This window comes from Lygodium microphyllum, chromosome 7, assembly GCF_053477565.2.
Source record: "Lygodium microphyllum isolate KBCC chromosome 7, Lygodium_microphyllum_v1.1.10, whole genome shotgun sequence".
Classification (NCBI taxonomy): domain Eukaryota; kingdom Viridiplantae; phylum Streptophyta; class Polypodiopsida; order Schizaeales; family Lygodiaceae; genus Lygodium; species Lygodium microphyllum.
Genome location: NC_141141.1, coordinates 64,311,168 through 64,383,256, shown reverse-complemented (window position 1 = coordinate 64,383,256; position 72,089 = coordinate 64,311,168). Strand labels below are relative to the sequence as shown.

The following is a 72,089-nucleotide window of genomic DNA, read 5'->3' as shown; positions in this document are numbered from 1 at the left end:
CTTTTTAAGAAGGAACAAGAAAATTGATGAAGGGGATAGATTCTATGCATCGCATACATTGACAACTGTGTTACAAATGTTTTATGGTTATGACTATTTTTGGATTTGTGAATGATGATTTATGGCTCTTATGATTTCAAGCTTGCACAGCCGCACGAGTTGTGGATTGTGGTGGTTTGGGACATTGGAGTCCCTAACCCAATGCTCCCTAAACACTCTACGAAGTGTGGAAAAACTCTCCTGAGGGTGGGGATCCTATGCTCCCGAGGGAGGTAGGTGTTTTTGGAAAAACTCACCTATGCAAGTGGGGGTCCTATGCTTGTGAGGGAGATAGGTGTTTTTGGTTTTTGATCACTTGAGCACCTAAGAGGACAAAGGGCCAAGTAGTAAGTTCCCCTGTTATGTAGGATGGCTCCTGAGGCTCAAGGAAGCTTAGAGGGGCTCTAAGCTAGTGAATTTCTTGTTGACCACAGATGGAGTGCAATCACATATAGCCCAATCCTGAGGGATAGGAAGGTCCTATCCTAGGCTTATGGATAGTGTCTTTCTACGGAAAGACAATTTTTGTATCACTCTGCGGAGTGACGGTGAAATAAAGTATCTGATTTTTGAATTGTTTGTTATGTGCTAAAGATTGAGTTTAATGAACCCAAATTAACAGAGTAAGAAAAGGAAGTTGATTTTATAAGTCCAAACAGTATGGTAGTATGCTTTAACAATTAGAAAACTAAGCAAACCCCATCGAGGAAAGTGGGAGGTTCCGATCCTGACAACGGAACGTCTATAGATGGGTGGACCGGATAAGTCAGGTAACTTTTCAACATTAGATAGAGCTGATTAAATTGTGACCCTCCCAATATTGGTAGGATTAGTTACCAGGTTTAACACCATTTTAGGAGGTCGGAGCTAAGATTTTACCTTATGGGTCTTGTGGCTCCAACCCAATAAGGGTCTTGTAGCTACATAATTGTTAAGAGAAAGTCGATTTGAGCAATTAGATTTTGCAAAACAACAAGCTCTTGCAAGTCAAAAAATTGAATTGTTTCTACAAGTAGTAGATCCTGAGCTTCAAGAGAAGCTTGATGATTTGCTAGAGGATTAGAACGCAGCCATCCGATTTGTGTTTTGAGCAGCAGAGAGAAAGCTCTTGTTTGTTACATGTTTTTGGTCTGTCTTTTGGAGAAGGTATCTCACAATTGGTGTTCCTTGTATTCGGTTATTTGTGTGGATAATAGCAAGAACATGTTCGCCATTTCCATCGCAAATGGATTTCTTCTTTAATATCAAGTCTAACTAGATGTTTGCATATTGCATAATAGGCTTAGCAATGAGAGAGGCCATGTACATGCAAGCCTCTATCCGTGCATTTGGTGTCACTTGAGTACGTGTATATAGATTACCTATGTCTAACTAGGGGATTAATTTTCCCACATTCCATGCTAGGGAATCCTAGATATGCATATATGAACTCCTTATATATAACTAGGGAATTTATTCCCCACATCTTAAACTAGGGATTTGTAGGCCATATAACTAGGAAATTTAATTTCCCACATCTTAAACTAGGGATTTTTAGGTCATATAATGAGCATATAACTAGGGAATCATATTTTCCATACAACATAGTAGGGAATTCTAGGCCATAAAACTAGGGAACTTGGTTCCTCACATTTCATACTTGGAAATTACTAATAGCCATATTCAGGACATATATATACTTCGTGAGAAATTACAAATAGTTTATGGGGAATGGTTACCAAGAAAATTAGGCCTAAATTGAGTTGTCACTCAATAATACAACATTGCTTCTCATCATTTTTTACAAAAATTGCAAAATTATTTTCTTTATTTCTCTAAAGATTAATTGGTGATGCACCAACACTATAAGATTGACTATCTTGATCAATAATTTAATGTTGAGCACCATGTGACCTAGCTCAATACTTACGGAAATTAGAAACCAATTGTAGTGTGCCATTTGTGCATAGTAAATTGTCATTCATTGTGATAACATGAGAAATATATAGCTAGCTAGGAACCTAGTATTCCATGCTAGGATAAAATAGAATGAGATGCATTACCACTTTGTAAGACATAAAATACTTGGAAGTGAGATTGACTTGGTATATGTTAGCACACAAGATTAGGTAGGTGACATTAGGCATTGGCCGGTGCAAAGGTTTGAAAAATTTGAAGCTTACTTAGAGTTGTAGAGATATAATTGAGATTGAGGGAGAGTGTTCAGATGGCAAGCTCAACACATGCAACTGTTGATGATGAAGTGCCTGGTTAGATGGATTCACAACCAAACCAAAAGAGATTTGAACTCTTAACCACATCTATACTTAGAATATCGGTGGTCATTATGATTCTCACATGGCAACTGGCTTATCACTTATAATATTTAGTTTGTTGCACCTACCTATAGTTGGCATAATTATATTACTAATCGATTAGTATAGTCAATTATGCACTGTTTGATAGAGTAGGCCACTTTCCTTTATGTTGTATCTTATTTATACTTTGTATACATTGTATTGCATGTAAAACGAAAAATAAAAAACCAGTAAGAAAACATTTTGGCCTCCATCTCTCTTCCTGTGCTCTTGAGTGAGCTTCCCCTTGTGTGTACAATGTGTGTTTGACATATCAACTCAAGAAAGTCCTCTCACCATGCAATTCCTAATAGGTAGCAAGAAATCCATTTGCAATGGTAGATGCTGCCATATATGGCTTACATATTGAGGAATCTCCATGAAAATGTATGAGTATTAAGACTGGAATTTGGACTTGTGCCTTGGATTTTCTAATGAATGGAAGGTTTCTAGGGTTGATTTATCAAGTGCTAGTCAGAGTATACACATCATGATATGTTTGGATGCTCTCATGGAATTGATTTCAATTTATGCATACCTGATAAAAGTGCAAAATACTAATATAGTTGTGGAAGATTTAAAAAAGAGAGATGAAAATGAAGCACATACCTCAAACAAAATGACACATAGAAAGAGGAACAATAGAAGATGGTTGAAAAGGTTATTCCTAAACACATAATGGAAGATGTAATGTAGGATAAGAAATAGGAAGGGAAGAAAAAGAGTAAGTACCTTGGTCATAATTTACAATCCAACATTGAGACTACGCTGGCTAGGATCAAGAAAGTGCTTAAGGAGTAGATTCTAAATAGCAAGGTGGAGTTTACATTTGGCAAAGTGCTAGGGATTACTATGCATGAATAATATGATGAATTTTCATAGATATTATTAAGAGAATGAGGAAATTTTTGGCAGAGACCACTTAATAACTAATGCACATTGAAGATGGGATGGGTTTGCCAGGGATACATTTGTATTCAAATCATGAATGCATTGTTGTTTTGAAATAGGTGCAATTGCAAATGGGTAAAATAAGGGTGTGAAAATCAATGGATTGGTGGTGGCTGAAAATGTTGTTCGTAGTAGCACTATTAATGGGGATATTATGCAAATACAGTCTATTGAGATTGAGACTTTTGGTTTCATTCCTAGATATCACTATCGTACATGCATTGGGCATAGAGGTACTATAGAGACTATTGTGAAAATTGGGGAGAGAGAGACTCCACGCATTACTCGATCAGGGGTCCGAAGTAACGGTCATGACATGTAGAGAATGGGGTAGAGAATGTGAGCCACAAATAACTCCACTGGAGAGATTTATGTTGTATGCTCAAATGTCCAAGTGACTATTGGGGATATACAAGATGGCGAATATTTTTTAATGTAGGATACATGACGTTATCTAGTTATGTTGGGATAACCATGCATCACAATTGTGAGAATGGAGACCAAAGTTCTTGATGATGGTTCTACATATACTTGTGTTAGGAGGAGACATGGCAGAAGAGCAGTACAATTCTTAATGATGGTTGTACATATACTTTACTATGCCCAAGAAAAAAGGTGCATTGTGGTTCATTCAAGATATGTAGCCAATCAACAAAGTAACAATACAAAATGTTGTTGTAGGACATATAGTAGATGAGTTTGTAGAGGCATTTGCTAGAAGAGTTATTTATTCATTGGGGGATTCGTACTTAGGCTATGATTAGTTTTAGTTGGTAGTGGAAAGTGGAGATATCAATACCATGAAGATGCAATTGGAATTAGTTTAGATGTGTATCCTTCCACAAAGGCCTGCAAACTCTAGAGCTCACATGATGAATGCAATGAATAAGGTTTTGAAAGACTACACACCTCAACTTACTATGTGCTATTTCTTCATGATGTGCCAATTAAGGGGTGTAGAGTGGAAGAGAAGAATGAGTTGGATAAAAATGGTTGCATGTTGTTTGTTTTGCTAGGCATGATGCTAATTATGGGAAGATTTTGGCTCAGTTAGAGAATGCACATTTAACTCTATCAAGTCAAAATTTTGTATTTGATATTGAGAAAATGTTGATTGCAGGCTGTATGTGTGGACTCTATGCTAGAAATCCTTCATCATTGGAAAAAATTGATGGTATCAATAGGCTATGGAATACTTACTCTAGTGTATCAGAGGCCAAGAGGCTTTTAGGTGCATGTGTTTTTTAATTTCATATGGATTCCTTACTTTCACATGGGACTTATGATCTCTATCAATTATTAATGGAAGCACAGAAGCTCCATTGGGAAAATATGCATAGTAAAGGTATGAAGAAGTTGAAGAGGTTGTTGAAGTTTGCACTAACTTTAAGGAAGGAAGACGTATTATCCTTAGAGTTGATACTAACGCGATCTACATTGGGTTGAGGATTAGACACGATAATAGGTATACTATTAGATCTGTACAAAGGTATTGAATGAGAGGCAAAGAAGGTACCCACAGATGAAAAGAAAGCTATAGGGAGTTGGCACAACCCTCAAGTGTGATTGAGAGTACTGTCATGGTGTGCCTATGGTTATACAAATGGATTACTTACCATTTGGGATGATTACCAATTTTACAACTCCACAGATGAAAAGAAATCTATAGGGTGTTGGCACAACCCTCAAGTGTGATTGAGAGTACTGTCATGGTGTGCCTATGGTTATACAAATGGATTACTTACCATTTGGGATGATTACCAATATTACTATGATATGGTGGATTGCTTTTATAAAGTCACAACTTATTGCATGGAGTAGCAACCCAATTGCTGACATGTTATCAAGAGCATGCTTTGAGGATGTAGAGGATGATGAAAGACAGAGGAGGGTGATTTTGCCATGTTATCAAGAGCATGCTTTGAGGATATAGGGGATGATGAAAGATAGAGGAGGGTGATTTTGCCATTGAAAATGCATATTTTGCTACAAGAAATGAAGTGGTAACTATTGAAATACAATTGTCATAAATGTAGGGACGACATTAAATTTAACAACCACAACATGTAGAATGATTGGAGTACTACTCTAATAGTTAATTTAGAGGAATATAAAGTGTATTTAGTAGTTGACATAGCTTGCACTGCAAGTGGCAAGCCCCTATCACTATCACTTCATTCTTTATTATTTTAGTGACATTTGGTCACACATTGTGACTGTTGGAATTCCCACATATGGTGCTCTCTCTCTCTCTCTCTCTCTCTCTCTCTCTCTCTCTCTCTCTCTCTCTTTACCATAGCTCTTGCTTTGCTCTTGCTTCCGCTTGTGTGTTTCCACTTGGATTCTACCTTTCAAATGAAATTAGTCTATGTTATTTTTTGTTTTCTTAAAGTGATAAATGTGTTATTTTCTTGTCCATATACACCTAGTTATTTCTTTATTGTTTGAAATGCTTGACTCACGACCTTTTATTAAAAAATTAGTTTGTCCAAGCAAACTCAATTCTTCTAGAATATCCTCTTTCGAAACCTAAAATGGATCTTACACTAGCTCTATGGCACTAGCCGAGCCTCTACTACTCACCTCAAACACCCCCACATGGCATCACAACCAAGAGCATCTAAGGGGTATACTACCATAACCTTGAATACAGAATTTTGTATTTGTACCCGATTTGTAGTCCAATGGATAATACTTCCCGACACTCCTTAGAGGGAGTCCCTATACATATTGGTGTCATATGTACTATGTAAGTACATACAAAGATAGTGTCACTCGACTAATTACCGCGGCTCCACTACGACTCTCCTACACCTTAGGGATTGGCCCAAGATGCACCGTAAAACATGAAACACATTCAAAACAAGCTCCACTCTTTTTATTGTTCGATCTAGGAGATAATAGATAGTCCTCACTAAGTATCCCCCAAGGAACCGAACCTTTAACCCTATAGCTTAGGGTACCTTACACTCTCATCGTAGATCGTCATGCATAAAACAAGTGCTATTATGTATCCAAGATGATACCATATGGTGCATGCAATGCAATTGTGTATGACTATCATGCTCAAACAAGTTTATTCATTAACAATCAACATTGTGAGAGTGCAAAAATAGTTCTTTTGATGTCTGTCTTCTAATCCACTACCTATTACGGAGTTGCTTAGGACTAGCACCAAGCATTCCCGTGCTACTCAATCCTTATCATTTTAGAAAACAGCATATCCTATATTCCATGCATCATAAAATATTAAAATCGAATGTACTTTAAATACTTAATGTGCCCCTTCTCCCTACTATTTAGAGTTATGCATTCAGTGGTAGTTCAAGCCATACTTTTCATGTAATTTTTTTTCATGAAAGTAATAAAACCCCACTTTAACATAGAGATAGGGCTGAGTTAAACCTCATTCTTCAGCTCTACCGTACATTCACAAACATAAATCTTATTTTTTCTTATTTTTTGGATTCAAAAAATCTATTTTTTATTTTTTTATTTTTATAAATAATTATGGATATTTACTAATTTCCTAGTTTAGATTGATTGATCTTACTGAGAATGATTTTCTTATCATATTTCAATCCATATGAACAGCATACATACGCGACAAAACCCCAAAGCTGCATAATTTTTTTTAAATCGCCAAGTTGTAGGTTTTGCATGTTTAGCATAATTGGTTGGAAAGAATCAGTAGATTCTTTTTCTGCCTTTGCACATTTGGCTGACATCAATCATAAAGAAGTCTTGATTGAAGAAAAGAGAAGAAGAGAAGATAAACCAGGGTCTTCCTCTTCTAGCCCTCCGAAATGGGTAACTAGAAAAACGCCTGAACAACCAAAGATTGATGAAAATATAACCCTAGATCAAGAGATGGAAGATGCACCACAAACAAAGAAGACCGAAGGAAAGAAGAAAGGCAAGCAGCTCGGCTACAAATTGCAATCTGCTAGAATCTGGAACCGATCTCAAACAAGTCCTAGAAGAACGAATTCTAGGAAGAAAAATTGAATTCACCTTAGGTGAAATTATTGGAATTACAAAACATGAATTCTATGATATAATTATTAATTTAATCAAAAGGAAAAGATAATATGTTGGTGATGAAGCTGAAGAAACAGTGCATGCTTTTTTGCAAGTTCTTCGAGTTTTTGTGTAGGATGATGAGAAGTTGACTTCACAAGGAATTCATCTTGAAGCGATTAAAGAATTTATTGTAGCAATTGAAGCCGAAGATAAAGAAAGCATGAATGCAAAAATTAAAGAAGTGAAAGCTAAAAATGTAATGGTCGGTTGGGCCAAACCAGTTGGATAGCCCACCTCTCAAAAAGAAGGTCGTCTATAGCACATGCATGAGGAGAAAGAGGCTCGGTTCATTCCAAGCAGTCACTACTTCCGTACGCATTGGGCAAGAGCAACAGTAGAGACAGTCATCAAAATTGGAGAAAAAGGAATTCCATGTATTGCACTCTTAGATCATGGCTTGAAGATAAACATTATGGCAAGGAGTCTCTATGAAAGTGACGGATGGCCCATAGATATTAATCCAGGTTGGCGAATGAGAGATGCAAACAACTCTTCTCGAGAGTTATATACTACATGTCCTAATATGCAAGTAACTATTGGAGACATAAAAAACAATTTTCACTTTTTTGTTCAAGACTCTTGTAGTTACCCTGTCATTCTTGGGCAACATTACATTTTTGAAGCTTGCTTGGAAACAAAATCTATTGATGATGCTTCTTCCTATGCTCGAATCCAAAGCAAGGATAATGAACGAGTTGTCCAATTTCTTACTATGTGTGTTAACCATCATCGAAACAAAGATCGACTACGTAACTATCCTGTGCCTCCTAATGCCCGAGAATTCAAGGGTTTTTGGGCTACATTGTTGTAAAAGGAGGCTATGACAGTGCATCATGTAAAAAGATTGAACCTCCTTATGCTACAGAAATTGCATCTCTAACAAATCTGTATGTATATATAGCCAATAGTATGGGCTATTATATGTCTCTTCCAACCATGACCAAAGTTGAAATAAAATATTTATGTCATGTAAAAAGGGAACTGAAAACTTATGATATGATGACTGAAAATGAAGATATTTCAGGCATTTTTTTTGGACTGATTACTACTAACACATCGGCTAAAATATATGCAGCTACTCATACAAAAAATCACGCTAAAAATTAGTCCATAGAAGTATGTACATTGGATTTTTATCAAACAATTCAAGAATTTGTTGAGCATGAAGACATTAGTTTACTCAACAAGGCTGAAGCGCAAGTGGAGACAAAATACAAGATGGTGGATAAGAAAGTCAAGCCTATGGTAGTCCCATTGCCTCCTAAAAGTGAAGGGCTGGCTGATAGGGTAGGAAATCAGCCAAGTCTTCGTGATCCTTCCAACATTGGTCACAAGTTCACATCTAAAAATATAAAAGAGCTCAAAATAGGTGAAATTTATTTCCATCAGCTGAAAATAAATTTTTTATGAAAATGCTAACGAAACATGAAAAAGCTTTTGTATTTCAACCGAGTGAAGTAGGTTGTATGGATCCAAATATTGTGGCTCCTATGGTAATTTTTACGGTCCCACATGTGCCTTGGAACCTCAAGTCCATTCCCGTTCCAAGGGCGCATTTTTCCTAATTATTGGAACTTCTAAATGAGAAGATCTGAATGAAGATTTTAGAACCTTCTTCAACACCTTACTCAAATCGATGGTTTACCGTACCCAAGAAAAATGGATCTTTACGATTCATCCAAGATCTACATCTTGTTAATCGCGTGTCACAATCCAAAATGTTGGTTGCGGTCCAATTGTTGACAAGTTTGGTGAAGCTTTCGCAGGTAGAGCAATTTATTCTATGGGCGACCTATATTCATGATATGACCAATTTCAACTTTCATTAGAAAGCCGAGACATTACCACAATGAAGACATCTCTTGGATTGGTCTGCATATGTACTCTACCACAAGGTGCAACAAACTCTATAGCCCATATGATGAATGCCATGTACAAAGTATTAAGGGACTTTATTCCACAACTTAGTATTAAAGGGACTTTATTCCACAACTTACTCTTCCATTTCTTGATGTTGTACCTATCAAGGGATATGAAGTCAATAAAAAGAATGAGGAGCTTGATAAAGATGGCTGCAAGACATTTGTAGTTAACCATATTCATGATTGTGACAGGATTTTGACAAGGCTAGAAGAGGTAATCTTGCCCTTTTTGGAGCTAAGTCAATTTTTGGAGTAGAAGAAGCCCTAGTGGTCGAACATCTGTGTGACCCCTACGGACGTAAACCTTCACCAATCAAAATAGATGCAAGAAAAATGCACAAATATCTCAGAGGAGAGAAGATTTCTTGGTGCATGTGTATTCTATCTCATATGGATACCACATTTTTCTCATGTCGTCAAAAATCTTTATCAATTATTAAGAAAAATCCAAAGATTCTCTTGGGGGGAAAAGCATACATTTACTATACGCAAACTAAAGAAGTTGTTAATTTCAGCCCCCACTCTCAAAAGGGGTGATTATTCAAATGGTCAACCCATCATCCTTACTGTGGATACAAGTCCCATTGGGATAGGATGGGTTATTGGCCAGAAGGCCTTGAAGGTAATAGGTATGCAATTCGTTTTGGAGAAAAGGTTCTCAATGAACGTCAAAGAAGGTATGCACAAGTAAATAGGGAATTGTGGAGAGTTGTAACAACATTAAAGTGTGATCGTGAATACTTTATAGGTGCTTCCATATTGGTAGAGACTGGTTGTCTTCCACTCTTGGGCATGATTGCCAATAGCTCTACACCCGATATTGCTATGCTAAGATGGATTGCATATATTAAATCTCTCAACCCCAAATTAAAGCATATTGCAGGAAAGGAAAATCTAGTTGCTGACATGTTATCATGTGTAAGATATGACAATGAAGAAGAGCTGATGGAAGAAGATGAATCTAAAGAATCTATACTTTCTGAATTTCATTCCATGGCTGTTGAAAGTACATTTTCAGTTGCTGCATATACAAACCCAAAGCTGAATCTTGCAGGTGAAGCTGATCTTTTTAATGGTATAACAATAAGTACAGTAAGAGCAGGAAAAGGTACTGTTGTAAATCAACATACATCAACAAAGATCAAAGATTTATCTATGGAAAAAGGGTGGTCAAATAGAAGCCAGCATGCTCATTGCATTGCTCAAGTTCATTTCCTTGATGATGATTATGAAGAAGATTCCCTGAAGATTAGCCAATATTTGAGCACAATGAAGAAGAGGAGTCTTGGACTGATGAAGATTTCAAGCATATTGAGGAAAGATTATGGCTTTTTTCTTAAAGAAGGGTATCTATGAAAGCACGCAAAGAAGAAGAAAGAGTGTCTGTCCAAGTTTTAGGTAACAAAACATTGCAACAACAGGTAATGAAGGAATTTCATGAAAGCCTGTGGGTTGTCCATAGAGGCATATGGGGAACCTTTAGTAAAGTCAAAGAAAAATATTGGTGACAAAACATGTATCGGGACATAGCACATTTTCTTGAAACCTGTTATGTGTGTCAGATGTATTCTATGGTCAAGCATCAAGATGGGTTACAACCAACTTATCCTTTGTCTATACATTATGGATGGGTTATTGATCTTATAACTATGCCTACCGGAATATGGAATATGCAATATTTAGTGCTTGCAAGAAAGGATCTAACCAATCAAGTTGAAGGCAAAGCCTTAACAACTAAGACCACTCAAGCTATTTGTCGTCTTTTTCTTGAAGTGTTTTGCTGACGTGGTTGTGTGGGTAAAGTAACTACAAATAGAGGAGAGTTGGATCCTAATGAAGCACTTATTTGCTCAATTGGGTATTGAGTTGGCTTTAACATCAGCCTACAACCCTGAAGAAAATGGGAAAATTAAGAGAGGGCACCAGCCTATTCTCAAAGTTCTAGCAAAGTCTTGTAGAGGAAAGATCAAAGAATGGCCTAAAATGCTACCTTTTACATTATGGGCTGACCAGACTACTCATTGTACAATGACTAGCTATATGCCAACTGAAATTATGCATGGACAATAACCAATTATGCCAATGGAAGAATCTCTTCTCACATGGAGTCTTCTACCTTGGGAGGAAGGCATTAGTAGAGAAGAGTTGCTGACTTTATGCATATGGCAACTAGAAAGAAGGCCTAAAGATGTTCAATAAGCCATTAAGAAGTTAAAAACAACAAGACTAAAAAACAAAAGAAGATTTTATAAATGACATCGACTTTGGCCAAGAGCAATTCAAGAAAATGATTAGGTGCTTGTCTTTGACAGCAGCCTAGACTATCAATACAGTCCTTCTAGGAAGATGGTAAAGTGTTGGTTTGGTACATATGTGATAAAGGTCATTCATCAGAATGCCATATATTCATTCGTTGAATTGGATGGGACAAGCATGAAGATACCTGTAGTTGGAAAAAGAATCAAGATCTTCAAATGAAGAGAAATTTCAACATATGAGTTAGAAGACTTGCATATAATTCAAGACATGAAGACATAGAGGAAGAAGAAGAGGTAGAAGATGAAGACATTGACATGGTAGAAGATACTTCTTGTGACACTGCAAATCTATAAGACTTTGGCACATGCCAAAGGATGTGCAAGTTAGGAGGGGTAGATGTCGTACCGCTATGTGCACACCGAGTAAAACAAAATCTAGAGTGTGGCTTTCTTATTGATTTAGAAAGCCAATGCCATTTTAGAAATTAGTGTTAGTGTCCATGGTTCAAAAATATTAGATTTTTGGATAAGTTTTAGCCAATTTTTAATATTTTAGATATTATCTCTTGTACAAATCCATAAAACTATAGACAACTTCTAGATTAGGATAACACGTAAAAGAAAGCTTGTAGCTTTTAGCTAATTTGAGAGGATTTTATGTAAAAAGAGAAATTGGAAAAATCATGCGATGCGCGATTGCTATTTTCAGGCAGTGAACAACACTCCAAAGTGGAAGATGAAGAAAGAGTGATCAGGCTTAATTATGGGCAGGTGTCCTGCTATTTTACCCCCCTTTCGGAGCCAATGGAGGTATCAAATTGGCAATCTGAGCAACATAGAGGAAGGTATTCTTTTACACACGTTTTTTTCTACAAGAGTTTTATCTTCTTATAATGCAGGAATAAATTGACAGGCCTCATCTCTGTTATCATTCTTACACATTTTTCATTTCTTTCTATGAGTATTCATTTATGTCTTCTATTTCTTTGAACCCCTTCTCTTCCGTGGGCTGATTTGGGGTTGATATCTTCAGTCATATTTAGAGAATTAGTTAGATCAGTGTTCTTTTAATTCATTTCTTACTTACATTCATTTCTTACTCTACAGAAGACATCTTGTCAAAATATGTAAGTATTATGTGCCCCTATGATAGGGAAATGTTTGTAGATCATTCATAGATGCTTTGAATTGAATTAAGAGGACCTTTTTCTCTGATTTCTTGGTTGTGGTAACTTATCCTTATGAAGAACTCAATTTGAAGCTCTCTTGAAGCAACTCTCTTTGCCCTACAAGCCTTGTAATTGACTCATAAGCTTTTGTCCCTAATAGTCTACATTGAATGTAATCATGCAAAGTTGATTCATGCTATGGCCTCATGTATGAATGATGGGATGCAGAGTTGTTTATGATACATGATAGCATATTGTACTTGATTTTTTTATTTCTCTTACAGTTAAGAAAACAAGATTGATTTGAATTAGAACTTATGAGATAATACTCTTGTGATCTTTGCTAAGAACATGCAGTTGGAAGCTCTATTAACATCTTCAAGGACTTGGCTTGAAACCTTCAATTCTTCTCTTATCTCTACCATCTCAAGAGTCTAAGCTCTTGAACCCCCATACATTCTTTTCTCTCAAACCCTTGTGATTGACCATGAAGTATCTCTTGAACCTTTAAATATTCATTGTAATCTACTTATCTCTTGAAGACACATCTCCATCTATATTGTCAAACGTACTTGCCAAACCCTTGTGGTGAGCTTCAATCCTACGCACTGCGACACTGCTTCACTCAATAGGAGTTCTTTAGTTATTTAATTAGGTCCTATGACATTTATGTGTGACATTTAAAATTAGCTTCCTTAATTAAGCCTTTCAGTTTTAACAAGGTTCGTTTGTGTAATTTATAGCATGGACATAAAAACAGAGCAAGCATCCTTTTGACAAACAAGTTCCTTAAAGAATGAAGCATAGTCAATGTAATCAGTCCTAATATCATCTTCCAAGAAAAATTTCCTTTATCACTACAAGATATAGACCTTATAGCGACGTTTAAAGCGACGAAAATACAAACAACAAAATTTGGCCCCGTCATCGCAAAAAGCGTCGTTATTGACGACGCCATAGAATCGTCGCTATAACCGTCGCTATATGCGTCGCTTTTGCGACGTAAATAGCGACGCATATAGCGACGGTTACAGAGAATTTGCGATGCTGATAGCGACGACAATAGCGACGCGTACAGTAAATTTGCGACGCAAATAGCGACGGTAACAGAGAAAAAAAAAATTTGTGGCAGGGCAGCAAGTTGCTCTGCCACATATAGCACTGTGTGCTGTATGAGAGCCATACAAAATAGTTTCTGCACTGCTGCATACAAAAGCGTTTGCAAACAAAAAGAATGTATACTGAAATCATAAAACTGATGGATGAAATAAATACATGATATCGCATAAAATGCGATTGGTACAATCATAAAACAATATCACTAATACATAGAAAATGTCTACATAGATCGGGCGACTAAAAACTAAAGGTATATGAGCTCTAAGGATCCAAGGGCGAGCTACAAATCGTCGTCCCCCGAAATCTCTTCCTGCTGTAAAGGAGCATCAAACGGATTCTGCAGAAAAAGAAACAACATATCAATCCACCATACAATAATGCATTCAAATATCTCATAGTAACTACGGACAAGAAAGATGAGTGACTTACTGGGCCGCCGCATCTATACAATCGATCGATCAATGATCTGAGACCATGCCTCTCCGCATATCGAGTCTCAAGGCCTTGCGGATCGCGATTTGTAATGGAGTGCTGCAAAGAAAACAAAATGCTAACTGTTAGAAACATGATTGTCAGTACAAAGAATATCTCAAAAAAACAAATAAGCAAAACAAAAGAGAAACTTACAAAGTCCTCCAAATATGTCCTGTGGCCGCCACTCCCAAGATGATGTACCGATCCGGTCTCGATTCGTGCCCTCGCCGCCTCCCGTTGCTGACTCCAACGTCCTGGCGAATTTGTAGCCTCCTCCCTCAGTCGGCGCCAATCGTCTGTATCTAACCACTCGGGCTTTGGAGCCCCACTCTTGATTGCCTTGCGTGCGTCAGATCGTCTATGTGACATGTATGCACGCATGCAATCCATCATCCAGCCCGTAGAGAATCTATCCACTGCAGCTGGCACCGGGAACTCCTCGTGCAAGGATGCTACTATGTACTCCTTGCTCCCCTCCGGTATGTTCCTCCAATGATCCAGGACGTTGTGCCGAAAAACTTGTTGGCACAACTCCCTCATGCAAGCCATCACCCTCCTCCCCTCATCATTCATGATGATGGCTCCTAACCTGCCATCCACTAGGTATCCATAATCCCTAGGAGTGTGCCTTGTATGGGCCCTCTCCCATCTCCGTCCACGCTCCTGGGCATATCCAGGAGACCCCTGAACATCCGGTGTACCGACGGGGGTACCCTCTCTCGGAGTGCCACTCAAAGGGGTGCCACTAGAGGGTGTGCCACCAAAAGGAGTGCCACCAGAGGGGGTGCCACCAAAAGGAGTGCCACCAGAGGGGGTGCCACCAAAAGGCGTGACATCTGCCGACGGGTGCGCAAAAGCCGGAGTAACTGGAGTGGACGTCCCCACAGGTATGACAAATCCTGGAGGTGACCGAGCTCCAGCTGAACGACGAGACGAAGACACCGCGTCCGTGTCTCCACAGCAGCACCCCCCTGATCCTCCTGCAGTCGCAGTCCCTCCCTCTGGCCCAAGTCGCGAGCGTCGAGATCGTCTGCTTGAAGCTGAAGCATCTGATCGCGCTGAAGCTGATCTAGCAGAGCGCCCTGACGAAGAACGAGACAGCTCCTAATCTGCTATCTCTCTGAATCTCGCGAGCTAATTTGGAGACATACGTGCCATCATCTCCTGAAACTCCTCATCGCTCATCCATCGACTCATCCTGAAAATGTCGATACCTGCATAGATAAAAAATAATGTTAGAATAATCAATTTAAACTATAAAAGCATATTAATATAAATCATTTTTGAAAAATCCCTCTTAAAATGCATATCTTATCTACCTTTATGGAAGAACTAAACAACGAATTGAGTAATACAATTCTCCAAGAATGAAGTATTCTATGGTCCCATTGTGAGATATGCACTAACGCCTCTGACACCAACCAACCTTCCGCCATGCTACCTTCCGGACGAGCTCGTTGTCGCACAAAGCCTTTCAGGGTTTTCATGAAGCGCTCCAGGAAGAACATCCATCACGTATGGACAAGTCTAGCAATCTCCACTTCATCCACAAGATGCACAAGAAGGTGAACTTGTATCGTGAGCATGCTAGTGGGCAGGTATTTCTCAAAGAGACAGACCGTCTCAACTGCTCCCCGCCTTGCGGATTCAATAGAGGACGTCTTAATCTCTTTCTGTGAGATCCATTGCACCAAAGTCGACAGCTTGTAAATGGCCCCGCGAATTTTTGGAGTTAGGCATCCTGCAATCGCGATCGGTAGGACAAACTGCCACAAATGAGAAAGCATTAAGAATAATGGTCACTTTTCAAATTTCAAAATGTCCACGCTAATTAAAATCCATTCTGTTCACAAACCTGACATATCTTATGCCAATCATGGGATTTTAGCCCAGAAATCTGGTCATCTTTAGAAAATGCGAACCTGAGAGAACGCATCATACCCGTCGGAGTGCGGATAGACTTGATTACTTGCTTCACAATGCGCTCTTCTTTGGTAGACAAAACCCAGGGAGCACGAGGAAGCTGCACTCCCCCTTCAGCACTCGACTGCGGCCAAAGCGCCTCCATCTTACCTACCTCCTTTAAATCCATTCGTGATCCTATAGTGTCTCTCTTTCCTGTGATGTGGTCCCATAGCAAGCTGCCCACATTTTTGAAAATAAGCATGGGATCCAACAAGTGGTTGACCTGTAAGTGGGTCCAATATGGCAACTCGTAGAAAACTAAGAACCGTCGCATTCCATTTGGATGTGAATCCGGGTTTACCATTTTCAGCTCGTACCAGCTTGCAGCGTTCATACGTGCTGGAGGTCGTCCAAGAAAACCTTCCCTGAGTTCATGATCCTCCGGCAAGAAAGCGGCGTGTCCTTGATATACCATCTTCTTCATGGTTCGTGACCTTCGGGAGTCTAACTGTGGCCCACACAATGGACATGCATGATAACCTGAGGTAACGAGACCTGCAAGGCGATCCACGACCTAGTGAATACTTGATTGAATGAAATAAAATATAGATATTACCGGTGAGAACAAAGGTCTGCTCACCTGAGCACTCTCCCAATCCCGGAAAGTCATGCATCGTCCACATGAGAATGGCTCGAATGTTGGCTGACCGCCGACCATCGCGCCTGCTCATATCTTGCACCGTGACCCCCTCCTCCCACAAAATCTTAAGCTCATCGACTAATGGACGAAGATACACGTCCATATTTTTTACTTTGTAGCGGCCCGGGACGAGCAAGCTAAGGATGAGATGTCCTTTCTTCGTAGAAAGCCATGGAGGAATGTTGTAGTTGACAAGCACTATAGGCCACACACTGTAAGAAGTCGAGCGCAGACCAAATGGGTTCACACCATCCATGGCGAGACCGAGCCGAAGATTCCTTGGCTCTCGCCCAAAGCCTAGGAAGGTAGAGTCAATGTGGCTCCATGCGCGCGAATCTGCTGATATTCGTTGCACTCCATCCGTGGACCTATTCTGCACATGCCACGTTATCAAGCTTGCCATGGCAGACGTGCGAAACATGTGGTTTATGCGGGGGATGAGCGAAAAGTGTCTGAGGACTTTTTGAGGAATGGTCTGCCCTTGCAAGTCCTGTCGATACCTGTGAGCACCACACTTTGGACATGTCTCCATAGTCTCGTATTCATCTCGAAACAATATGCAGTCGTTGATACATGCATGGATGTTATTGTAGTCCATGCCAAGCTTTCGTAAAACATGTCGTGCATCATCACGAGACTCAGGCATGGTGTTTGCAGGTGGCAATATATGATATTTCAATAACCTGAAAAAATCATAAAACACCTTGAAAAATCCATCCATGTTTGCAATAATACTGTTTAAAAAAAAACAATGAAGTCTGTGTGCAAGGTACCTGAATAACTCAGTCACACTCGTATCGCTCCAACCGTATTTTGCTTGCACACTTAAGAGTGCAAGCAATGTCTTCAACCGAGATACTCGGCACCCATCATATAATGGTATGGATGCTTCCTCTCTAAGCGGGTCAGATGTCTCAACATCCATGGGAATCAATGCATCGATCATTGCCTCCATCTCAGGCTCCAAGATTGTAGGCAAGTCGGGAAGGTTGTCTATCTCCTCTGGCATTGACGGTATAGATGGGCCTTGCGAGTGGTCGATTGGCTCCTGCAATCCATCCATCGCACATCCACGAACTCTTCTAATTGGCCGCAAAGGGTGCACTCCCCCTTGGGTCGAGACATCACCCCCCTGGATACAAAATTTGCCAAGAAGACCCAATCTTATTGTGTATGGTTTTCAATTAGCTTGAGAGTACAATGCATGAAAAATGCTAACTTCAAATTACCATTTGCTGAAAGTCTGCAATCGCCTGATCAATGATCTCAGATTGAAACTCGCCAAATCGTTGTACGTGTTCTATAGACAATCGGCGTTTTCATCTAGTTGCCAACTTGCATTGAGAGCAAGGACATGGGACACGCTGATTAAGATACGACTCGCGGTCTTGAACAATAGGACCTTCTTCGTTTGCTATCTTATCTACATTACAGCAAACGAGGCTTAAATGGATAGCTTTATGGAGATGTATGTCAAGTTGCAAGTTGACCATAAACCTTGCATTGTATATAGTAGTCGAGAGATTTTCCGATGTTATATCTCGGCCTTGTATCATGCTCAACGATTTGTTTGTCCTGGTAGATAATTTTTTGTTATATCTCAGCTTTGAGTATAAGTAATCCATTTTAAAATTAATGCGCGCCATCTATGAAATTTTATAAATATAGTAATAAAATTTATTTCAATCAATTCTACTCATAGTCATAAGACCTGAGAGAAATTATCATATACTCAATTTAAGGGTTTCTTCTTCTATAACAATAATTTTGGGTTCATTTTGATGAAGTACGTGGCCGTATGCAAAGCACATGGCATACCATTATCAATACGTATATTATCTTAAATTTCCTTCTCTTCCCTCTCCCTCTCTTTCTCTCCCTCTCCCTCTCTTCCTCTCTTTCTCTCACCCTCTCCCTCTCCCTCTCATTCTCTTTCTCTCCCTCTCTCGTTTCCTCCCTCCCCCTCCCTCTCCCTCTCCCTCCCTCTTTCTCCCTCTCCCTCTCCCTCGCTCCCTCTCCCTCCCTCTCCCTCTTTCTCTCCCTCTCTCATTTCCTTCCCCTCCCCCTCCCTCTCCCTCTCCCTCTCCCTCTCTTTCTCTTTTTATCCCTCTCCTTCTCTATCTCTCTTTCTCTCTCATTTCCTAAACAAGCAAAAAATAAAGTGATTTAAACATCCTCCAAGCAAAAGGGAGAGGGAGAGATACAATGCACTCTCCCTCTCTTTCTCTTTCTATCCCTCTCATTTCCTTCCCCTTCCTCTCCCTCTCACTCTCTTTCTCTCTCATTTCCTCTCCTAAACAAGCAAAAAATAAAGTGATTCAAACATTAAACAAGCAAAAGGGAGAGGGAGGGAGAGAGAGAATGCACTCTCCCTCCTTCTCCCTCTCTTTCTCTTTCTCTCTCTCTCCTATTTCCTCCCCCTCCCTCTCCCTCTCCCTCTATTTCTCTTTCTCTTTCTTTCCCTCTCCCTCTCCCTCTCCCTCTCTTTCTCTCTTACTCTCTCATTTCCTCTCCTAAACAAGCAAAGAAGAAAGTAATTTAAACATTAAACAAGCAAAAGGGAGAGAGAGAGAGAGAGAATGCACTCTCCCTCTCTTTCTCTCCCTCTCCCTCTCTTTCTCTCCCTCTCTCTCCCTCTCTCTCCCTCTCCCTCTCCTTCTCTTTCATTTCCTCTCCTAAACAAACAAAAGAGAACGATTTAAGCCTTCAACAAGTAAAAGAAAGAGAGAGGGAGACTCACCAATGAGATATGGTGAGCGTGGGCGGCTTCTCTTTGCAACGAGGGCTCCTCCTCTCCTTCGCGAACAACGACGGTGGCGGTGGCGGCGGCGGCGGCGGCAGCAAGTCTCTTCCTCCTCTTCTATCACAAAGCCTTGGCTCTCTCCCTCGCTCTCTGCCTCGCCCTTGCTCTCAAAAGGCGAAGAAAAGAAAATGAAAACGGCACTCTGGTTTCGGCCGCGCTTTTTTTCCCTGCGGCGTCGCAATTGGCGTCCCTATATGCGTCGCTATTTGCGTCGCATTTATTGGCATCGCAAATGCGACGCAAATAGCGACGCATATAGCGACGCCAATTGCGACGCCAATAGCGACGCCGATATCTGCCGTCGCTAATCGGCGTTGCTATTGCCCCATTCCCTTGTAGTGTATCCCCATGGACACTTGTCATCATAGACCCCTGCCATGAATTTACCATCAATCATAAGCACTTGGAATAATCATCAAAATGACAATCCAACAATCACTTGAATGTAAAAGCATTTAGGATGTTGTTTAATCAACCAACAAAACCAATTGTATTTTGCCAAACAATGCAAAAATAGACGTGATAACATTTTCATCCACATATTCGCTCTCCCCCTTGGGATCTAAGCGTGATACTATGCAAAATTTTACTTAACACTCACTTCCTTCCACTAAGGCAGATGCTAAGCTCTCATACAACTATACAAGATGTAAGTTCTATTGATCACTTACATTGATCGACAACCCAACCTTCTTCCCAATAAGTATAAAAGTATCGGTCTTTCCTTTGACTTAGGGTTTCTTATTCCTTGAGCTCTCTACTTGGCTTTAAGGTCGGGAGTTATTGTTTGTATATTAGCCTAACCCCGAATTGGATTGATGAAAGTACTAGTTATTAGACGGATCTCAAGGCATCTTAGTTTTAATCCTTATGATCATTGTTTGTACTAACTATGCACATCATCAAGATCCCAATTTATCAAACATGAGCTATCAGATCGTGATATTAGCAAGAGCTTGGGAAAAATCTAGAGTTTCAAAAATGAATTTATTTTAGACTAGACTGCCTACCATGCAATCCATCAGGTGTGCAAGCTACAACATATACCTTCGATGTGGTGAAAACATACCTACTATTTGCAAGAAAGGGGAGTCAACAATACTTTGGAACCTTATATGCTATTTACGCTACGCATGAATTTATCGCATAAGATCTAGGTGGAATTAACTTCTCTTGATACATGCATTTTGAAAACTAAATCTTTCGAATATTTGAGATCCTTTTCAATGAACTACTCTCATGTGGTATAGTACGGGGCCTAATGTATCTCATGCGGGAATCAAAGCAAGCATCTAACAAGTTGGAAATTTATTACTTATATCCGGTACCGTAGTTGGATTAAAGTGATACCCTTGTTCGAAGCTTTATTTCAGGTTGTGGGATTGCTATCTGCATGTGACATTATCCGCTTGGGGGCCATTCTCGATCTTCCTCTCTTGAAGTGCAACCCCCTTGCAAGGACTTTAGTAGCCTCTTGCTCAATAGAGGGGTAAATGGGAGGAAAGGTTCGTCAGATAGAAGGGAAGGGGAGGTGTGTGTGATCTTCCTCTAAAGAGGGGGAAAAAGACCCTTCTAGAACCTTCTCTCTCTCTCTCTCTCTTTGTGTCTCAGCAACATGCCGAGTGTCTTCTCCTTTGTTTTTCCTTCTGATGGGGGGATTTAATAATGGGAGGGAAGTGGGGAAAAGGTGGTATGGGGTGGTGGTGCTGGTGGTGTCTTACCCCACCGACCACCTGTTGGCATTGTGCATGGCGATGGGGGTTCTCAGCCACCAAGTGGCCGCGGACAGAGCCGACATGGCTAGGGGGGGTTGGCCACATGGCCTCCCCCTCATCCTCATCCTCATCATCATCATTATCATCGTCATAGTCCTCTTCAACTTCTCCTCCCTCTTGCCAGCTGGTGGCATTGATAGGTGGGAGAAAGAAAAAAAAATTAAATAATTTTAATTATTTTTGGGGGGGTCCTATGGGATGTGAATAGGGGGGTTTATTACATCCTCTCCCCCTTATAGAACTCGAGATATCCTCATCTCGAAAGAAACTGTGGGTTTTATTTTGGAACCTATGGGTTAGGACCCATCACGTATTCGTTGCCACACTCTAACCACTCATAAGCATGCACTCTTTTAAAACAACAACTTATTGTATTTGATATATCCGAGTGTGGATTACAAGAGGCAATTTTATTGTAGTTACATCTCATGAATATCTTCTAGGTTTTTTTCCCTATGTATTTGATAATTTCTTGGTAGGTCCTAGATCACTGAAGCTTGTATAACTTCATTTCTTGTAAGTTCAAGTTCTCTTTGAGTCTTGTTGGGACAATTGACGTGGATATGTCCAATGTTGTGGCACTAAGAGCATCGTTGTTTAGGGTGCTTTGGACATTCCCATTTGAAATGACCTAGCTCCTTGCAATAGAAACATTGTGAAACTTTATCACTTGTGGTCACAAGATTCTTGGTTATCTTTGGTAGGATTTTCTTCTTTAAACCAAATTGCCCTAGGATCCTTTTAGCAGACCGAAGTGGTTCTTTATCTTGGGAACTTTATTTCCAAATTTTCCTCTTTTTAGATTTGGACTAAGATCCATGGATAATCGGCTTTGCTTGTAATACTAAAGAATACTCCCAAGCTTCCACATTCTAGTAAGACCCAATCTATATTAGTTGAGAAGGAACAACTTAAGAGAAATTCATTGCAAGTTATAATTGTCATTCCTTGCTAAAGTATCTTTGATCACTTGTAAGTTCTAGGCTCAAAATTGATGCAATCATATTTCTGGGGTTAACTGTAGTTACAAGAGTAAGGTATATCCTAATACAAGTTGTATTGCATGTTGATAAAATATTCTAGGATTTCTAATAATCTTGAAGAGGTGTAGTGGATTCTAGGTCTTCCTCTTCATCTGATTCCTCTATATATCCAAAGACTACACTTGTGTAGCTTCATTTTCTTGGAGGCTTAATATCTTCTAGACTATAGTCTGGGAATTATTCTTGGATGTGCCCTGGCTCATTGCAGTGGAAGCATCAATGGTTGGGACATCTCTTACGGATGTGCCCTATCTCTCCGCACGTGTGGCATCTCTTGTCCTGATCTCTCAGGAATCATCTTTGTCACAATTGCCTGATTTAAGTTCTTGGATGATTGGCTTTGCTCGAAGTAATGCATCTTGCAAGTCTATTGGATGCATTGCTTGAAGACAGTCATCGAGAGGAGTATTCAGGCCATGGCAAACCTTGGATACTTGTTGCACAATATCCATAGGTGGTGCGTATTTTAGTAGGGATACAAACTTTGAGTAGTAGGCTTCCGAGGTTAACTCCTACTACTTTAGCTTGAAGAATTTATTTATCCTCAAAGTCTAGTAGGTTGGCGGAAGGTATTGTCTACGTATATCGTCTTTCAATTGAACCCAAAGTGACAGTGACTTTAGAAATACCTTGATCTTTGCACCATTGCTTCCACCATATTCAAGCCTAGCTTACCAATCGGCTGTCCAGGTAAATTTTTAGCGGTCCATCATCTAAGAGACACTGCTCGCTACTCCCATGGAATGTTAGGGAGTTTGTCACCTAGGGTTTCTTGAGTTCCCCTCGCAAAAAAATGTTCACAGCCAAACCCATTCGGATCGAATTTAAATTTGGGTTCCTAGTGGTCAAGGTCTCCTAACATCATTCTAGCATCAGTCTTGGACATCCTACTTTATGCAGAGATACCCAAGCTGAAGCGCATCCATGTCGCACTTGGTTCATAGAGAATAGGAAATAAGAGGGATGCGCCGCTCAACCTCTCTACGTGTAGGGCAAAGTCCCATTCTGGTCCCCTAAAGCGGCATGAATTGGGGTTCTAACCTAACAATTCCTAAGGGTCGATAAAACCTTGTGAGAGGACCCATCAGGGGTTCCTCGCACCCGCTTCCCTCAATAGGTGCTCTTTAGTTACTTAATTAGGTCCTATCACATTTATGTGTGACATTTAAATTCAGCTTCCTTAATTAAGCCTTTTAGGAAACACGATTCATTCGCGTAATTTATAGCACCGACACAAAAATAGAGCAAGCAGTCCTTTTGACAAACAAGTTCCTTAACTTATCTTTAAGTTAATATTTACCTCTTGTCCATATAGGAGAAATTCTATGTCCCTTTTTCCGTGCAAAAGTAGCTGGTCCAAATCACATGGTACCACAATTTCCATCCTTTATCTAGAATAGGATCTTCCAATGCCATAGACGTTGGGGCCACGGAGGTCTTGAACTCTAGTCTAGACTTCGCAAGGGGTGTCCAAAGCTCCACCTGACCCGCAAGCTACCTAGAAATGAAACATTATTCCCATGGTTGGCCTTTTCACTACTCCACCTTCGGCCCATGAATCGAGTAGTGCCCTTTTTGGGTTTATCCGCGGTGTGATCGTGGAGGTGATCCACCCCTGCAAAAAATATTTCCTTCATTAAATCATTTGAGAATCAAGCACAATCAAGGTAGTGAGTCCTAATATCATTTTCTAGGAAAACATTCCTTTATCCCCATGGAAATTTTTCATCACACAGACCCTTCCCATGAATTTACCATCAATCACAAGCACTTGGAATAATCATCCAAACAACAATCCAACAATCAATTGAGTATAAAAGCATTTAGGATGTTGTTTGATCAACCAGCTAAACCAATTGTATTTTTCCAAACAATGCAAGAATAGACGCAATAACATTTTCATCCACATATTCGGTTTCCCCCTTGGGATCTAAGAGCGATACTATGCAAAATTTTACTTAATACTCCCTTCCTTCAGCTAAGGCATATCTTAAGGTCTCATACAACTATACAATATGTAAGTTCTATTGATCACTTACATTGATCAACAACCCAACCTTCTTCCTAATAAGTATAAAAGTATTGGTCTTTCCTTTGACTTAGGGTTTCCTATTCCTTGAGCTCTCTACTTGCCTTTGAGGCCAGGAATTGTTGTTTGTATCTAGCCTAACCTAGAATTGGATTGATGAAAGTACTAGTTATCATACGAATCTCACAACATCTTAGTTTTAATCCTTATGATCATTGTTTGTACTAACTATGCACATCCTCAAGATCCCAATCTATCAAACATGAGCTATCAATTCATGATATTAGCAAGATCTTGGACAAAAATCTAGAGGTTTAAAAATTAATTTCTTTTACACTAGATTGCCTACAATGCAATCCATCAGGTGTGCAAGCTACAACATATACCCTCAATATGGTGAAAACATACCTATTATTTGCAAGAAAGGGAACTCGACAATACTTTGGAACCTTACATGGTGTTTACACTATGTATTTATCGCATAGCATCCAGGTGCAATTAACTTCTCTTGATACATGCATTTTGAAAATTCAATCTTTCAAGTATTTGAGATGAAATTCATCATTTTCAATGAACTATTCTCATGTGGTATAGTACGGGGCCTAATGTATCTCATACGAGAATCAAAGCAAGCATCTAACAAGTTGGAAATGTATTACTTATATTCGGTACCATAGTTGTATTAACAGTGATGCCCTTGCCCGAAGATTTGTTACGGATTGTGGAATTGCCATCTGCACATGGCATTCTCTACTTGGGGGCCATTCTTGATCTTTCTCTCTTTAAATGCAACCCCCCCGTAGGGACTTCAGGAGCCTCTTACTCAATAGAGGGGCAAATGGGGGAAAAGGTTCATGGGATAGAAGGGAAGGGGAGGTGTGTGTGATCTTCCTCTAAGGAGGGGGGAAAAGACCCTTCTAGAACCTTCTCTCTCTCTCTCTCTCTCTCTCTTTCTCTCTCTCTCTGAGCAACACATTGAGCATCTTTTCCTTGGTTTTTTATTTTGATGGGACGGGGGGATTTTATAATGGGAGGGAGGTGGGGGAAAGGTGGTATGGGGTGGTGGTGGTGGTGTCTTACCCTATCCACCACCTGTCAGCATTGTGCATGGTGGCAGGGGTTCTTAGCTCCCCAGCTGGCCGCAGACTCTCAGCTGCAGGCTGATGGTCGAGAGGGTTAGGGAGGATGGTAGTCTAGGTGTCCTCCTCCTCCTCATCATCATCTTCATTATCATTGTCGTCATCCTCTTCAACCTCCCCTCCCTCCTTCCAGCTAGCAGCGTCGATAGGGGGGAAGCTAAAATATATATATATAATTTTAATTATTTTTAGGGGGGTCCTATGGGACACGAATAGGGGGGTTTATTACACTAGTAGCTGACTAGCTTCGTGACATCCAAAGCTATAAACGGGTCTTCATGATGCACTTTTCAGCTCCTGGATCACATAGTTGCTTCATAATGCGAAACCTTGCAGGGATTAAATGGGGGATCAAACAGACTCCAATCAACAATCCGAGACTTGCTTGGATTCCTAGCATCAAACTCACTCTAGGAAAGCTCTAGCTCATCTATCCGCAACCGTTTCATTTTTCATGAAAAATTGGTCTTTTATGCCTCTTCTTGGGCCACTTTTCCACTTCAAAATGGGCTCTAAAATCCAACTCTCATCCTCTCCTTCTATATACCTCGGATTGATATTTATTTGTGTATTGATATTGATATTTAATACTGATATTCAATTGATTTATCTGAGAAATTTAAAAGTATACCTAAATACTGATTTGATGCTTCCAAAATCATGGTTTAATTAGAAGTTCTAATTTAAAAGCTTGCAATCAATATTAGAATATATGCAAAACAAAGAATACTCTTCTCATTGATAATTGTCCATTCAAAGGATGAAAAAATCAAGGGAGAAATGCATTTTTTCTCATTCTTTTATTGGTCAATCAAATGATATTTTATGCTTGGAGTTGTTGCCTTATCTTCTTCGACCAAAGGAATTAAATGACATCAATAAGATGATATGCTTTTACAAGTTTGGTTAGCTCGGGATCACAAAGGTTCATCAATAAAACAAGTATTTTCAAGATGTCATAGAGGAGTGGAAGAGCTTCACACATCAATTCTTGGTAGAAGATATCCCTGAAGTTAATTACAATTATTTAAGCTCATGTGTATCTAGTCATTCTATTCATAATCAATAAAATAAGTGTCGCTTAAATGATCATGCAAATCATATACATTACAATTCATACAAGCAAACCCTTCTTGTTCACAAGGATTTTCAAGGTTATGTATAACAAACAAGGCTTACTATGAATTGGGTTGAGCTCTCAAAGAGAGTAATAAGATCAGGAGATTCACTATATATATATATATATCCTCTATATCACATGTATTCAAAGCCTATTTATAAATACCCATATCTATAAAAAACTTAAATAAAATATAATCATTTTCTATTCAAGCTATAAATAACCCCTTTATATGGTGCCCTTATGTATGTAAAATATATGTAAATAAATAGTATTTGAAAAATCCCTTATGTTTGATCCACATGATATGCACATATATTTATGAGTGACCCCCCTCTCCCCAAGGTAATAAGCATTAAAAATATGTTTGATCAACATATATTACTTATGCTATAAAATTAGATTATGATTGTGGATCTTATATAAATGATATATTAGCAAAAGCATACATATCGAAGCTACAAAATTGGTACAATCATATATAGATAGGAAATGGTTTTATCTTCCATAACTCTTTTAACATGCATTTTACAATTTGCCACAAAAGTGGATGCAAGCTATTTTAGTGACTCAAGTCCTATTTCACCATATTTGAAATAACATGCCCATATGATACCAAAGTGGATGGAACTTTCCCAACATTGTAAGATAGTAGAGTAAAAGATTTAAAACAAGTTTCAAGTGAGATGTCATTTTCTATTTAAAAATGGATTCTCAAATGTGCATGAAAATTGATCAAAATAGTACTCAACAACAGTGTTTGAAGCTCTTAAAAAGTTGACAATTATTATCTAGTTTCAAATATCTCAATGGGAATACATACTATGCATATCAAAATTTTATTTTCATAAAAGTTTAAGCCTGATAAAAAAATTTCTAAGATGGTCTTGATTAGGAATACTAAAAGTTTTTTACTTCATGCAAAAATAGTCTTTAAGATGAACCTAAAAATATACACTTTCTAGCTTATTTTGACCTTTTTTTTTCAACTATAAACTTGTCTTGATCACATTTTTCCAAACCATTTCTTCTTAATCTTTCTTATTGATGAGAAAGGGAATTTTTTGTAGAGGGTCCTATTTGCCATAAAACTGTCTTTTTACTACAAGACTAGTGTTAATGATATTTTTATTAGAAAGCTAATAAAATCCACTTCTCTTGGTAGAAAAAACCATGTTAGAAGAGGGTCTATCAAAGGCAATATTGAGTCATGGTAGATTCAAGTCAAGTGAATTTCGTAATGAATCTATTACCCCCTTGAAAGAAAACATTTTATTTAGATGGTGTGAAGTATGAAATCGAGACTTCAAATATTCCAAATTCTGGATTTGGTTTGTTTGTACAAGGCAACATCAAGTGATCCCAATTCTTGTTATACTACTATGGTTTAGAGTCAGATTAGGACTCTTGGAGAGAAATGTATTCTAAGAATCAAAGGGTAAAGATACACTCAATAGTGGAGGTCCTCGATCCTAAAGTTGAAAATCTTGATGACCTCCTCCATTTCCATGGAGATGTAAACATGGAAAACATTATAGGATACATCAATAGCTTAGTTGTAAAGAGAGAGAAAATGTAGAGCATGTTGTCTATCCAAAAACTTCACCTTACAAGACATTCAAAGGAATCATGGTGAATTGTAAAGAGTTCAGATACATTGGAGTTTGTGCACTTAAAGATATTGGTACTAGAAGAGGTTTTATGCTACTTTGAGTTTTGATATACTTATAACTCTTGATGAATTTATATAAAAACCATTTCACTTATATGATCTATCTCATTTTCATCTCTTGAGGTTTACATTTTAAATTCTACTTTGTCTTTTGGAGAAATTATTGACATGTCAACTCTCTCTCTCTCTCTCTCTCTCTCTCTCCTATAAGCTTAATATTCTCATTGTTGGATGTGTGTCAACTCTTAGACTAGTATTGAAATTATTATCTAAAGATATATTTGCTTTCTTTACACCCATTCGAACATAAATACCTATAAATAGACACATACTCAATCACTCTCCACACACAAGCACACATACTCACTCTCCACACACACGTACACATTTACACATATATCCATACCATCTCACTCACACTCCACACATACAATCACACTCCTCGCATAATGCACACATATATGTATGCACACACACATACTTCTGTATACTTCTCAACACATATAAATGAATGCATCCATGTGCTAACTCACTCCCTTAGCCAATGACTCATATGTAAGTGTGTGTGCACATACATGTACACATAGATAATTTCTTTCTTACTCATATATGGACACTCATTCACATACACTCTCTAGTCAAAATCTCACATGCATGCACACATGTTCTCTCTCTCTCTCTCTCTCTCTCTCTCTCTCTCTCTCTCTCTCTCTCTCTCTCTCTCTCTCTCTCTCTCTCTCTCTCAATACTAGTTCACCCAATGTATGCATAAAATAGTATTAGATCATATGAGTTTAAACACACCTCCTTGTTCATTGAAAATAAACTTTTTAATATTGTTCAATGAGTACATGCTAAACTATTATATAATGTATGTGCATAATGTCTTTTGTTAATTTGAAAAGGGGACTTTGAAAATGGCACTTAAATGAGTGTCAAAATTACTAAATGGATCTTCACTACACAGTAGTCCAAACAATATTGGATCAGTGCTTCCACATACATCCAATAACCAACAACCACTCTTAGTAGCCTCCAAGTATTAGATCTCTTGAAGCTCCTTGGTAAGCCAAAAATATGCACCAAATACTAGCTTCTTCTCTGCTACTCAGATTTCAAATCTAATGGTTCTATTAGCTCCAAAAGGGGGTAAAACCCTAGGATGCTTGATCAAAATTCTCCCAAATCGCTCCTTCTTCGTCTTCTCCCCAGTTCGCAGTGTTGTTTTTGTACACTATGTACTCCAAGGTTTTCCACACTATGTCCGCATAGTGGCACGACAGCAGTAAAAAGCTCATCATTTCTCTCCTCATAGGGTTCACTATATGTATGTATGTATGTATGTATGTATGTATGTATGTATGTATGTGTGTGTGTGTGTGTGTGTGTGTGTGTGTGTGTGTCCTCTATATAACATGAGTTCATGGCCTATTTTTGAATATTCTAATCTATGACTTTTTAAAAATAAAACACAACCCTTTTTTATTCAATCTATAAGTAACCCCTTTATATGACACCCTTCTATATGTAAAAAATGTATACAAATGGTATTTTACAAATCCCTTATTTTGAACTCATGTTATACATACATATATTTATGAGTGACCCCCCCTTGCCCCTGCCCCAAAGATTCTTTCACTCTTTCCCTTGGATACTACTTGTGCAAACATGTGCAAAAAATAGTTGAAATAGGTAGAGCAAAAATATCAAATTATTATGGGAATTGATGTGTAAGAAAAACGGTATTTTTGGCTATCTGAGACCATTCTAACCCCCATTTTAGCTACAAAAAGTTGTGCACAACAATATTAACCCCCAATGTAGTTGCGCAAAGGGTATATTATAATTTTGGTTGCGTCATGGTCATTCTTACGCACACATGTCAAAGATTTCAGAATAATGTTTTTGGTTATCTAAGATCATTTTGGCCTTGCAAGGTTATAGATAACAGTTTTAGATTGGTTATTCTTAGGTATATAGGTTATATATTTCAAATCTATAAGTATTGCGATGTTTGTTAGAAAGAAAACACAAGGTTTATTTGCAAACAAATTGCAGATTGTGTGTATTATTGAGGAGTCAATGGAAATGCTACATAATCTATCATTGTGAACTTTTTATGAAAGGTTTCAAAATATTTCCTTGATATTTAATACTGAATTCTATCAAAATTAGCGAGAATAGTGAAAATCCTATTATTGAGATGCTAAAAAAGAGATATTATCTACCATGAAAGTTTTATGTAGCGAACTTTCTTATTGAGAAATGCATATATGAGTTTCTTTCATGTCAAGGAAAAGAATTAGAGAAAAGTGATTGTCCCACTGAAGAAGAATTCAAGATACCGGAAAAATGGAATGAAAAATATAAAAAGGTAATGTATTTATTATCCAAAGTCATTGATAATATTTGGCTCATATATACTAGAAATGCATAAAGTTCACATGTAGCTTGGATCACCTTAAAAAATTGTCATGAAGGGACCTAAGAGGAGAGAGAAAGAGGGGAGAGAAGATTACAAAAAGAGAAGAATAGTGTAGATGAGAGAGAAAATCTAGATGAGGAGAGAGAAAAATTAGAAATGGAGAGATAAAGACATGAAAGAAGGAAAGAGATGGCTAGCAACCATGAAAGGATAGGAAGAGAGAGATGAAACAAGAAAATACTTGTACGTAAGTCAAAACTAGATGCAAAATAATTGGTACCTTCACGCTAGAGGATTCTCTACTTATCTTCTTGGTCTTCTTCATATGGTTAGTCTTCATGATCTTCATCTTGGTCACTAGCCTCTTCATGCTCTTTCTCTTACATATCATAAAATCCATTGTCTACTTCATCATCATTACCTTGAAGAAACAAAGAATTTAGTAGTGCATTTGGCCAATTCCCATTGATTTGTTGTTCAAAGTCAACGGAATAATCCTCTCCATCATGGCTTTGTACAAACTATACTTGTTGTTGATGGTTTAACTCTACAAGTTTAGACGTAAGACCAACATCAAAATGCTCCAAAAAAAGTAACCACATCTTGTAGAGTAGGCTGAGCACTATCATTCAACTGATTGCACCAAGTAGCATTCAATGCAAGCTTTTTTTTTTCCATGCAACATGCTTAAGAAAAAGATTTATAGCCATCTCTACAAATTCTAATATCCTCATGGTAGATACAAAGACGAATCAAGATGAAGATAGAAAACATCTAAGATTTTCCATGCTAGTTGTTCTTCTAATGAAGCCTATGATCCCTTCCTAACCAATGGAGGTGTATGAACTATAGTAGCGCACTTATTAGTATCAATTTCAGCAAAGAGAGTGGAAAGAAATACTAATGCATATTCTAACTTCTACTCAGATGACTGATTAAGCAATTATACAAGCTAATGTAATACATCCCTACCTTGAAGAGATTGTAGAACAGTAGTACCATTGCTGCAAAAATACTTCATTGATACCCAAAAATCAGTTTAAAACTATATTTTTTTCATGGTTAGTAATACAAATAACATACTTTTAGCTTTAACATTACATATACATCCTTCTAAGACTATGTTATCATAGGGATTCATAAGAGCCTACACCTTGCTGAACTAACTGAGAAGTAAGTGGTTGCAACTGATGGATAATTACTTGCTCAACCAAACTCACATCTATCATTTCCAATGCCATTTAAGAGTCATCATAAGTCATGAGAGCATGTATTATAATCGATATCTCTCATAAGATTCATAATACTCTATTTCCCTGCCTATGGAAAGGTAGTCATGTTGTACCTAGAAGTACTAAACTAGCCATAACTTTTGACTGAAAGATCTTATTGACAAACTTCTTGGTTCAAATTAAAGCAAACAGTTTCTTGTTCTTCGAAGAAAGACTCAACAATAAATTCTGAAGCAGGTTAGAAAAGGATATGATAGCCCAAACTTGTTGATTGAAACTATCCACAACCTACCTTGTTTAGATGATCTTGTAAGAGATCTATAAATCCACCTTTGACCCTATTTAACCCTATAGATTCATTGATCTATGGGCACTCTGTAGGATACCAAGTCATTAATCTATTATCAATGAAGAGAAGTCAATGTCCCAAACCACCCATTTTAATGACTGTAATATAGGAGTAGTGTCCTATAATTAGTGCATGAAGTGGATCACTACCAAGATGAATCAACAAATGCCAACATAAAAATTTGTAATGCCAACAATGTTTCTTCTAAATTGAAGCCCATAGCTCCACAATCTTCAATCTTACCAAGGTTGAAGAGCCTTGCTTAAAAGAAGACAATAGAGTTGTTGAACTAATAGCTATGGTTGAAGCTTATAATTGAGCATTCAACATTAGAGAATGCCTCTTGATATTGCAAGTGTTGAGGAACTTGAAGAAGAAAATATTCAAAGATACCCTTCTTAATTCATTAGAAGAAGCTTTATGTTGCTTCAATGGAAGAAAACTAACCTTCAACCTTCAATGTTGGCCATGAAGAAGTAAACCATGTAGAAAAGGCTTCAGGTTATACTTTAGAAACAAAGAATGTAAAGCTTGATGAAGAATCCCCAAATTTATACTCCACGGAAGCTTGAAGAAATGAAGAAAGCTCCAATGTCTAATCTTGATCAAATCTTGAGAGAATCTTGTTATAGATAGATTCTAGAGATAAAATGAAGCAAAAGCCCTTTGAAATTGAAAATCTTTGTTCAATATTTAATGGCTACCCATGGATTGCACAATTAGGATTTCAAGAGAGCAAGAAGAAGAAGAATGGAGCACAAATCTTGATGATTTCTAAGAGTTTTCACTTGCTAGTGACCAACAGAAACACCATGGCGACCTGAGAATAGGAACCATGAGCAAGAATCAAGCGGACATTAGGTTAAAAAATGTGTTCCATTTTTTGGGTCTATTCTATGCACCATGGCTAAGCTTTCCTAAATCTTATTGGTAATCATTATGAAGGATATGAAGTATAGAAACTTGATCAAGTATTGCTTTGTCAAGAAGAGCAAGGGTTTGAGAGATAGGAAGAGATCTTGGCTACATAATCCATGAAACCTGCAAGAAAGTTTCAAGAAAGGGAAAACAGAACCCTCTCTTTGAAAAGTAACCACATTTTATTCTTTTCCTAGGTTCAATTAATTCCTATTTTACCAAGTTACCTTCAAAATAGCCTGTAATAGATGCAATACGACTTGCCACTTTAGCCACAATCTAGCTTAATCTCTCCAAGATCTTTTTTAGAGCTTCAAGATTAGTCTCTGCTCCAAGTAGAATACTTGCAAGTGCTTACCATGTGGCTCTTGTACATACTATCCAAGATTTGATAGTGGAAAATTGGAAAAAATATGTCTAAATTTGAGAAAATCAAATGGATCAAAAGCCTATGCTCTGATATCACTTGTCATGAAGGGACCTCAGAGGAGAGAGAAATCTACAAGAAAGAGAGAAGAAGAGTATAGAGGAGAGAGAAAATCTAGATGAGGAGAGAGAAAAATAAAAAATGGAGAGAGAAATATAGGAACAAAGGAAAGAGATGCCTGGCAGCCATGAAAGGACAGGAAGAGATTTCATATGTCAAAATTAGACTTACGTCAAAATTAGATTTCATACTTGTACTTATGTCAAAATTAGATAAAAAATGATTGGTACCTTCCCCTTTTATATCTATCCCTATGTATCCTATTTTCCATCTCTTACAAAATAATATTTCCATTGAATATAAAAACATGGAAGATTTAGCTCAATCTAGAGTTGAATAGTTTGAAGAAACGAAAATGGTTGTAAATAAGTATACTTTGAAGGTGAGATAATGATTTGATTTCATCTACTTTGGGTGGTTTTAGTAATAAAAAGGCCTAGTAAACTCTTATTTCTTTTGTATATGTACAAAAGCCATCTTCAAATTTTAATGACTTTTTCTCCCTTATGATAATTAAATAGATTAACATGCAAGGTGAATTATTAAAAAGAAGTGACAAAAAATTCCAAGCATTTTACTCAAGGTCAAGGAAGAAGACATGGTAGATCCTCTTCAAGAGATTGTAGTATGGGACATACTCGTGGTACCTAGTAACATTGATTATATCAAGGATTTAATGACATGAAAATTTTAGGAGACCATGGTAATTAGAGGAAACATAAGCTCTGAAGGAAGAATTGGATGACATAATAAAGATTCTAGAAAATTTTAGTATTATATATCATTTTATGAAAAAAAAAATCATATTGTAGTTTATTGTTATTGCAACATGACTAGTCACAATGTGATAAAAATCAACACAATTTTTTTATAGAGAGATAATTAGGAAAAAAAGAGAAATTTGTGTTATAGTTTGAAGAAAATAGAGGAGCAATAGATAGCACAATCAGAAAATGTACTCTGATGTGGAGTTTGAACCTCCTCCCCCAAGCTAATTTCATCTGCATGAAAGATTTGCAATCTCACTCTCACTCACAATCTCCATCAAATCATAATCTCAATCTTAGATTTTGGAAGAAAAAGATGTAATGAAGATAAATGCTTGTTTATCCTTTCTGCCAAAATGACTTCGCGTCTCCAAAATAGGATTTTCCAAGAACGGTGTGTTTTTCAAAAGAAGCATGTACCAAAATTGATGCAATCATCCCAAATCATCACTTGCATGTGACTTGCCAAAAATGAAAAGAGAGCATAAAAATCATAATATAAAAAGAAAGCACAAAAAGAAAGCCTTTGTTTTTTCATTTTCAAACGCTCATATCTCCAAAACCGTGAAGAATTGGACCGAGCATGTAAGATGAGAAAATATTATCCTTGATCTTCTCTTCAAACTCCATGAGAGGAACTTTGACTAAGTTATGCTCCATTTGATCACAAATTAGTTTCTAAAACAGGTCTTATGCCTAAAAGTTTGAAAATTTTTTACAAAAATTTTGCCAGCACCAAAATTTTTCAAAACACTTAAAATGACCTAAAAATCATTTTCAAACACTATCAACGCACATATAAGAAAAAAATTCAATATGATGGGCATATCATAGTTCTGATAAGAAGGATATCGTTCATTGTGGTAAATCGTGACATGCCCTAATAAAGACATACTACAATTTTTTTGTAACATATGTGTGTATAGTGATTAGAAGTGATTTTTAGGTAATTTTGAGAGGTGGGAGAAACTTTGATAATATCACATTTTCTATTAACATTTCTCTAATAATAAAAACATGTCTTCTCTTTGAGCAAAAATGTCTAAATACAACATAATTTGGTTGAAGGTTGGCTCACATAGTTTGAAGAAGACATCAAGGGGATTATTTTATTCTTTCTTAAGCTTGGTCTAGTCCTTGACCAATTTAAAGATACTTACCTCTTAAAATGAAAAATAAAATATTTCCAATACAAAAAACACATTAATTTTTTCCTTTTTTGGTTTTCTTGTCAAACTTTCATGGACATTCCAATTTTGGAAAATCACACCCATTCTTTTCTTTGAAAAATGTAACCTTTAAAAGAATCACTTTTTAGGTGCATGAAACCATTTATAGAACAATCGCTCAAGAGCTACACCTTCTTCTTCTTCTTCTTCTATGAAATTCAAGAATGGGATTCTGAATAAGAATGAGATTGTGAGTGAAATTGAGAGAAAGATTGTGATTTTCATTGTGATTGAGATCCCTCATGTACATCAATATACTTTGGGTGTGATTGGGTGGATCAAACTCCTCGTGGGAGTGCCTATTTTGCATATGCTGTAAGCTGCTCCTTGTTGTAACTCTATGAAACATATAACACATATTTATTATTGTCTTCTTTATCTACTCTATGTTTCCCAATTTTCAATAAGAGAGTGTATTGATTTTTATAAGATTATGACCAGTCTTGTCTCATGCATTACAACAAGGCAATTATGTATCATCCTCAAGATGAATGATGAAGAAAATGAGCATCCTTTTGCTATGCATCATATGATGAACACTACTATAAGAAATTAGACAAGTGATTATGTATGGTATATTTGATTCTAGTGCATCTAATGATATGATGAGTCATGTTGAATGGCTTGGAGAGATGTAGGATTTACAAAGTCCAAGTTGTGTAGAGATGGGTGATAATTTTTCACATTTGATTTTACACATTGGAAAAGCTACTTTATTCTTGCTTGATGGTCAAATAAAGTGCTTTTCATATGTATCATATGTTACATCCATCACAAAGATATTGCACTCACATGAAAGAGGGCTAACAAGGGGGAGTTTAAAACTGAACCTTTGAAATTTTTCTTTAAAAGAATTTTTTTTTGAACATAGATGATCTCTACTAGTTCATCGCCACCTCTCAAGCCCTTGCGATGATTGATGCCAACTATGAGAGCATCATCAACTCCAATGGCATCAAAGTCTTCTCACCACCATTCAAATTGGATTGTCTTGGGGATATCACCAACAGAGAGAGGGGGGATGTAGACAATGGCATGTAGAAAAAGTGCCATCCAAAGGCTATCTAATAGCCTTAGTGTTATAAGGCATAGGGGATGGTGTTCTTTTGGGCTGACCGGTGCACTATTGGGGGGGGGAGAGAGAGAGAGAGAGAGAGAGAGAGAGAGAGAGAGAGAGAGAGAGAGAGAGAGAGAGAGAGAGAAGAGGCATAGTGAGAAAGAAAGATGGAGACAAAGAGGAGAAGATAGTGAGAATAAGGAGAGATAATTAAGTGGAAGAAGAGCAAAAGAAGAGGAGAGGGGGGAGAAGAAGGAGAGGAGTAGTAGAAGGGAAGAAGAGAGAGGAGAAGAAGGGAAGGAGAGAAGGAGAGAGGAGAAGAAGAGATGGATAAAGAGGGAAGAAGAAGATAGGGGAGGAGAAGGAGAGAAGAGGGAGAGAGAGGAAGATAGAGGAGAAGAAGAAATGGGTAGAGAGAGAGAAGGAAGATAGGGGAGGAGAAGAGGAGAGAGAGATATAGTAATAGCAATGAAAGAGAGAAAGGAAAGAGGATAGAGGAGAAGAAAGAGAGTGATAGAGAGGTAAGAGGTAAAGCAAATAGGGAGAGAGGGAGAGAATAGAGAAAACGAAAGGAACGATTAGAGGAAAATAGAAATGTCTTTCATCCCCATCATCTAGGAGGGATGGCTTGAAGGACAACATTCATGTACAATCATACAACTACTAAAAGATTTGTATGGTCAAGATACTCGGGGAAGTTACTGAATCTTGGAAAGACTTGAATCTAAAGGACCACTATGTGAAAACATTTTGGCCTTACTATTCCATTTGGTGAGCACATTAGGACCTTGACTTTTGAGGACCACATGTGCCCCCTGTATTCCTTTCCATTGCCTATGGTTGATTATAAAGTGGAGTTGGTATTATGATATCATATGAACCAAGTATAAGAATCTATTTTCTCATAAATTTTAGCTTAATAACTAGGTTAATTTTCTATTTCATAAAAACAAAGGTTTTTCATGGGATTAAAATGCAAAGAACTATGCATGGAATTGTATTCAGAAGTAGTAACTCATATTGCCAAGTAATACTCAAATTGCTAATGTTATAGAGAATTTCGATGACCTAGGTGTGGAAGATAGAAACAACGATAGATGCCTCTTAATACAATGACAAAAGGGATTATGCATAAAAAATTGTTGAATCGTTTGAAGGAAAGCTTGCAATGTAAAAACAATGCTAGAGATGTGTATCTTTAGCATATGATTTGCATGTATCATTTTGAGATTGCACTAAAGAAGAATAAGTTGTTGGGGATTGCATTTTCTTTTGTGATATATCCAAATGACGTTATTTTGGCTTGATGACTTGTCTTTTAAGATAAGGTTTTGCTAAATTGGAAAGATATATTTTCCTTACCCATGATTGATTCTTAAAGCATATTCAAAGTGGTTGTTTGGACTAGTGCTATGAGGAAATGAATGTTCTTCTACCTCTTGATGATAAGAGTGCTTGATTTTGTATTTTTATAAAGTTCTTGTGCCTCATGGGTGAAAATGTTATTACACACTAAAGCTACCCCAATGTTAGTGGTGGGAGCTCTTCACCAAGGGGTTATTTGACCACACTAGAGGTCAGGACCAACCCAAAATGTGAGAGGTGTCTCCATAGAGAGGATGTTAGGTTAGGAGGTGACAAGGGTGATAGGGTGGCTCTTGCCATAAATCCCTTAGGCCTATATCAAGGATTCACCTAACCCTTATAAGCCAAGGATAGCCTTCTTGGAAGGTCTTGATGCTAGATAAGGATGGATTGGTGGATCATGAGCCTAAGGTTGGAGACAAGTCCTAGATTAGGAGATGAAATGCCAAGGTGGCATTGCATATTAGAGAATGTGTAGGATAAATATATTTTTTTGCAATTGCTTTCAAAGGATTGTTTGACATCATCTTTCTGTCAATGATGATAAACTACGTGAAAGCGGCTGTCAAGATTGTGGGAGAGAAGGAAGGAGTCTCGCTTGAAGCTTTCTTGCTTGCACAATGGGGGAAGACACACAAGGGTGGAGGCTGAAAACAATTTTCCTCTTCTTAGTTGTGTAAGCCAAAAGAACTCAAGTACAAAGAAATAGAAGAACCCTCTATATGGGTCTCAAACCAAACTCAACTAACTAAGGTGGCATACTAACTGAGCCACGAACTAGAGTAGATAAGGATAGCTATCATGTAGCTATTATTCATGGGCGGTGTACCAACCGCGTCTGCAACTAACAAGTCGGTGACATAAATACACAACGGTCACCCTGGCGTATCACGAGTGGAGCTCGATATCTCAACAGCGGCCAATGTTTCATGATTAATTAATAACTCTATACTTTCATGTGAAAAATAAATGTGTTAGAATATTTAGATAACTAAAGCACACCCTTGAGAAAATGAGAAGGCAAGGTCCCTGATGGGTCCTTCCTACAGAGATGGGTGATCTTAGAGAGCTAAGATTTTTCTTCAAGGTTCTTGTAATTGAGTCCAAGCACTACCTTCAAAGAATAGAGGATGAACCAACATAGGTTGATACCAACATCACACTTGATGCATCCAGGGTGTAGAGCTAGGCATAGTCACAACAATGAGATCAAATACTAGTATACTCAAAAGATCAACCCAAAATAAATTACTAACATAAGAACAATATATCTATTAGAGACAAGCAATGGTGGGTAGTGACACAGAACTTTGGGAAATGAGTAGTGTTGGATCAAAGAATCATCAACACAATGACAGTAATACTGCCACATGTGGGGATTGTAAACAATATAAGTGTAACTCTACTGATAGAGAGCACTCAGGTTGCCAATCAAAAGAGACTTGCCACCACTGAACGGACTCATGAAGGATTCAACAATGAATCATAAGAGCCCTATGACCCTTGAACTCTTGGACTATGCATGTACTTACAACCCTTGATGACTTTCGCTCCCTTTCTTGTATAGCCCGCTACTTGCTGTGACATTCTCTCCACCCATGTGCTATGTTAGGTAATCTTTACTACTCTTGCACTCATTAGTTCATTAATGTGCCATTGGCACACAATGATATTGTCAATTAGTCAAATGTCTCTCTATCTTAGACACCCCATACTTCTAACCCTAAAGAGTTTTGAGTGAAACATGATAAGAAAAAATGTTAGTTGAAGAACAAAGTGAGTGTCTATCAAACCTCTCTCCATAATAGTTTTTGTGTGATACAATTAGGAGAAGCACAAAAGGCCTTGGCTATTGCAATGATAATTGTGGATAGTGATCACTAGAAATATGTATGGAAGAAAGTTGGGGAGTTTGAGGTTGGATTTTCCCTAAACACCATATTGGGGAATATGGGAATTTCCCATAAGTTTGGGACACATGGTCAAATCTTTGGATTTGTCATAACTTGAACACTATAACTCCAAATTGAGCGCTCTATAGCTCAATAGATTCCATTTTTCAAGAACTTTCCAATGATAGTTCACATCATATGGTTTTGAGAAACTTATAGGCATGTTATCCGGGTGCCACCTTTTTAGTATTCAAAAAATGGGAATTGGGAGATTCCCAAACTCACTAATATTGGGATCCTATTGTCTTATCAGTCCATATGGTACGATGTTCTTGATAAGTGCCACTTAGAGGTGAAGAAGCGGGTTGAAAGGGTCGTTCTATGTATCTTAGGCTTGATTAGATGTACTATTATATCATATGGTTGGTATAATATTCAACAATGACCATTGATAAACGTTGTGTTGGTTTTACAAAGGGGAGAGACATTCTTAAAGGCCATATATAGCATAGGAAAAATCAAGTCAAGGGAATACATTGCGAAGATTTTATTCAACACTATTGAAGATATAGAGCATTGTCATGCGGTGCAAGTTGTTAGGGATAATGCAAAGACATGTTAAAATACAACTAGACTTATAGAAGAGCGATATCTAAAGATTATTTGTAGTGTTTGTAACACTTACTTAATTTAGTAGTGAAAGACTAGTATGAAAACTAAGATATATCTTGGTTTGCTAGCATTATGTTGATCATTGAAGAGAGTTGTCAAGTTTCTTCTCAAGAGAAGTTGAGTACTTGGCATTGAGTAGAAGGCTGAACAAAGTGTGGGAGTCAAGAATAAGGCTGCTAAGTCTTGTTCTAATTGTTTGAACAAGGATAAGTGGTGGTGGTTTTTCATTGATGCATATCATATAATGAAGCCCGTCATGTATGCCATATGCAACATTGATGAAGGAATGGAAAGCATGGAAAACGTATGGATAACATAATGGACTCTTCAACAAAGCTCAAAGTCACCTGAGGAGATTAAATGCTCCATGAATTTTTAAGGTATCTAAGAGAAAGATGTTGCTAAATTATGTTTAGAGTATATGGGTTGCAGCCCCTATGCCATTGCATAGTATCATGTATCCATTATATCCCAAGTATTGGGGCTAAACTTGTTGGTTGAGCTCATGGGGACATCTACATTATACTTGATGCCATGGGAATGGAGTATGGAGGTCATGAAGTGATCTCATAGTAATGCCTCTTGAGAAGCGCTATCCAAGATGTGGTGCTCTATATGCTCAGTAGTCCTTATGAGTGTCTAAATCTACTCTTCAATGTGCGCATGCACTTGTGGTGGCATTTAGGACTACAAGATTTGCTAAAACTCCAAATTTCTTTATGCTAGCTTGTTTGTCAAGGGGTGAAAGCATGTTAACACACTTATGTTATTTGGATTGTTAGTAGTAGGCTACAAAGTAGTTTTTAAAAAATGGATGCACAATAAATTTTTTGCAAATCAAATTGAAACCTTTCAAATACTCTACATTAAGATTCTTTGTTTCAGGAGATTTCCAATTATATATAGCATGATAAATAATATATTTATTGTTAATTCTCCTTGAATCTAGTTAACACATCTAAAATTTGTGCTAAGTTAGCTATCCATGGAATGCTATTTTGTGAGGGTTAATATGTTTTCACTCTAAGGCCTCCTCTCTTAGATGTAATTCCAATGTGATGCCTTGTAGTGCCAACTACAAATCATGTTGAGTGATTGTCATACTATGCATCATATGTCCACAATATTATGGTGTCTTTCCTTTGATGAGAAGTCCCCTAGTGAGCTATCACAAAGTGCATATATAGGATCTTTTCCAAGTACAAAGGGAAGTCAACATTCTAAAGAGGTTGGTTGAATAACACATCAAGAGTGATGCACTTAGTATTCTTCTAATCCCATCATGAAGGCATCTACTCACTTTGCATCACTCTTTCTTTATCTAGGTGCTTAAGCATTGTCATAGTGTCTTGACCATTTTAGCAGTCATGACCTTGTTAGCCTTCTTCCACCACATATAAGCTAGATTAGCCCACTATGGGTGTCAGCGGGAAATGTTTTGGGCCTCCCTTCTATCTAGTCTAAACTTCAAGATCTTCAATTACTCATATGCCTTTTGAGCATGCTCATTCTATCCTTTGTCTTCCTTGTCGTCATCCTTATTTCTCATCGGTTTGCTAATCTTCACCCTCAGCCATATTATCTCCTCAATAGATAGAGGTTTAGGGTCACTATTTAATAGATTGAGAGGAATAATTTTGTTGATTATGCGCAACTATATCCACAAAAAAAGAAGGAGTTTGGCTAGCACAAGAAGAAAGATCATGAAGAAGATGTTGGGGAGACAAGAACAAAAGGAAGAGGTCAATGGGCCAAGGATGAGAGAGAACCCTTTAACAAAGCTAAAGAGGTGATGTTAACACCATTGAGGGGGGTGATAGTCATGAAGAGAAGGACTTAACAATACTAATTTTTTTTTTCCTAAAGCACTCCATTATAAATCACTATCCTATAGACTTGCAGACACGACATGTAAAAAGATATGGTTTGACTTTACTTATCAATAAGTTATATGTACATGGAAGTCTAATATGACATGTCTCTTTAATGTAGTGATTTTTAGTTCTTGTGATGCATTGTCTACTCTAGATTGATCTTTTGTTATGTTATAAAGCCCTTTCAATGATATGTTGTATCAAGACAAGCTATTGGATGGTGACCAAATATAGCTAGAGCTTATATTTATGGAGCACCTTTCTTTTTTTGCCTTGTGCTTCACACATACTTGTTTTGATTGATTGTATCTAGCTACTTTAATACATGTTTTTCCTTCATTGTATGTGGCTCACATTGAATGAGTTCTAAAGATACTTTCCTCTATTATTATTATTCTTCCCTGTTATTCAATGTAGTACTATGGACACAATGTTATCATCACATTTGTTCACGTATTCAATCAATGGATTCCTTGTTTTTAGTAGCAAATCATGATGTATAATTCTTGGAACTTAGGGGTATATTCGATAGTAACTAATTTTATGGAAGAATATTCAATCTATGTGGGTAGAAGGGTAGCATAGTTGTATACCATGCCATCCAGAAATATTTTTTGGTCTGTAATTTCACTATCTACATCGCAAAAATTACTAACAATTGTTACTATTAGTGTCACAAATTTATAGCAATTATCACTATTTATGTCGATAATAGCATTTGTATATGCATTGATATATGTGTCACTATATATGCATTGATATATGTGTCACTATAGAGATAGGTTTTTAGCGATGAAAATAGTGATGATGAGGGCAAAATTTTCTATGACTAATTTTTTCACTTTAAACGTTGGTATTGGGTCTATATATTATAGTGGAAAAAGTAAGTAGTGTAGGGGTAAGTTTTGGTTAAGTCTATTTAACACAATATCAATGAGTTTGGGAATCTCCCAATTCCCATTTTTTGAATACTAAAAAGGTGGCACCCAGATAACATGCCCATAAGTTTCTCAAAACCATATGATGTGACCTATCATTGGAAAGCGCTTGAAAAATAGAATCTATTGAGCTATAGAATGCTCAATTTGGAGTTATAGTGTTCAAGTTACGACGAATCCAAAGATTTGACCACATGCCCCAAAATTATGGAAAATTTCCATATTCCCAAATATGATGTTATTTTATGAGCGTTAGAATAAAAAATGGTAACTTTTAAAAAATTACATTAATATAACCACTGATATAGGTACCTAAGATGGCATATCCACCTAGCATCATCTAGGTTACTTTTCAAGTCATCATATGACATGGTACATCATTGCAAAATCCTAGAAATTCAAATACCGTTATCTTCGTATGGTTCAGTTTTCCATTAATCATTCCATGTCTCAAATAAGGTAAGATGGTCCAAAGTTGATACCCTAATCTTCCTACCCCACCCTACACTTTCCTTGTTGATGGTTGGATTTGTGAGCCTACATGATGTTGTGCTAGTTAAGAACCTTTTGGAAAACTAGTAATATATCCTAGCAATACCTTTTAGTAACACCTGAAGTGCACAAAAATTGAAGTTCATTCATTCTTTAAAGGGCTCATGTTTGAAGGTCCTTTGCCATGTTACCATTGGCAATATGTTTTTCCTTCAATATCTTCTTTAAGGCATTCAAGGACTCCCTAAGTGTATCAAGGTGAGGATGCCTTGTGACACAGAGGTTCAAGATGGGGTTTAACTTATGTGCTTAGAATATCACTTTTGTGTAGTCCTTCACATGGGACAAAGTCTAGTGCATCTACCCAAGAGCTTGGATGATCTCGGTATCCCATTTCACATAGCCATAAAAGTTTAAAAAAGGCATATGTGTGTTATAAGCGGTTAATTATTATGTTTTCATTGAGAAAAGTGGGATAAGTATCTACATGGGTTGTTCTTTGAAGCACTTATCTCCTTCATTTATCAATATTTATGGTCACAAAAGTGACAAAAGTTATTGATAATAGTTACAAGAACGCAAGTAATAGAAGGTCATCATCATGTGGACATATACTTGCAAGCACTTGATAGAATCCGACTAATGCGGCTCAAAGGGCCAAGTTCCAACCATGGATAATGGATGTAGTATATCATGAAGCAAAGCTAGTCGCAATACGTTGTGCAGTTTGGAAACGTTTATAAAAAGAGAAACCCTTGTGCCCCTAGTTCATCAAGTGAAAAAAACAAGTAAAACCTTTATCAACGTTTACAAGTACAGAGCACAATGAGTGGCACGACGATCTGAATGCAGCAACATGCAGAGAATGCGCTTATACTGGGCAGTCGGCCTGGTCGACTGTGACATACGCACCAATTTGGCATACCAAAACAAATAGAGCGCTAGTGTGGCGCAGGCCACTAAGAAAAGGATTAAGAAAGTAGACAATTACGAGTAGTGAAACCGCAGTACCGACCAGGTCTTGTTTGTGTTTATGGGAGATGATGTTTACATTACTCGGCGAGGTCTACATGATTCTACCAGTACCACTTGAAGTCGCAGTGCGTAGAACCAATTAATGAATGGATCAGTCATTAGAGTGAGTTGACCTAGGCGATAGAGGAGGACGCGTCTCAGTGTCTCACGCACTGACTTAAACTTTAAAGTTAAGACGGAATGTGGTCATCCTACTAGAGTTCTCTAGTCGATTAATTTTGAGGAGGCCGCACGGAGCAAATGGACCTACTAATGGTCAAGGTTAGTAACTATAAGCTTCTACTTAGGCTGCCTGAGCGGCTGGTAATTGGCGGTGGGCGAGATAGGGAGTAGCCGTTGCAGCTACAATGGCCTCGCAGGTGGAGAGCTCGAGCTTGTCCGCGAGGGCGTCGGGCATGCGCGCGAGCAGATTCTTAGAGGCGTAGCTGGCGGTGTAAAGTCCGTGGCGCATGCCGGCGAAGTGGAAGGAGAGGTTGCCGCCCAGCCAGTAGGTGAGGCTCTGGATGTAGGCGTCCAGCTCCTCACTTACATACAAGGAGGGATCAGAACCGCTGCGGATTTCCCGGACGAGTCGCACGCAGTCCTCGTCCATGTCCTTGACGAGCTGAGAGACGTCCAACATGATTTGGTGGAGGTCGGGAGGAGTGACAGCACCGGCGTGAGTGCCACGTCTGGCAGTGCTCCTATCAGCAGCCTCGACGGAGTCCTTGAGGCGGTTGTAGTAGAGGATGGAGACGAGATTGAAGAAGTCGCCGTCCTTGTATTCCTTCTCGAAGGAGAGGAGGTCGTTGAGCCAGCAGATGTGGTAGAGAGTGGCGTCCCTGAGGCGGAGAAGGAGCGGGTGGGCCAGCGTGCGCTTGTCCAGCTCGATGCCGAGGGCGAACTCGATCAGGACGTCGCAGGCTCTCCAGCAGCTGGAGTCCCTCCGCAGCCGCGTGTACTCCTCCACGTCAGCCAGGCGCCTGCTCTGCCGATAGCCCACCTGTGTGGCAGTGGCCCAAAGGAAGTCGCGGAAGGTGCCCACGAAACGCTGCTGCTGGCCCAGGGGCATGCCGCTCCGCAGATCCGACCACACCTCACGCGCCGACTCCTCTATGAGGCGGATGGCCAGGCGCGCGCGCGCCGAGAGCTGTGTACAAGTAGCTGCCACTGCTGCGGCAGATTCCTCATCTGCACGATCCTCCAGCACAGCCATGATCCTCGCCCCCAGGAGCGCAGCGGCCGAGGAGTCGGCGGCCATCTCCTGGGGCTCATCCAGGAGGTTGTCCACCATGTGCAGCCACGCCATGAACTTGATGATGGCCGGCATGCGCGAGCTCAGACCGTTAGCGTACGACAGCGTCACCAGGATGTCGAAGCGCGACTTGAGGGCCACGCTCTCCGCGAAGCCGCCGCCACCTTGACCTGCGCCGTCCACTAGCAGCAGCTCCCCGAAACGAGACAGGAGCCACTCCTGCGATAGCTGCTTCAGCTGCAGGTAATCTGGGTGGATTGTCTGCGAAGGAAAGGAGCACTGCACCTCGGGCAGCTCCACGCTCGTGATGGACTTGTCAAGGGGCAGGTCCGTGAGTCCCATCTTCTGCACCTCGTCTGAGGGCAGCAGGAGCTCAGCTATGTGAGAGAGCACGAACGACGACGTGACCGGAGCCATAGGATTATATATATAGATGTATATATATACCAATGGACGACGAACGATAGGGAAATCAGCCGGGTTGTTTTTGTAGTTGTTGTAGGCTAGCACCAAGTAGCTGGTGCGAGAATATTGCCGGCACGTCAAGTTATGTAGAACGTGGCGAAGACGAAGAACGGAAGCTCGAGCGATCACAGCGTCGATTGAGCTGGTAGACCTGCTGCAATTAGCACCCGTTTTATACGGTCCGGTATGGTACGCGGAGAAGAAGAGGTCAAACGTTTGTGGCAACAGAATGGTGCGCCCGCCGTGCCCTACACTGCCTACAGGGTCATTTTGCCACATGGTCACTTACAAGTTACGAGGTCGAAGCACGCGACTCATATACCATACCCTTCAAGTTGCACTCTTGAAAAAACATCCCAGCTGCCCGCTCTTTCAAAGGTGCTCTTTGAAAACAAAGAATATCACGGATAACAAAATCCAAGTCCCTGGTATTGCATAAAAGCTTTGAAGTGAGGGTTTCAAATTGGGCGCTTGTAAATATTAGCTTACTCTAACACGATTTTCTTGTTAGACAAACAGCGCAAGTCGTGACTGCCTTCCTTCCGTGGCAAGTCAACGATCTGGTGATAGCAAGTCGACCCTTGAACCAGCAAGTCGAAAGGGAAAGTGTCCCCCAAGATCTACTGAAAATAGACATGTTAAATGTAACTTTGCGCCATAAAACCGGAAAAAAACAAAAAGAATCAACTCAGGTCACTTCACAGTAGTAGCTTTCTTTTGTACAACCTTAGCCTCAATATAAGACCATTTACACGCTCCTCCACATATCTAGCTTGTCTTCTTAAGGGCAATAGGAAGCCACTTCTTGCAAATACATTACCTAAATCACTTAGTGTAACAATTAAAATCATTACCCATATCACTTTGTGTAACCATTAAGATTATGTCTGGGAGAATCTTCTCACTTGATGCCTTAGCTCCAATAGCTCGACAAATCATGTTAACAAACCTTACTCCAGAGGAACATTCATAGAAATAGCAAAGTCTTGTGGAGGGGGATACTCATGTCATATCCCTATATAATTCTATGTTTGCACTTAGGTCCTCTGTAAAACCATGTTCATATCCCTCTCTATAATTCCAAGTGATGTTGTGATAAAATATTATGCTTGCATCTTTGAAAAGTGATCACTTTAAAGAGGGAGGGAAGGTCACTATGGCATTCGGGATGACTCGAAAAAGATCCACCTTCTATCCAAGGGATACCTCCCATGTCTCAATCTATGACTTTTAGAGCAATACTTAGAGAGGATCAATTAACACTCCTAAGGATGTGCTGAGGTCTATAGGACAACTTGTTTCCTCTCCCGTTGTTGAATCAACCCTTCATATAACAATGTTTGTAGTTGCACCTTGTACAATTCTAAAGCATGCCAATATAAAGCATATTGTTGATATCTTAATAAGAAGCTATAGGACCAAAGACTTGATGTCATTGAATGCTACCACCATGGGGATTTTTTAGCTTACTTCCTTTCACATCTCACACTCTCCATTTTCCCAACTCAAGCATACATCCATTCTATAATATCAATGAGAGACAATTGTAGTAATGGTTGCAAAGGGAATGCAACAAGGGCATGGCATGCTTTGTAGGCTATGGGGATGGGTTTCCTAGAAGGTAGGGATTGTGTAATTACAAAGTGAAGGGTGCATGAGGACTTTTACCAAATTTGCACCATAGTAAGCTTGGAGTAACTTGGAGTTTGGTATACATGTATAAGGGTCAGGTACTACTAATGTGTCCCACAACACTATGCTTGGCCTTCGTATTTGTGTTTACAACATTTAAAATAGAATGATCCATCTTGCTTGTTGGCAAGCTTTACTAACTTTAGGTGGTAGTTGGTACTCTTTCTAGGCTCTTGATAACTCCCTTTGTCCTTCATGATATTATGAGCCTTAGTATCATTCATAAAATTCATCTTAGTGATAATCTCTCCTTGGAATTAATGCCTAGTTGCCAAAGGGGTTCATGAATAGCCACTAACCACCAGGGTTCTCGAACAAGAATCACAAGACAAGAGAGCAAGAGAGTGTAGAAACCAAGGAACACTTTTGTTTTGAAGATTAAAATAGATGTACATACACTCAAACTAGGTGAGAGCCTAGAGCTCAATAATGATATAAGAAATCTTCTTACAATAATGAATCTCCAAGAAACAAGCTGAAGATGCGCATCCAAGAGAGCTTCATCGGGCATCAAGCGCCCTTGAGTCATAGCAGTTTAACCCAATAACTTTGGATTCATGGTTATTACCCCTCTGCATACTCTTCTTTATAATTTTGTCTAGGACTTCTAACAGCTATCTCCTTGGCTATTTATAGCCATTCTTTCCTTTGTGCATAGATCTATGTTTTTTCCATGTGACCTTGCTTTTGAGTCTAAAAGTAAGCTTTAAATCTTAAGTAAAGCTCACTGCGTCTTATTGACTTTAATAAATACTCTACAACTTAATTTGTAGTCTGATATTCTCACTAGTGCTTTCCTTAAATAGAACCCGATCAAACACAGCTTGAGCTGAGTAAGGCACTATGATAAATTTAGTATTGTTAGGCAGTAGGTGTGCAAAATATCATAGGCCACCTAGATAAAAAATCTTTATATGTGTTTCCCAAGGTATTATGCTTTGGATTACTCTACCACCCACATGAATGGTAGGGAAATGCATCAATACTATCATCCATCTTTCTCCAAAAACTTGGTTTTATTTCTTGATAATCTAACCATCCTTGAATATCCTGCAATATATCATGTAATGTTGGTGAAGCATCCCCACCCCCTCTAGCTTCATAATCCAAATTGGAATCCACATATAACTCTACAATGAAATCTATAAAAATCTCTAGGAAATCACAATCATCATTATTCCATAGTCTCCATCTATATCCTGCATATGGTTTTGTTTAGTCAATCATCCTGATCTCCTTTATCTCTAGGAATTTTAACCTTACCTACATGCTCTCTACTAATAACATCTATGGATCCAAGTTTTTAATTATCCATATTAGTGTGTTCTTGTAGCATCTTTTCAAAGTTCCTTGTTGAAATAGAATTGACCACATATATGCTACATGCTCAATCATCTCTGCATCAAACATATTCAATTCTTCATCAAACTTCTCTTCAACCTAAAAATAATCAGCCTTCTGCACTTCTTCTTCCACTTGCAAAGCATCTATTTCATCAATACAATCCATCATCTTCAGTGGATCATAAGCATCACTAGAGAGAATATGTGTTTCATCGATATCTTTTGGTTCAACATCGGTATTATCTTTTAGCACTACATTTGCAGTATCCTCTGGCAAGGTATCTACAATATATTCTATCTCCACACATGATTGGATCAACTTCCTCTTGAAGTTCATGTATAAATTCCCTCTAGCAATGACCCACATAGCTATTTGCATCATGTCTACTTCTCATAGAATCACATCTTAGATTGACTCATCCAAGATCTACTCTTCCACAATATGCATCTTCTACTTTATAATGCTTGTAGCTCTATCAGGAAACTCACTCATTACCATATCTAGGATCTCTCATGAAACTTAACTTTGCAATCCAAAGAGTCTATAAATCTTGAAAAACCTATAAGTCTCCCATCTTGCAATTTGATTGTGCCACTTCACATTAGTCTCACCAAAAACATTACCACTAAGTTTATAGAAGTGTCTTTGATGACCTTACATGCAAGCTCTGTCTATATTTGGATTATGGTCTCTTGTGAATAGATTCATAACCTCATAAGTATATCATGTGAGTTTAATAGAAGAAGTTTTCAAAATCATTTTCTTAGATATTTTTCACATAGGGAAGGCTAGAGTTGGCATAGACTTAATACAGTTGCATTATATTGAGGACACAACTTATACATTAGAGGTTTTATAAATAAGCATAGAAGGTATGAAATAAGTGTTTTTTATTGGTGCGCAGATCGGACGCAGGTAGCTCACGTAGTGAATTCCCAAAGGTCCCCAAGAACAAAGTACTCTACTTTTTAGCACAAAGACCAATGTAAAAGCAAGCACGACATGAGACAAGAGACAAATTGGGTTCAATCTCCCCCATGCCTTGTGTGAGCGCTTCACAAAGCATGTATTTAATATATATTTTCAATCTTTATGCTCAAAAATAGCCCAATTACAAAAATATGACAAGCTTTTAGCTTTTGAGTTTGCTTTCTACCAAAAATAAGAAAATAAAGCTAATGGACGATGCCCATAGTGTCTGGCACGCCCAATCTCAATGTCCAAATAGAAATAACATATCCAGGCGCATAAGCACATACAAAATAATAATAAATAATCGATGTCTCTATAGACATAACAAAATATAGGCGTGGCGCCTATCAAAATATAGTCCAAAGGTCGAAAACCCGCTAGACTCCAATGCTTTCCTCCGCCACTGCTGCTATCTCTACACATCAACTGAAGCATTCACAATCGTTAGTAAAATAACACAATTAAACCGACAAAAGTGAATACCTAGCAGTCTTCAGCTACATAAATAAATCAACTAGTTAGAAATAAATCCTAACCTTAATTTATTACGAGTGCGCACTCTAAACTCATAAACGTTTATTAATTTAATATGCATTTTGCGGAATCACCCGCTATGGAATCACCCATGTACACACTAAATTAATGAAACGCCCGAAAAGGACAGGCGTCCCCATCAACTTCTCGCACAAAGAATCCTCTTTGCGTATGAGCCCCGGACATCTAAGTTTACGGAATCCACCGTAAAACCTCACGGAATCCACCGTGGAATATGCCTCCTGGCATCATACCCCCGGGGTGGGATAGCAATTGACCTCAATTGCTATTAGCTCAATGTGGAGCTAACAGAGTGGGGAAAGCATTTAGGTCTCTAACGTGCATCCATTGTGCTTCCTCTACAGGATGGTTCTTAAATTTCACTAGATATCTAGAATACCTTCGGCCAGTTCTAGTGGTCATGTAGTTAGTGTCTATAATGGCTTCTGGTTCAAGTATTTCAGTCTCTTCTTCTAGTAAAGGTGGGTTTTCATAGACAGGGTGGATAGGTAATTGTCCTCTAAATGGTCTCAATAAACTAATATGAAATGTATTATGAATTTTCCAATGGGATGGCAGTTCTAACTTGAATGCATTGTCATTAATCTTATGAATGATTCTAAATGGGCCGTAGAATCTAGGGGCTAATTTGACAACTGGATGTCTATCTACACTTTGCAGTCTACGCTTTTCTATTCTAAGCCAAACATAATCATCAACTTTGAAATTCATGGCTTGTCTTTTCTTGTTGGCTTGTTTGGTATATGATTGTTGGGCTTTAGCAATCATATCCTTTACTTCATCAAAAATAGTGTTATGCATAACAGCAATATCATCGGCACTTTGTATTCTATTAGACAAAGAGGCAATAGGTGTAGATAATCTATATCCATAAATAACTTCAAAAGGTGCTTTCTTTGTAGATGTGTGCGGTGTATTGTTATATGCAAATTGTAATAAATGTAAATGAGTATCCCATGTCTGAGGTTTAGAGATAGTGTATGCATGTAAAAGATCTAGAATGGTGCTATTTGTGGCTTCTGTTTGTCCATTTGTTTCTGGATGAAATGCAGATGAGAAATCAATCTTTGTGCCTAGATTTGCAAACAGTGTAATCCAAAAATTATTACAAAATCTAGAATCTCTATCTGAAATAATCACTTTCGGCAATCCATGGTTAGTAAAAACAGTTTTCAAAAATAACTGTGCTGCTTGTGATGCTATTAAAGTTTTCTTACATGCAATGAAATATGCTTGCTTACTAAATCTATCTACAATTGTCCAAATCATGTCATGGTTAGATTTAGTATTTGGTAAGCCAGTAATGAAATCCATAGATATATGTTCCCAAGGTTTAGATGGAATAGATAAAGGCATTAATAACCCATACTGTTTACCATGATGTCTTTTTATTCTTTGACAAATCAAACATTCAGAAACGAAATTAGATACATCTGCATCCATATGCGGCCAATAAAAATCTTCAGTTAACATGCGTAATGTAGAAATGATACCTCTATGACCTTGATATGGGGGACAATGAATTTCATTCAAAACAAAAGATCGGAATGGAATAGTAACACACAGTCTCTTTTCAAAGAACATGAATCCATCATTATATGACAATGAATCAACAGGAATGAAATTATTTTGAACTAATTTTTGCCAATCAGAATGAAAAGTAATATCCTGGTGATATGTGTCTTTCATAGCAATTAAAGAATCAAAAGATATGATAGAAAGGTTATGAAGTGCAGGTCTTCTACTCAATGCATCAGCAACTACATTTTCTTTTCTAGGTTGGTATTGAATGATAGGATGGAAACTTTGAATGAATGAAGCCCATTTGATATGACGGTCAGAAATTTGGGGTTGGCTAAGTAGATGTCTAATGCTTTGCTGGTCGGTCTTTATCATGAATTCTGAACCCATTAAATAATGCTTCCATTGTTTTAATGCTTGTACAACTGCTAAGAGTTCCTTGTCATAAGTGGAATATTTAAGCTCAGAGGGTTTCAGCTTAGAACTAGAATATGCTATTGGATGGTTGTCTTGCATTAGCACGGCTCCTATTCCTGATCTGCTAGCATCGGTCACAACTAGAAAGAATGGTCTATTAAAGTCAGGCAATTGTAGGACAGGGGCATTGGTCAATGCACATTTAAGTAAATCAAAGGATTTCTGCTGGTTTTCAGTCCATTGATAAACAATACCTTTCTTAAGAAGTTTGGTCAGTGGTAAAGCAAGTAATGAGAAATTACGTACAAACTTCCTATAGAAACTAGCAAGACCAAGGAATGAGCGTAATTCATGTACATTTTTAGGAATAGGCCAATGCAATATTGCGTCAATTTTCTTAGGATCAACTTTTATTCCTTCTTTTGATACAATATGACCTAGATATTCTATTTCTGTCTTAAAGAATTCACTCTTGTCAGGATTTGCAAACAATTGATTTTCTTTCAGTAATTGAAAAACTAATGATAAATGCTCATAATGCTCTTTTTCACTTTGACTGAACACTAAAATATCATCAAAGAAAACAATCACACAATATTGATATTTTAGAAAAATACGGTCCATCATTCTACTGAAAGTAGCAGGTGCATTAGTTAATCCAAATGGCATAACTAAGAATTCGTAATGGCCAAACTGTGTCCTGAATGCAGTCTTAAATATGTCGGATCTATCTAGCCTCACCTGATGATATCCAGATTTAAGGTCAATTTTACTAAATATAGAAGATCCTTGCAGTTTGTCCATAAGGTCATCAACTCTAGGTATAGGATACCTATTCTTTACAGTGATCTTGTTTAATGCTCGGTAGTCAATACACATCCGATAAGTATTATTCTTTTTCTTGACTAAGAGCACAGGTGCACCGAATGGAGAACTGCTAGGTCGAATTAAACCTCTATTTAGTAATTATTCTACTTGACTCTGGATTTCTTTTTGCTCTATTTGATTGTGCCTATATGGGGCTTTGCAAGGTGGTTGTGTGCCAGGTATTAGGTCAATCTTATGATCTTCTGGACGTGATGGAGGTAAACCTGGTGGTAGGTCTTCTGCAAAACAATCCTTAAAATATGCAAGAAATTCCTTATGTCTAGGGTGCATATGAGTTTCTTTTGCGTGCAATTCATTCACCCAAATGAGATATGATTTAGTATTCTTGCGTAGTGCACGTTTTGCTTGGGTATGCGAAAGCAGTGGAAACATATGAGATGCATGCATACCAAATAATGTAATAGATTTTCCTTGAAAATTTATATTCATTGTGTGTGTGGAATAATCTATATTGGGATTATGTTGATGTCTCCATGGCATTCCTAGAATAATGTCGCTAGACTGTAATGGGACAACTAAGAAATTTCTTCTTTCAATATATGGACCAATTTGAATTTCTAAATCTTGAACTTCTTGTGTGCCATTGTACCTAGTGCCTAAAAATGCAGCTTTTATGCGATAGTGCGTAGGTACTGTATGCAATTTCAATTCCTTTACCAATTTTGCTGAAATAAAGTCATGGGTACTACCGTCATCATGCAATATAATTCTTTCTTTTCCATGCACCATACATTTCATAGTCAACAATGAATGTAAAGTAGGCATACCTGGTAGAGTGTCGGAAGTAGTAGTAGGATCATCTTCTTCTTCAGTGAAATCCGGCATATCCTCATGCTCGTCTTCATCCATAGCTCCAAGGTAGTTGATATGTGCTGATGGCTTCTTTGAATGACAATTTGCTGCGAGATGTCCTGGCTGGTGACACTTGTAGCATACGATGGGCTTGGCTTTGGTCACATTATTTGCAATGGCTGGGAGTCTGGGTATATTTGGATTTGCTTGTGAAATAGGCTTAGGATTTGGATTGACAGTGGATGGTAATGCAGGTGGTTTAGGCCAATTCTTGCGGAAAGATAGTGATGAAAAACGACCTGAATTAAACCTTCTGAAATTGGAATTGAATTGTTTAGATCCATAATTACCGTTTGCTTGGAATGGCTGTGGTCGTCGATCTCTTCCACGTAACTTATCTTTAGTGTCGTGAGCTAAGGAGATGGCATCTTCAAGGGTAGCAGGCTTGAACATATTCACCTCAGCGTAGTAATGTCCAAGAAGTCCAGACATGTACTTCCGCTTATGTGTCGTCTCTGGTACGTCTTCAAGCATGCGTAGCTGTAGGAGTACATTCCAAAAACGCTCTGTATACTGTGGAATAGGCTCACGATCGCGCTGTTGGAGTAAATCCCATTGCTTGATAGCCTTCTCATGAAATTGCGGTGGTAGGAAATTTTGCATGAACTTCTTCTTGAAATCTTCCCATGTAGCAGGACATTCTATGCTCTTACGGACTACAGTCCACCAAAGTGATGCTCTGTCTATCAGATGATTAGTAACACACTTGATTTTATCTTTCTCGGGATAAATTTCCTCATGGAAATAGTCATCAAACTGGCTAATGAATGATAAAACAGTCTTTCCTTCTCTTATGCCATTGAAAGTGCGAAACTTGAAACTTCGTTTACTTATCTTGGATTCCTTGCGAATGGTTTGTGCTTCAAGAGTGGCGTCGATGGTACGGCGAATCAGATCTTCAGCTTGAGGTTCTTCTTTATCAGTGGACGCTCCTTGTAGCTTTGTCAATTGCGCTTGCAAGGCTTGCCTAGCTCTTCACTCTTCGTCCAATTGCAGCATGATAAGATCCAGCTTTTGTTCCATGGTAGGCTCGGGTAGATCGTCTTCAGCCATAGGATCATCCATATGTGGGGTAGTCATCCTGTAAAACTCAACAAACCTTTCTCACTCAAAATCAGTTAGTGGGATGAGCGTAGCTCAAATTTGGGGTTACAAGGCTATGTTTTTTTTTTGGTATTTTCTTCTTCAATTTTCAGAAATTCTGAAATATTTCTGTCTCCGTTTGCTGAAAGTACTTCAACGAACTTGTAGATAGGTAAAACAGCTTGCTGCGAACAACTTTCCAGTTCAGAGTTTTTGCAAACGAACAAGTCTTCTATGAGTTTCGAGCGTTAGTCAGTTCTGATTTAGTCTGACTTGCAGAGTTGCAGACTTAACAGACTTGCAGGGTTGTTGACTTGCTGGACTTAGGCCGACTTGCAGAACTTGCAGGACTTGATTCCAAGTGACTTGCTGAACTTGACTTCTGTAGTGCGAGACCCGGAGTATTTTGACTTGTCAGATCTGTGTGACTTGCAGAGATTTGTATGATTTAGCTTAATTAGACTTGGTGATTAAGCTTAAGAGCTTAATTGGTGGACTAGCAGGCTGCCGTTTTTGAATCGTGGGGGGGGGGCCGTTTTTTTACTGACGCGGAAATTTCGGAGATGTCTTCTTGCCAATCGATTTGACGATTTGAAGCTTATAAAGCTTCTTAAGCTTAAGACTAAGCTTTAAGGTCAAACTAAACTTGATTAAGAAGAAATCTTATCTCTGTTTGCAACGACTTGATGAAGAACATGTATGAGTGGTCCTCCGCCGACAGAGATTGGTCCTTCGCGATCTGATAGTGGAAATAGGGGTTCTTGATCGCCAGAAGTCTGCCTGTATCGACAATTCGCGACGAGATTGACTGTAGAGGCCGTTTGTTCCTGGAGCTCCGCCTTCGCCCGAGATTGGTAGCGATTGGAAGCTCTTGATCTCTGCTCCGCTCTGATACCACTGGTGCGCAGATCGGTCGCAGATAGCTCACGTAGTGAATTCCCAAAGGTCCCCAAGAACAAAGTACTCTACTTTTTAGCACAAAGACCAATGTAAAAGCAAGCACGACATGAGACAAGAGACAAATTGGGTTCAATCTCCCCCACGCCTTGTGTGAGCGCTTCACAAAGCATGTATTTAATATATATTTTCAATCTTTATGCTCAAAAATAGCCCAATTACAAAAATATGACAAGCTTTTAGCTTTTGAGTTTGCTTTCTACCAAAAATAAGAAAATAAAGCTAATGGACGGTGCCCATAGTGTCTGGCACGCCCAATCTCAATGTCCAAATAGAAATAACATATCCAGGCGCATAAGCGCATACAAAATAATAATAAATAATCGATGTCTCTATAGACATAACAAAATATAGGCGTGGCGCCTATCAAAATATAGTCCAAAGGTCGAAAACCCGCTAGACTCCAATGCTTTCCTCCGCCACTGCTGCTATCTCTACACATCAACTGAAGCATTCACAATCGTTAGTAAAATAACACAATTAAACCGACAAAAGTGAATACCTAGCAGTCTTCAGCTACATAAATAAATCAACTGGTTAGAAATAAATCCTAACCTTAATTTATTACGAGTGCGCACTCTAAACTCATAAACGTTTATTAATTTAATATGCATTTTGCGGAATCACCCGCTATGGAATCACCCATGTACACACTAAATTAATGAAACGCCCGAAAAGGACAGGCGTCCCCATCAACTTCTCGCACAAAGAATCCTCTTTGCGTATGAGCCCCGGACATCTAAGTTTACGGAATCCACCGTGGAATATGCCTCCTGGCATCATTTATACACATAGCAAAGTATGTCCCCATCACACTCTCTTCGTCCTCAAGTTCCCTCGAGCATGCTATTCTATTTAGATGGCAACCTCAATACGTATGGATGTTGACGATGGATTGCCTAGCTAAATGGGTCCATGCATCTACACTTAGCATATAAGTGGTCATTATTATTATCACATAGCCACTGACTTATCACTTATTATATTTAGTTTATTGCATCTACCTACAGTTGGCATAGTTATAGCACTAATCGATTAGTATAGTCAATTATGCATTGTTTGACTTAGTAGATCACTTTCCTTTATGTTGTATCTTATCTATACTTTGTGTATATTGTATTGTATGAAAGAAGAACAAGAAACAACAAGAAAACGTTTTGGCATCCATCTTTCTTCTTGTGTTCTTAAGTGAGTTTCTTCTAATGTGTATGGTGTGTATTTGGTGCAGCAACTCAAGCAAGTCCTTCCATCATGCAATTCTTGACATGGTATCAGAGTAGTGCCATTGAGAGAGACTATTTTTTAAAGTTGAAGTGAAGGACAAGAAGCAAAGATTCCAATAACCAAGAAACAAGTAAGAAGATCTCCCATTCTTCCACTGTTTCTCTTGGATAGTACCTGTGGAGACACCAAAACCAAGGGAGAGTGAAAATTTCAAATTGGTATGAGATTTAGTGTGGGAGAAAAGTATTGTATATTATGTAGAAAAGCCCTTTGGACAAGAACAACTATCCTTCATGGAAGTTTCGTGTGACAAACTTCCTTAATGGAAAAAACCTTTATGATTTCGTTTCAGGTGATTTTGTTTCAACTCATACCTTTGATGTAATGCCCTGAAGGTGCCCAACATTGCTGGGGAGGTGCTCGGGAAGCTGGGGAGTGACAGGAGCTTGAAGGAGTCGGATATGGCTACCGGGTAGGAGACCCAATGCAAGTAGGGAGTCGATGGAATGCTGAGAATGCCACGAACCAAGCTCAAGAGTTGAAAAGCAAAGCTCTGATACCAGTTGAAAGGGAGCGACGGATCGAAGGTTGGACTTGAGAGCTATAACGGGAGAGCAAAAGCAAGAAAGGGAGAGACTAGAAATGGAAACTCCAACAGTCACAATGTGTGACCGGGCCTTCCTTTATTCAAACTGTCACTAAAAGAATAAAGAATAAAGTGATGGTGACGGGCGCCCGCCACTTGCAATGTGTAGTGGCGGTGACTATCAGTGTAGTAATACACGCACTACAACAAAAAGGCTCCATAGACGCGCTTGTAGATGAAATATTTGAACTGTGTTAAAAAATGTCGAGCACGTTTATTAGTGCATCTACTGCCGCGTCTAAAATTTCGCGTCTAAAAGCGCGCTTATAGTGAAACTTACATGCGCATATAGACACGCATATTGATGCGCTCCGTAAATATATAATAACTTTGATAAAAAAGTAGATATATTCATATTCTACGTCTATACACACATGTAACTGCGTGTCTAAAAAGGCGTGTACTCTGCAAATTTTTTTACGATAATAGACGCGCATTTTTCCTGTAATTTAGACGCACTGATAGATGCACAAAACAGAGGTATGGAAAAAAAACCAGAGAGCATGTATTCTTTTCCCCCCATCAACATCAAATTGTATGCTTAGGGAAAGCATAGAAAGATTAGTTCGAAGATTTTTGTACTGAAAACAAAACAATGTATGTAGAACACGACATTTCATATATATAGATGAAACGTTTTTACATGATGAGTTCTAGTGCTTGTGACCTCAAGCATGGTCATGGTCGTAAGCACTAGCTGAAAGTAATACATATCAAAAATGAAAACTACAAGCCAAGGGGAGGCATGTATGCATGGGGCTCCTCTACATCTCCTCAGAAGAGGCATCATCGTCGCTACCACCACCGCTGCCGGCGCCGCTGCTGCTGCCGCCACCGCTATTGCTAGTCCCCCCTTCGCTATCCTCAACTACATCAGGGTCCGCCTACACAAAGGATAAAGGTATATAAATACCATTACAAACAATAAATTAGAGTTACCTATACTTTTCGTGTAAAAAATAAAACATATCTCTTCTGGTTGTGGAATCCTCATAGCACGATTATATTGCTCCTCTGTGATGAGTCCCTCCTTGTAGAAATGCTACCAAGTGGACGCCCGGTTATGACCTCGATGATAGCCTACCTCTCTAAAAGTAGGCATCCTACTAACGATATGATACTAAAAAATAATTTGAACATACAACATATTAGAACACACTACAGAATGAATTGAAACAAATTACAAAATTTAATTTAAAAAAAGAAATCAAATAATACTTACAAACTCAGCCTCCCATGACTCCCTGCCACCCGATCCATAATGCGACAATCCCATGGTTGCCATCTGGATACGTCGCGCCTCTGTATGCTAGCGACTTGCCCTTTTCTCTACTACTCTCCTCTTGGCCTCTTTCCACTCCCTGCAATGGCAATTGGGTGGTTGGCCATATCCAGGGTGCCCCTACTCTTGTCTCCGCAGTGACTCCTTGGCGCGCGTCATAAGGTGAGACCTCTTGTTATGAAGCCCGTCTCTCACCTTTGACCATCCCCAATCATCTGAGAATCGTGAATTCTCGGGATTAGGGTACCTTCTATGTACTGCCCGCAGCAGCTCTTGCCACAAACCATTTTTTGGTACTTCAAGGGAATCATACAATCTTTGTATGTGGCATGCACGACACTCCTCAAGTAGGCTATCACTTTCCTCCCTTCAGGGTTATGCAAGATACCACCATGACAGAGTAGTACATTTGTGAAGGCTCACCTCTCTCATTTCTCGGTGAGGGTGATCAAGAGCCACCTCCTAGGCAACCCCCACAAAGCCCTCGACCTCCTCGTCCTCTTGCACGACTCTCCCTCCTCCCTCGACGGGCACTACCCTCTACCTCACTAGATGCACGTGCTTCTGCAGATGCACGTGCTTCGGCCGATCCAAGTACTTCAGCTGATCCCTGTGCATCAACTAGTCTGTGTATATGCATAGTGCGTGGAGTACCTATTAGTAGAGGTATACAAAGGTTCGATGTGTCAAGGTTTGGTATTTGTGCGGCAGTGTTAGGAAAAGATGTGATAGGTGTCCTAGACATGACACTAAAAACCTCCTCTGCAGTGGGAGGGCGACCAAGATAATTGGTCATCTCCCCCATGAATTGCTCCTTGTTCTAAAAACCTCCAAAAAAGCTACTAACACCTCTAGAAAACTCCGCTAAATTGTTATTCATGCGTTCCAACTCAGGATCAGTGTTGGAAGATCCAATATTCCACATCTACACAAGCAAAAATCCATTACTACCCTGTGCAAATAAAACATATTACATGCTGTGTCTATATCTATGTCTAGACCCGCATTTGTTAGCGCATCTATTCCTGCGTCTATACCTACATCTACACTCTCATCTAGACGCGCTGACAGACGCGCACAGTCAGATCATATTTTGCAAACTGTTATAAAAAATGCGTAAAAAAACCTCCATAGAAGATGACAGTCTATAGCACGTAAAGAGAGAGAGAGAGAGAGAGAGAGAGAGAGACAAACAGACAGAGAAAGCAAACAAGATTGAGAAAGAGAATAAGAACTCACCTTCTTTGCTTGTTCCGACGGGTGGCGGCTAGGTTGCAAGCTCCTTATCCTCCTTCTCCCTTCCCTTGGTAAGTTGCTTGAATCTTCTTCTCTTCCTTGCTATTTGGCTCTTGTTCTTTAATCTTTGGGTCTTCCTTCCTCCTGTCCTCTTTTTACTCTTATTTCCTTCCCTCATTGTTTTCATGAAGTGATAGATAGACATGATTAGTGATGTCGAGCTCGAGCTGCAGAAAACACGCAAAAAACGTAGAAAAGCACTGGTTTGAAAAAAAGCCACATTTTTTTAAAAAAAAAAAGTATATTTGCATGGCGCGTCTCTAAGCGCATGTAATTGCGTGTGTATATGTGCAGATAAGACATATTACACGCGCTGATAGACGCGTAGTTACAATTAAACTGATTAGATGCTAGCTTTTGGTTGTTTTTGAATCAACATGACTTTCCTAGTCTTTCAATATCAAAATGTTTGCCTCCATGTTGTAAGTATCAATGCATTTAGGGAATATGACATATATACCAAATGAAATCATATATGTCCTTATGATTCAGGTGTAATTATGTCATCATCTTCTACTAGTATGGGACATGCTGAGTTAATAAACAGTACATCCTCCAGTGAGGATGAGACATTGCATCTTCACAATCGAGATGCTTGGCTACGACGAGAAATAAAATATATGTGTGATCGTTATCGAGGATGCTTTTTTTGAGTACGTCAAACCACAATGTCACACCTCAGCATGTACGAAGAGTGGGACCAAGAAAAAGACCCAGTAATTTTTATTGCTTTATTTGGACAAATATTATTAGTCTATGTTGTGTCTTCACCATTAAACAAAATCTCATTTTTTTTATTGAGTAGGATGCGGTGCCACATCCTGAAATGTCCCTCCAGGGCATCGAGAGGCTGCGAAGCATCGACGCGAGGAGGTAGAGTCCTCAAGAAGAGTAGAAACTGATGATGACAATAGCAGCCCTCTTCAAATGCCCCATTAAGTTTTGGAGGAAGAGATTTTGGACAACATGGTGCACGATTTATTTTCCCATGAGGTTCGGGGGGAGGGCGCTACTAGAGAGACAGATGACCTACTACACATAGCAAAAACTTCATTGTACAAAGGTTGCACCTACTCTGTTCTACGTGCATTTCTCAAGATACTGAACTTACAAACCATTTATGGATGGAGTAATGCTAGCTTGAATGCATTATTGAATTATGTATCATTTGATATTAATTCATAAATGCTTCTAGACAATATTTGCAGTTTGTTAACTCTATTTGCACAATATATACAGGTTATTGTCACAAATGCTTCCAAATGAAAATAAATTACCAACTAGAAGGGAGCAAGCAAGACGTTTCTTGACATCTCTTGGAGGTCTCAATCACATTAAAATCCATGCATGTGTTAATGATTGCATCTTGTTTTGTGGGGATCATGTATCTGCACGACAATGTCCTATTTGTGGTGAACCAAGATACAACCAGGAGATGAAATCAATGGATGTGCCTCGTAAGGTTTTGCAATATTTTCCTATTATTCCACATATTCAACTTATGTTTAAGTGTGAATCTATTACGAGACTCATGTCATGGCATGCTAGTCACCATTCAAGTGATGGAAAGTGGAGAATTCCTTCAGACACACCAGCTTGGCAACACGTAGACAATTTGTGGCCTACTTTTAAAGAAGAGCCCAAAAATTTGAGATTTGGTCTAGGATTAGATGGAATAAATCCATTTGGCATTAAAAGCACCTCATATAGTGTATGGCCAGTGGTATTGGTGAACTATAATATCCCTCCGTCCATGGCAATAAAAAAAGGACATGTAATGATGTCCCTTTTGATTCCTGGAAAACACAAAGTAAAAAACATTGACATTTACTTAGATCCTTTGATCGAGGAGCTAGAAATGCTATGGAGAGATATTGAGGTGCAAGATGTGAGTGCATCATTGTCCTCTAGAGATTTTAGTTTAAAGGGCATATTGTTATGGACCATGCATGACTTTCCAGGCTATGGAGAGTGTTCAGGTAGTTGCATACTCTATTTTATTCATTTTTACCCTTAATCAAATATATGTCATCATTAACCCACTTGTTTTTACAGGTTTAACTACATCAAGATATCATGCATGTCCAATTTGCGGTCCCTCTCTGGTTTCTTCTAGACCGACACGCTTGAAGAAGGTTATCTATGACAATCATCATCGTTTTCTTCCTATTGACCACCCTAAATATGCACCCCACACTAATGAAAGAACTCCACAATCTCTGACCATTCAAGATTGGAAGGACACTTGGACACACACCAATGATCATCCTCCATTCGGCATGAGTCAGTAACTAGTTTACTTCTTTTGTTTGTCTTTAAAGTACACTCCATTATGAGAAAAAGAAATAATATACTGATTGTGCCTTAGATTCTCTATATTTTTTCATCTCCCATATTGAACTGAACTCAAGATCAATCACCTGTTGGACCCCATGCATATATTCAAGAATGTTGCCTCTACATTATGGGATTACTTAATCGGGGCTCGTGATTCTGTCAATGTAAGGGAGGATTTATGTAGCATTGGATGTATGAGACGAGCTTGGCCACGCATCGGACCCAGAGGAAAGATCGAGTTACCGCGTGCACCTTGGATGTTGTCGAAGACCGAAGAAAAGATGATGAAGCAGTAGATATGTAGCTTTCAAACTCCCACACGGTATATGAGATGCCTCAAGGAAGCCTTCATAAAGAAAAAGAAAAGAGGTGTGGAGAAACTATCCGGTTTAAAGTCTCACGATTGGCACAAAATGATTCAGGTAAGAATTTTCATAGCCATACATATATTAATTAGTGGAGTAACTATGTAGACTAATTAACAATGTATGAATATTTACATACAATTCATCCTTCCTACTAGCATATCCCATTGTGTTTCGAAAAATGTACGTGATATGATTTACAAGATGGGTGAGCTCGCGAGGTATATATACTTTATACTTATTTTTTAGTTTACATATTATGTACATCACATAGTAAACCTGCTTGAATTAATGGACAAAACTAATCATCATTCTCAATTGCATATTAGTAGATTTGTGAATTTGAAGAAAATCGATCCAAATACGTTGCAAGAGGCTCGAGTATTATCCATTGAGGTGGTTTATTTGGTGGAGGAAACTTTTCCTCGCTCCATTTTGACTACTCAAGTACACTTACTCGTACATCTGATTGATGAGATCACAATTTGTGGGGTAGTTCATGCAAGGTGGATGTTTTTTCTAGAGCGCTTTATGAAAACCCTAAAAGATTTTGTAAGGCAAAATGCACGGCCCGAGGGAAGCATGGCTGAGGGTTGGTTAGTGCAATCATCGCTTGTACAAATCTTTGAATATCTTACTAAAGTGGACCCATCTTTACCACGACTATGGAAAGATGATGAAGATTTGAGGATGACCTCTATAATACCTCAAGGAAAAGAAAGGAGCAAAGTGCTAATGAAAGAGAAACTTCGTAAGTTAAATGTACTTTGTGTGCTTAACAGCGAAGTAATGAGCAAATGGGTGACACTATATAAAGAAGCATTAAGGACAAGAAGAGTAAGCGAAAGGCAAGCATTTTCATGCTAGACATGGACGTAATGTCCCATATCCAGAATATTTGAGTGCACTTCCACGTCATATTGATATAGATTGGCTACATGAAAAAATGGGGAAGATGGAAAAAGAGGAGGCGATGGATATATCGCAAGAGGAGTGGGAATACGCACGAGGTTGCTTATCAAAGGTGAGACATACTTATAATTAAATTATCTTTAGTTATATATAATATAATAATTTCACATGTTTCATCTTTAACTAAATCATTAATATGATCTCAACAATGTACTACTAGTGCACATTATTCAATGCTATTTGGTGTGAAGGCAAACATTTTCGAACTCAATGTATAGATGATAAGAGAAATACTTAAGATTGTGGTATCCTTGCAAACTTCTAGGATACCAATGGCACCATGGAAGATTATTGTGGCTTGATCCAATATATTTTGAAGCTTGACTTTAGGCGATTTTCTATATATGTACTAGATGTGAGGTGGTTTAAAGTAGTAACAACGGGTGAGCATTGCACAATTAGACGTCGTCCAAGTGGTTTTGTAATGATCGACTCTACAAAATTTCACCAAGGCAAGAATGACACATTCATACTACCTCAACAATGCAAGCAGGTATATTAGAAGCTATTTATTTTCATATATATTACTTCCTGATACATTTTCAAAATACAATAAATAACTAAGTTGCTTACTTTTTGTTTTTAAAATGCAGGTTGTGTATCACCCAATGGTAAAAAATAACCTATGGTGGCACGTCATCCCCATGTCTAATCGTTCAAAACCAATATATGGCAATGCTACCAACATAGAGATAGTTGATGACAATCCAACAATCAATGATGATGCCATGATCGATGATCTACATGATGCAGTGCAAGATGATCCCCGTGAGGATGTTTAAGGAAATGCAGAAGAGGATAACAATATGGTTGCAGAAGATGATGAAGAAATTGAGTATAGCAATACATCTGACAGTGGAATAGACTTATTTGTTTCATTTCCTATTGGTAACATAGACCTAGAGGTAGATAGTCTAGCAAGGGCCGATCTCATTGGATATATATTTGTAATACTCAGAAAGAAGTAAAGTTGGTAATGTATTTAAAAAAAATACTAGTTGTTAAGATGTTTGGTCATATTTAGGGACTTTATGAGAACTGAAAAATATGTGCGTTTATTTTTGCATCTATAGGCACGTTTAAAAACACGGGCATATAGACGCGTTCTATATACTAGCGCGAATAGACGCACTGATAAATGTGCCCGCTATTTCGCGTGTACAGTACGCGTCTATAGGGCCTTTCTTTTGTAGTAACGGGCGGCTAGGTAGAGGTGCCTTTACCCCCAACATAAAATAGATACATACACTCAAACTAGGTGAGAGCCTAGAGCTCAATAATGATAAAAGAAATCTTCTTACAATAATGAATCTTTAAGAAACAACCTAAAGATGCGCATCCAAGAGAGCTTCATCGAGCATCAAGCACCCTTGAGTCGTAGCAGTTTAACCCAATAACTTTGGATTCATGGCTATTACCCCTCTGCATACACTACAAGGATATGAGGCTATAGCGACGCGCGTTAGCGATGACAAATAGCGGTGTCGCTATTTGCATTGCTATTAGCATTGCAAATGTGACGCTAATAGCGACACAAATAGCGACGGTACCCAGAGGAAAAAAATATGGGCCGAAACTTGAGCATGTCATTTTTTGCGCATTCACGAAAGAGAGAGCGACAAGAGGGAGGGAGAGCGACCATCTTGCTGAGAGGGAGAGAAAGAGAGAAAGAAGGCTTCTCACTGCCACCGCCACCGCTGCCGCCACCGTTCTTCGCGAAGAAGAGGAGGTGTATGGAGGGTGAAGAGGAGCTGCTAAACCCTTCCTCGAGCCTTTGCGGTGAGTGCATTGTCCATTGTTGCTTTTCTTTTGTGTTTTCTCTCTCTCTTTTACTTGTTTTTTGTATAATTCATGTGTATTGAGAGAGGGAGAGGAAATGAGAGAGAAAGAGAGGGAAAGGGAGAGGGACAGAGAGGAAATGAGAGGGAGAGGGAGAAAATGGGAGAGGGAGGGAGAGAGAAAGAGAGGGAAAGGGAGAGGGGAGGGAGAGAAAATGAGAGAGGGAGAGGGAGTTTTCTCTCTCTCTTTTACTTGTTTTTGGTATAATTCGTGTGTATTGAGAAAGGGAGAGGAAATGAGAGAGAAAGAAGGGAGAGGGAGAGGTAAGGGGAGGAAATGAGGTATAATTCGTGTGTATTGTGAGGGAGAGGACATGAGAGAGAAAGAGAGGGAGAGGGAGAGGGAGGAAGAGGAAATGAGAGAGGGAGAGGGAGAGAGAGAGAGAGAAAGAGAGAGGGAGGGACAGGGGGAGGGGGAGGGGGAGGGAGAGGAAATGAGAGAGAAAGAGAGGGAGAGAGAGAGAGAGAGGAAATGAGAGAGGGAGAGAGAGAGAAAATGAGAGAGAGAGGGAGTTTTCTCTCTCTCTTTTACTTTTTTTTGGTATAATTCGTGTGTATTGAGAGAGGGAGAGGAAATGAGAGAGGGAGAAAATGGGAAAGGAAGAGGGAGGGAGAGGGAGAGGGAGAGGGAGGGAGAGAGAAATAGAAGGGGAGGGAGAGAAAATGAGAGAGGGAGAGGGAGAGGGAGAGGGAGATGAAAACATTGAAAGAGAGAAAGAGAAGGAGAGGGAGAGGGAGGGAGAGAGAAAGAGAGGGGGAGGGAGAGGAAAAGAGAGAAGAAACATTAAACATAATAGGGAAAGAGAGAAAGAGAGGGAGAGGGTGAGGGAGGGAGAAGAAATGAGAGAGGGAGAGGAAGAGAGCAAAAGGAAATGAGAGAGGGAGAGGAGAGAGAAAAAAATGAGAGAAGGAGAGGAGAGAGAAAAAGAGAGAAAAGATGTTAAACATAATAGGGAAAGAGAGAAAGAGAGAGTGAGGGTGAGGGAGGGAGAAGAAATGAGAGAGGGAGAGGATAGAGAAAAAAATGAGAGGAGAGGAGAGAGAAAAAGATAGAAAAGATGTTCAACATAATAGAGAAAGAAAGAAAGAGAGGGCGAGGGTAAGTGTGAGGGAGGGAGAGGAAGATAGAAAAGGAAATGAGAGAGGGAGAGGAGAGAGAAAAAACATTAAACATAATAGGGGAAGAGAGAAAGAGAGGGAGAGAAAATGAGAGAGGGAGAGGAAGCTTTCTCTCTCTCTTTTACTTGTTTTTGGTATAATCCATATGTATTGAGAGAGGGAGAGGAAATGAGAGAGAAAGAGAGGGAGAGGGAGAGGGAGAGGGAGAGGGAGGAAGAGAGGGAAAGGGAGAGGGAGAGGGAGTTTTCTCTCTCTCTTTTACTTTTTTTTGGTATAATTCGTGTGTATTGAGAGAGGGAGAGGAAATGAGAGAGGGAGAGGGAGAGGGAGAGTGAGAGGGAAACATTGAAAGAGAGAAAAAGAAGGAGAGGGAGAGGGAGGGAGACAGAAAGACGGGGGGAGGGAGAGGAAAAGAGAGAAAAAACATTAAACATAATAGGAAAATAGAGAAAGAGAGGGTGAGGGTGAGGGAGGGAGAAGAAATGAGAGAGGCAGAGGAAGAGAGCAAAAGGAAATGAGAGAGGGAGAGGAGAGAGAACAAAATGAGAGAATGAGAGGAGAGAGAAAAAGATGTTAAACATAATAGGGAAAGAGAGAAAGAGAGGGTGAGGGTGTATATTACCACCTGCAAATACCATGCCTAAGTCTCGTGATCATGCACGACATATTTTATGAAAGCTTGGCATGGACTACAATAGCATCCATGCATGTATCAACGATTGCATACTGTTTCGAGGAGAATACGAGACTATGGAGACATGTCCAAAGTGTGGTGCTCACAGGTATCGACAGGACTTGCAAGGGCAAACCATCCCTCAAAAAGTTCTTAGACACTTTTCGCTAATCCCCCACATAAACCACATGTTTCGTACGTCCGGCATGGCAAGCTTAACAATGTGGCATGCGCAGAATAGGTCCACAGATGGAGTTCAGTGGATTCACGCGCATGGAGCCACATTGACTCTACCTTCCTAGGCTTTGCCCGAGAGCCAAGGAATCTTCGGCTCGGTCTTGCAATGGATGGCGTGAGCCCATTCGGTCTATGCTCAACTTCTTACAGTGTGTGGCCTATAGTCCTTGTCAACTACAATATCCCTCCATGGCTTTTTACAAAAAAAGAACATCTCATCCTTAGCTTACTCGTCCCCGCCACTACAAAGTCAAAAATATGGATGTGTATCTTCGTCCATTAGTCGATGAGCTTAAGATTTTGTGGAAAAAGGGGATCACCGTGCAAGATATGAGCAAGTGCAATGGTCGACGGTCCGCAAATATTCGAGCCATTCTCATGTGGACGATGCATGACTTTCCGGGATTCGGAGAGTGCTCAGGTAAATAAGCTTCTGTTCTCGTTGGTAATATCTATATTTTATCTTGTTCAAGTTTGTATTCACTAGATAGAGGTGTTGAAACAGGTCTAGTTACCTCAGGTTATCATGGATGTCCATTGTGCGAGCCACAGTTAGACTCCGGAAGATCATAAACCATGAAGAAGATGATATATCAAGGATACGCCGCTTTCTTATCAGAGGGTCATGAACTCAGGGAAGGTTTTCTTGGATGACCTCCAACACGTATGAATGCCAAAAGCTTGTATGAGCTGAAAGTGGTCCACATGGAGTCACATACAAATGGAATGCGGCAGTTCTCAATTTTCTACGAGTTGCCATATTGGACCCACTTACAGATCAACCACTTGTTGGATCCCATGCATATTTTCAAGAATGTGGGCAGCTTGCTATGGGACCACATCACAGGAAAGAGAGACACTATAGGGGCACGAATGGATTTGAAGAAGGTAGGCAAGATGGAGGCGCTTTGGCCGCAATCAAGTGCTGATGGTCGCGTGCAGCTACCTTGCACTCCTTGGGTTTTGTCCACTAAAGAAGAGCACATTGTGAAGCAAGTAATCAAGTCTATGCGCACTCCGATGGGTATGATACGTTCTCTCAGGTCTCCATTTTCTAAAGACGACCAATTATCAAGGATAAAATCCCATGACTGGCATAAGATATGTCAGGTTTGTACTACGAATGGATTGTAATTGGTGTACACATTTTGCTATTTCGAGTGTAGCCATTGTTCATAATGCTTTCTCATTTGTGGCAGTTTGTACTATCGATCGCGATCGGAGGATGCCTTACTCAAGAAATACACGAGGCCATTTATAGGTTGTCGAATTTGGTGCAATGGATCTCATAGAAGGAGATTAAGATGTCCTCTATTGAATCCACGAGGCGGGGAGTAGTGGAGACGGTTTGTCTCTTTGAGAAATACCTGCCTACCAGCATGCTCACGATACAAATCCACCTTCTTGTGCATCTTCTAGATGAAGTGGAGATTGCTGGACTTGTCCATAGGCGATGGATGTTCTTCTTGGAGCGCTTCATGAAAACCCCGAAAGGCTTTGTGTGACAATGAGCTCGACTAGAAGATAGCATGGCTGAAGGTTGGTTGGTGTCTCAGGTGCTAGTGCATATTTCACAATGGCTACCAACGGTGGATCCAGACAACAAAAATGCTATGGTTACTGAAGGACGATGATAGACTGACCGGAGATGTGGTGGTTGAAAATGGGGTATAAGAAAGAATGGATGCTACAATGGAGGAGAATGTGAATTACTTTTGTATGTTGCACCATGCCTTTATGGAGATGTGGCTCGCCAAGTACCAAATCGCTAGGCAAGATCGAGAGGAAGTGCGAACTGAATTTCGACGTAGTACGCGCCATCGACTGATTCGATATCTCGAGGGCATGAAGGAGATGCCGCAGTTCATGTCAACGTAATGGTTGCATGGAGCTTTGACTGCAGCGTCTTGCAAAGGGGCGGAGGTCTCAATGGAGAAGTGGAAATTCTGGAGGGAATGTAGTCCAAAGGTGATGACGTGTTTAGGATTTGTCATATCTATATTTTATATGCAACAATTAATTTGAGTGTTTCAATGTACAATACAAAATATATAGTGTAGTGTGGTCGTGCGGATGGTATTTTTACGTGGAGTGTATTGACAAAATGCACTCCACAATGAACTGTGGTATCATGGCAAGGTTCAAGCAGGAGAGTCGACGACGAGCAACGGATCCAAACACGGTTATAGATGAGATGCAGTATTTTGAGAACTTGCAAAGTATTATTACGGTGGATTATCATAGCTTCTCCATGATACTATTCGATGTGCAGTGGTTCAAAGTAGTACTTGAAGGAGTTGGAGCAATAGTTCGACAAGGTCCATCTAGATTTCTCGAAATAGATTTCGAAAAAAAATGGACGGATTTACACGATACCTTAGTGTTGCCGGTCCATTGTGAACATGTGCATAAACTCATTTGTTTGTTAATTGTATTACGACATGGTACATGTCACAATAGTTTAATCTCTCTTGTACATATTTGTGAACATGTAACCTTCTATCAAAACCCCCGACAACCTCGATGGTGGTATGTTATACCTTCAACTCCCCAAAGTGCGAGAGTATATGATCAAAGCAATGTTCCGAGCATAGATGAGAACAATATGCAAATAGAGGGGTCGATATTGCAAGGGGTGGAGGCCACCGAAAGCTTGGAGCATGTAGAGGAGCCAACATCGGCTAACAATGATGGAAATACAGGTGTCCAAGAATTCTTTGAGAACGAGATGGACTCATCCTTTTGTTGTGACATGTCTATTGACCTTCCAGTGTATGCAGAGTTGTGTCAGGAGATTGACAAGGGACCATAGGATACTTTATATCTGAGCATCCACTTACTCAATTTGCTG

General features: G+C 39.0%; 1 protein-coding gene across 1 annotated transcript; it reads right to left on the bottom strand.

Annotated features, from left to right (window-relative positions):
- Positions 1–45,116: 45,116 nt before the first annotated feature.
- On the bottom strand, positions 45,117–47,238 carry LOC148033533 (microbial Terpene synthase-like protein 13). The gene has a single exon (XM_087682322.1). It carries the CDS (start codon positions 46,918–46,920, stop codon positions 45,553–45,555), a length of 1,368 nt encoding a protein of 455 aa, XP_087538448.1. The 5' UTR covers positions 46,921–47,238; the 3' UTR covers positions 45,117–45,552.
- Positions 47,239–72,089: the final 24,851 nt, after the last annotated feature.

Bases quoted from the DNA above. Each gene is read 5' to 3' on its own strand.
- LOC148033533 (XM_087682322.1), bottom strand. From the start codon at position 46,920: ATGGCTCCGGTCACGTCGTCGTTCGTGCTCTCTCACATAGCTGAGCTC.